This window comes from Alligator mississippiensis, chromosome 14, assembly GCF_030867095.1.
Source record: "Alligator mississippiensis isolate rAllMis1 chromosome 14, rAllMis1, whole genome shotgun sequence".
Classification (NCBI taxonomy): Eukaryota; Metazoa; Chordata; order Crocodylia; family Alligatoridae; genus Alligator; species Alligator mississippiensis.
In genome coordinates, this window is record NC_081837.1 from 35,974,006 (window position 1) to 36,044,329 (window position 70,324).

The 70,324-nt window shown below is 53.6% G+C and overlaps 1 protein-coding gene across 2 annotated transcripts; it reads left to right on the forward strand.

Annotated features, from left to right (window-relative positions):
* Positions 1-11,766: 11,766 nt before the first annotated feature.
* On the forward strand, positions 11,767-38,840 carry LOC102573023 (chemokine-like protein TAFA-5). Of its 2 annotated transcripts, none has more exons than XR_009456457.1 (4): positions 11,767-11,849; positions 29,974-30,126; positions 31,778-31,905; positions 36,514-38,840. XR_009456457.1 is itself a non-coding variant. In XM_006266215.4 (4 exons), the coding sequence occupies exons 1-4, from the start codon at positions 22,418-22,420 to the stop codon at positions 36,520-36,522; spliced, it is 387 nt and encodes a 128-aa protein (XP_006266277.1). In that variant the 5' UTR covers positions 22,329-22,417; the 3' UTR covers positions 36,523-38,840. The 2 variants fall into 2 exon arrangements, 1 of the variants encoding a protein (XP_006266277.1); XM_006266215.4 differs by lacking the exon at positions 11,767-11,849 and adding an exon at positions 22,329-22,514.
* The last annotated feature ends 31,484 nt before the right edge of the window (positions 38,841-70,324 follow it).

Sequence of the window (70,324 nt, forward strand, 5' to 3'; positions counted from 1 at the left end):
GTGTGGCTCTCCGTGGCCCTACCTCCCTGCCTGCTGGGAAGCCTTGAAATCCATGGCAGCGGAGGTGCAAAGTCTTGCCATAGCACAGCAACCCCGGCACGTGGCTCGCTGCAGGGTGCAGTTGCCGTGGGTGGGATTCCACGGGCTTGCACACGCACATGCACACGCACGCTTCCTCTTCCCTTCCCACCTCCCACTCTCCTTTGGTTGCAATTGTCTCCTGCACGGCTGTCATTTGAAGTGATCCCCAGGCCCGGCTGTCATGGTAACTGGCTTGTTTGTTGGGCTGCATGGCAAGGCTGCTCATAGCAAACCCTGGCCCTGCCAGAAAGAGGGCAGGGGGCTGGGAGGCCTGCAGAGGAGGGTGCTCCTGAGCTGGGTGGACCAGGGGATGCCAGGCCAGGGAAGACAGGGCTCCTTGGCTGTCACGGTGCAAGGGCAGCACAGAGAACTGCACTCACCCATGCTCAGGGTCAAGCCAGCCCCTCTGCAGCATCTCCCCCAGCCTGTGCCTGCCTCCTGGGCAAAGCCAGGGAGCAGAGAGAGGGCAGGGTCCTCTGCCTATCCAGGCAGGATGCTGAAAGGCTGCAGGGTCACCAAGAGGACCTCCCACCTCGGGGTGGCTCTGGGGCTCGCTAATGGCCATGTGGCATGCAGCTGTGTTCTCCCAGCACCGGGGCAGGGGAGGAAGGAGGTCTTCACTGCTGGGGAAACTGAGGCACAATGGGCTAAGTGACTTGCCTGAGGGCAATCGGTGGCTGAGCTGGGTGGGGGCATGGACACATTGCCAGGCTCGCTCATCTCTGCCCCATGTCACGGTGTCTCTTCCTTCCCCTTCCCAAGCAGCAGCAAGGGACCCTAGGGTGCCTGCATGGAGCCTCCCTTGTACAACTGATTCCTCCCCGGGGTGGCCAGGGTGGGGTGAGACGTGTCAACTGAGGCATCGCTCCCAACTGCGTGTCTGCAGGCCGGCTAGCAAAGGTCAGTCCCCTTCCAGCCCTCAGATCCCCAAGCCAGCACCTGGGAGAGTGCATGGGATGGAGGTGGGGGGATCTTCTTCAGTGCAGGAAAATGTCAGCGTGGAGAGACCTGGCAGAGACACAGGGAAGGCGAGCGAGACAGCTTGTGGGAGAGGCGGCAGCTGGTCGCCAGGCACTGCGGGGAGCCAGGGCAGCCATGGCATCAGATGGCGGCTTCACGCCCGAGCTACTCAGGGGTCCGGGTTTTCCTTTGCACAGCAGCCGTGCGGGAGCTGCCAATCACCTGGCCTCCCTCCCAGTACTTCACCAGCCTCACCCCCTTGTCGCCTCCTGCCCCCTTCGCTCCTGGGAGGATGAAGCCCCTTTGGTTACCGCAAAGCTGGGAACTATTCGGTCTTTGGTTAACCATGGGGCCCAGCCAGAAGGGAAGCTGTCCCAGAGGAATAGCCCCAGGAGCTGGCGCCACTAGGCAAGCAAGGCCAGGCTGCTGTGCGATTGCCAGCAGGGTCACCGGACATATGAAGCATTCATACCGCTGCAAGCAGCAGTGCGGTGGGGTAAGACAGGAGTGGACAGACCATGCAAACCCCTAATGTGGGGCAGCTTTTTCTCATCTGGTAGAAAATCACCCTGAAACTACATGGGTGTATGACACACTGCTGTCTCAGCTCACCCTAGGGCACCCCTGGCTAAGGGCAGTCAGGCTCCTACCTGCTCTGCTGTCTTCTAGGGGCAAGGTGCAGCAATGGACCCCCTAATTTGTACGCTATCCCGGGAGAGCAGCGAGTCTGTCCCTTCCAGAGTAAGTGATACACTTACCCTGGAACACAGAGACCACATATGCTGCCATACGGACTAGGTGCTTATCTGCCAGTGCGGTACATTAATGCAATCAGCATAAAGTCCACCCATCCTTGTCCCACATGGAGGCCTGCTCTGTGCACCACCACAGCACCAGCAGGATGCACCTTATTTCTGGTGACTCTGCACTCACCTGCCAAAATAACCCAGCCAATGCAGCAGCTGCTCAAGCCCTTCCCTGGGAGTGGGGGGGAGGGAGGGGATAGTGCTGTACTGCCATGGCAGAGGCTCCCAGCACTCAGCCATCCCAGCACAAACTGCCCTCCCACACCGTGCTTTGGCAGGGATCTGCCTACTAACAGCTTTCAATTCTGCTGCCCGACAGTCAGAGTCCCCCCGGCTTTGAAAAGGCTGGCACATGCACCGCTCCATCTGCAGTAGCACAAGAGGCTGACCACCCACCCACCCACCAGTCCCTGCCTGCTGAACTGGAGCTGTTCCCAAGGGCCACGGCAGCAAGCAGGCCAGATGCATCTACTGCTGACAACCCTGGTGCACAGCTCCATGGCAGGTGAGGGGTCTCCAAGCACTAATGCCCTCGCCACTGAGCCCAGCGCTCCTGGAAGAGAGCAGAAGTAAGTGTAATACCTACCTGGGGACACCAGAAAGCACGCAGGAGGAGAGAGAGAGGCTAGGGGCTGAGAGAGGAGCAGGTTTAAAAATGCAGCCACATGATAGAAAGGTAGGGAGATGGGAACAGAGCAGGGACAAACACCCAAGCCCCCTCCCCAGCAGATGCACAGACTCAGCAGAGCCCATGGTGAGCTCAGGAGGAGCGAGAGGGGACAGCAGGAGGCCAGGACGGTTCCAGCGGGCTGTGAGAGGAGTCAAGGTGCGCACAGTCTACCATGGGCCAGGCCAGCCCCACAACAGCCTGGCCCCTGGGCCATCCTTGGGCCTTATCAGACTGGTTGGCAGGAGAGACGGATCCAGACTGAGCCACCCCATGCAGTGTCAAGGCTTGTCCAACATCCGTGCTTAGGCCTGTCTTTTGCCAGAGGCCCCGGGCTGGAGTTGCACAGGCAGGCAGGGGCACAGCCACGCGTTCCTTCTTCATTGCCTGGCACTACTATCCCTGGTGCTCCCTCAGGCCATGAGCTGCCTCCCCTGCAAACATGGTTGCATTTGCAGGGTGTTTGGTTTTGCCAGCTTGTAAAAGGACTTTGGGATGAAGGATGCTCCTGAAAGGCATGGGCTTCTTAGTCCAGAGCTCATTTTCAGAGAGCTGAGGCCAGGACCATACCCAGGACCATCAGAGGCACTAGAAGAGCATGTTCCAAAACAGCTCTATGCACATGGTGGGGAGAACAGAGCAGGGAATAAAGCCAACCCCAGCCCCTTTGAACATCAGAGAGCAGGGAAAATGTGTCACCACTGAAAAGTAACAGCCTACTCCCGCTACCACCCAATGTGGCAACCCCTTTAGCACAGAAGGTCGAGGTCTGTGCCTATCACCCACCATTATGGGGGCCTTGCTGATCCCCTGGTTTCCAGTCCTGGTTTCCTTCCGGGACCCCAGGCTGATGTTGTCCAGCCAGGCATCCAAAAGCAGGGACTGAATCTCTCTCCCTTGCAAAAAACTTAAACGTTGGTGCTGGGCACTTGCATCTCCCAGGGAACCACAGTATGAGATGGGAGTGCTCAGTGCTAGTCAGGAACAAGCCTGAACTGGGGCAGAGGGGCTTGGACACAGATGCAGGGAGAGGGCTCAGGCCCAATCCTCACACCCCTGATTTTGATGCAGAAGGGGCAGAAGAGCCATACTCCCAGGTCCAGCCCAGCCCAGCCAGCCTGCTCCCAAACTGGATCAAAGCTGCAGGTTTCTGAAGGAGAACAAGGAGGTTGAAAGCTCCTGACATTTTTGCTCCTCCCAAAACTCATCTAGGTGCAGCCCTGAGCATCCCTTTATCACAACCCTCTCTCTGCTGTGTGCCCTCCTGGCCAAGAAAGGACCAGGCTTCATGGTATAATAGACAGAGCCATCTCCTCCAAACCAGGACTGCGAAACAGACCCTGCCAGGAGTGTCCACTTCCCAGGGTGGGACTTTGCTGGGGCAGGCCACAGGGGTGCAGCGCAGACAGAGCTGCTTGGACTTTTTTTTTTTATTTAAAATTTTCCATATTCCAAGCCAAATTAGCCAAAACAAATGAAAATCTGTGAGTCAGTCCAGGACCATAAGTGGCCCTACTACAGGCAAATGTCCTCCACCCCCATCTGGGGATTCAGATGTTTCCAAAACCTTTGGCAGACATCCTACTTGCAGGCCCAAGCCCAGAGGCTTGGAGTTCAGATGCCCTAGTTTCGCTTACCCTCGGCCATATGGCCGCAGGAGCAAGCTAAGTAACATCTCCCCTTTCCATAAAGTGGGCGTGAAGTCAAGAGAGAGAAGGAGCCACCAGGATGCTGCTGCCCTTCCCCAGTCACAGGGGGTTGCAGTCCACCTGTTTTACCTGTGGCAGGTTTGGGTGTGATGTCTTGTGCTGTGTCAGGGCTGACGGTAGTTGTACTGAGTGGATAAATGATGGATTTGTATAGCATGGTCTGGATGCGGCTGATCCTACCGCATGCAGGGGGTTGGACTGGATGTGACCCCTGGAAGGCCCTTCCAGCCCAACTTCTCCATGATTCCCCAGCAAGCAGCCTGCTCTCCCCTCAGGGAGATTGCCAGCTCCCCCTGAGCCGCTGATTGGCTCCCGCTTCCCTCGGGAGATGGCTCCTGCCATGGAAACGCTTGGAAATTGCCAGGAGAAATGAGGGCTATAAATCACCCTGGCGTTTGATAGCAAAAGGCACTCTTCTTTCACAAGCTGCTCGAAAAGAAAGCCGGGTGCTGGGAGCAGGGTTCGTTCCTTCCTGGGGGTGCAGCCTGGGACTTCCCATTTCACATGGGCCGAACCTTCTCCAAGCGCCGCCTGTCCAACTTTCCCAGGGCTTATTGGCGTGCTGCTGCTCAGCGACAGGTTACTCATCAATAGGCGGGTTAGGAGCAGCAGGGGAAAGAGGCAGCAACTGGGGCTGAAAGAAGACAGGTGAAGACTTTACCAGTGGGCATAGTTCTAGTATATGTGCAGGCAAAGCCTCCCCCTCCTGCTGCCTGCCCCGTCTGGGGCAGCATAAGGATGAGAGGATGTTTGGAGCATCAGACCCCATGAGCCTGGATATTCACATTGCAAAGCTCTTGGAAGGTGCAAATACTTTTCCGCAGCAAGTCACCTGCTGCCTCCTCTCCTTAGGGAAAGGCAGGTTGTGCAGATCAGCTCCATGAATATGCTGCATTTGCTGCTCCAGTCCCTGAGTGCACAGCCGGGTCTGTTATCTTCTTTCCTTCCTCTCCGGCTCCCTGAGCACAAAACTCAAACACTCCTTGCTCTCACAACAGGTTTTAGCTGCGATCGGAGCTGCCCAAGGCTGGAGAGGCAGCCTCTGCCTCAAAGACCCTGCAAATGAGTAGGACAAATGGGGAGGAGGAGGGGAAAGTTCATGCAGGCATAGGACCACGGCACAGGGAAGCCTGGCCCGCTTTGGGCATGTTACACCCTGGAATGGGGGCAGTGCCGCTACCTCTGAGCACTGCTGGGTCCAGACCGGGACAGAGTGTAAGAGTGCATGCCTGGCAGTCACCTATCCTCTACCGAGGCTGGATCGCATCCACGCTTCCCCAAGGCATTCCCACGCTGCACACATGGTCCAGGGGCCTGGTACCTGCACCACCCTGGGGACCTGCATTACCTTCAATCTGGCCTGGGCTGGAGCTTTCCACCGCAGACATTAACCCAGGAGCCAAAAGAGCCCTTCTGGGTCCAATTCCCAGCTGTAGCAAGCCCCCTCTGCCCTCCCTTTCCCCCCATCAGCGGAGACTCTGTGTCAGGCCCTGCATTTTCAGGCTGCCAGGTGATGATGCAAGACATCAAGGGGGCCACCCTGCTCCAGCCTTGCTGATCCCCTGCCAGTTCCTGCCCTCTGAAGGGGAGCACTCCTGGGGCGCTGGAGAGCAGACCCAGGGGTGACTGCACTGGTCCTGCACCTTCTCAGCAGAGCGCCTCCCCGCCACCACTGCCCTTGCTAGCCTTCTCCCATGATGGTGGGCAGAGCGGTGCCCCCCAGCTCCCCACAGCTTTCAGCTCGAGAAATCCAGCCGCTCCCAGCCAGGAGGTGACAAAGGGCCTGATCTTGCAGGTTGCTGATCTTCTCCAGGCATTTGTCTGCGTTGAAGCCACTAGGCTGGCACAGACATGCCCAAGCCCCCGATGCCCATGAACCACCTGCTCCAGAGGCAGGCAGGCGGCTTCAAAACACTTCCCGCGGCACTGTGAGTTATGGCAGCTGGGGCGTCCCACTGTCACACGGCGCGGCGTGGCCGGGCTAACAGGGATCAATGTAATCCTTCCCCGCAGTGCGTGCCTGTAATTGTCGATCTATTAGAACGGTAATTGTGTTGGGACCGCGCCAGACTTGAGAAAGCAATTAGTGCATGAGCCAGGGTGGGGGAAAGAGAAAGCAAGTGTCTGTGGGGCTTCCCCCCCTTCCCCCTTATCACTGCCCCTGCCCACACAGCCAGGGCAAGGGGGCAGAGGGACATTGCAGGCTCCTAGAGGGGAAGGAAGGGATTCTGGTCTCCAGTGGCTCATCACATGGGGATGTCTGGGCTGTTTCAGTTTGCTGCGTGGTGAAACCAGCCGAGCGCAAAAGCAGGCAGATACAAACGCCTGCCTCCAGCGCAGCCCGGCCAGCAGCCTCCTAGCGCCTCCACACAGTGCAACACCTCATTGTTTTTAACCAAGAAGGGAGCTAGACAATGCACCGCTGACAGCCACGCAATACTGAGGCGGGGGCTGCTGTCAGACGTGCCCCTCCTGCAGGCCTGTTGAGACCCAGTTGTGCACAGAGACCCCGGACAAGGGCTACGTAGCTCCATGGGATTCACAATGGTCTCCAGAGCTGCGCTGAGGGTTCAGTCATTTGCACAACTCAGCAGTTTCTGGGGAGATTTCAGAGGGCTCAAAGCAGAGGGAGAGAAGTGACCGTGCCATCTGTGAGTGATGGTGCCCAGGAGCATTAGCTGCCCCTGGGTGCGACCATCCAAGGCTCTACACCAAGCCCTGCAGTAGGACTGTCAGCCTAAAGCACAGGCCCAGGGAATCACTGCTACTTCTTGACACTACAGGACCTATGCCACACAGCTGAGTATGGCTCACTCCATCCCCAGAAAGCAGGGCTGTGGCTGCATGGCGGGACAGTGTCACGTCCCGTGTTACAGATCATGGGCTGTTCCTGGAACCTGGTCCTGTAACAATGGCCATGCTCCATCCATAGCAAACCCCCTGCTTTCCTAGTGTGCCTGTCCAGGCTGCATCTGGGTGCCATGCACAGATGAAGGCAATAGTACTTCTGCCTGAGCAGACCAGATGGTCCCTGCTCAGTCCCAGCTGCAGAGGCCCAGGGTCACACGGGCAGATGTAGCAAGTGTCAGGGAGCTGGGAAGGACAGGGGAGGGGATGTGCTCCTGCAGGATTCTCTGGTCAGGTGTCTCCCCAGGATGGAAATGCCTGTCTCTCCCTCCTGTGTGCTGAGCACCTCCTCACGCAGGAGCCTGAAAGAGAAGCAATCTCCACATGGCTGCCATAGACCTGCACGGCCTCCCCCCGTCTTTTTTTTTTAAAGACATATTTTGTGTCTCAAGCCAAATCAGCCAAATCAAATCCAAATCCATGAGTCAGTCCAGAACCATAAGTGGCCCTACAACTGGCAAACATCCTCCACCCCCGCCAGGGCCTTCATATATTTCCAATGTCTTTGCCCAGGGGTTTGGATGCCCCCAAGTTTCTCCTGCCCTCAGCCATATGGCTGCAGTAACAAGCTAGGAAGGAGCCTCCCATTTCCATAAAGTGGGCTTAAAGCCCCAACACCTTGGCAGGTATTAAACCACGCCAGAAGAGCAGTTATCCCCCGGGCGCTTAAGGAAAACTGCCTTCACGGACCCAGGTACAGGGTGTTTCCCCACTGCTGCGGGGCATAGCAGAGATCCACTCCAGGGAGCAAGGAGCTGGCTAGCCTGGGCAGCAGGGTTTCTCTGCAGTGCTGGGCACTGGTGACCAGCTGGAGTCCATTCTCCCTCGATATCACATATTGGCACTTCCAGAGATTTCTACTCACTTTGAGCCTCAGCTGGGGTTCAACCATCCTCATCCTGTCCTGTTCCTCCCCCCTGGGGCCTTGTTCTCATCTGCGGCATTGTTGGCATGTCTCAGTGCCTTGCACAAGCTACACATTCACCCTGCACGCGGCTCTGCACATCTGCAGCTTTCACTGCCAAGCTGCAGGTTCCTTGGTTAGGGGTTGAAGGGCAGAACGAGTAAAAGCACCTACAAATTGGATAATGCAATGCCCATCTCGGTGCCCTCAAAGCAGTATCCCCATCTCTTGTCACTGCTCCTCTCTGTGCCCATGATTCCCACTGTGTTGTCTACATAGACTGCAAGCTCTTTGGGGCAGAGACGACCATACAACACAACCCAATGGGGTCCTGATCCCAGGTTGGGCCTCAAGGCATTTCTTCAATGTTCATAAACATACTGATGATGTTTCAATTTCCGCTTCTCTCTGGCTTTCTCTTTTCTTTAAGAAATACTTGTCGAGACTCCCCATGAGACAGAGGAACTAGAGCGGGAATCTCAGTGTTTGTCCTTGATCCTGAATGAAGCAGCTACGGAATTACCCTGGGAAACTGCAATACTCCTCCTTCGTACCACATTAATTATAATAAACAGCTCCCTAAATGCAACCATATTTGCAACCCTCTTCTGCGGATAAGATCAGGACTTTATTAAAGCATTAAGCCTGAAGAGCTGTAATAATGGAGACCTAAATGATTCTTGCCGCTAAAAGAAAATGGGCTGAGATAAATCTTTAGGGGGAAAGAAAAAAAGAGGAGGGGGAGAAAAAAGAAGCTGTTGAAGTGGAACCGAAGTAGGCTTCTGCTTTAGATTATAAACCACCTTATTGGCACAATAGACACAGGCGGGGGAATAGTACTGCACCAAATAGGCATCTCTCACAGTTGACACAGACAGTGTGAATGTGCCGCTAAGTGAATGGGAACCTGGGGCATTTAAACAAGAAAAGGAGGTGACAATGAAGGCAGCAGTCAGTAGTAGTACTATGGCAGGCTCAGCTGAGGTCCTTATCCTGTGCGCCAGGTGCTGTACAAACACAGAGCAAAAAACAGTCCCTCTCCTGAAGAGTTTAAATCGAAGGAGGTAAAACTAACTTGAGTGGGGAGGGAAGCAGAGGCAGGAAGAGGGGAAGGGACTTGCCGAGAAAATCAGCGGCACAGATCCTGGATCCTGGCTCCCAGCCCAGTGCCATGTCTGCTGGAAAATGCTTTCTCCCCAGAGTGAGACTGAAGGGCAACCCACACCACGGGGTGCTGGCCACCCCCAGCAGGCTGCCCCCAGCCATCTGAGTCTGGGGAGCATTATGCTTGTGTGGCATTAGCCGGCTAGGCTCTGATCCGGAAATGCCCTGCAAGAGGACAGCCCCTCAAGGACCTATTAAGGCCGGCGGCTGATGCAGAAACAATTTGGGGGCTCTAGTGAGGAGATTCCACAAAATGTCATCTACTTGGCATAGCCCCGCTGGGATCTCCCTGGGCACCGCCAGCCAATCAGGAGGGGCTGGTAACAACCCGGACAATCTTTTCCAATGAAAACTTTTCAGCAGGAGCGAAAAATGTCTATTTCTTTTGAAGCTTTTCAGTTCAAAGCCATTTCTTTGTATTCACCACTGCCAGGATTGTAATGGTGGTTTAGGGCAGGGAGGTTTAACTTCCATTTTCTGCCTTTTTTCTCTCCCGCTCCATTTCTCCACCAGAAGAGGAGGAAAAAAGGGAGGAAGGAGGGCAACAAACTCAAAATCAGTTCCACTTGAATGGCAAATGTTTCATCTCAAATCATGTGGCCAGAAAAAACCTGGCATGTCTCAAATATGAACATGTACAAAAAATGTTCTGTCTTGTCAAAAAACAATTTGTCCACAGCAGCCGGTATGCAGCACATTTGTGAAGGATCGGCATGGCACTCAGGCCCCTGTGATGAATCCATCCTGCATGGGTCCTCCAGCTGCCTGGCAGAGCCGTCTTTCCAGGGGCTACTGGGAAACGGGCCCCATATATACCATCTTTCCACCCTAATAATCAGTCTTCCAGCTCTGACGTCTGAGGATCATTTGAACGAGAACACTTCACCCCATACAGGGTGCCCTTTCCGAGAAGGTTAGAAGCCACTAAATTAAAATACCCAGTAGTTTGAAACGTTAACATCAAATCATATTCGGATCGACTCGGGCACTTCACGTAATTTATCTCTTCTCGGCCTTCTGTTCTTCTCCACCAGAAAAACACAGTTAATCACCGTGATAATGGAGGAAAGGCTCTGGTCGAGAGGGAGCGAGGAATGGAGAACTCTGATTAAAGGTCACCAACTCACTCCCGAGGTGGCTGTCGAGGTAACGAAGGCTAAAAAAATGCATCAAAGCAATGTCCAAGGCCTGACAACATCCCAGCTGCAGCTCTGATGGTGCCAAGGGGCTGAGCCTCATTTCCCAGCTTGAGCTTTCCTCTGGTCTCCAGGATGAACCTCTGTAGTGTAATCTCACCCTTTGGCAGAAAAGGCTTTGGCAGGTTTGTCTTTACCTAGGGTGCCACCTTCCAAGGGGGCCCAACCCACTGACTGGTTGCGGGCAATGGGAGCCTTGGCACAGACTTCGGTGGGCTTTTGCATGGCAGGTTCATAGCATGCGCTTGACTATGAGCAGGGGACTTGTCCCTCTGGTCCTGATGATGATTGTGGTCAAAGATCCTGCACTGTTTTGTGAACATGGGAGCCTGGGAAGTGATGTGGGCCGGGCTGCTGCAGAGCCCAGTTGCTCCTGATTCCCCCAAAGGTCCCCTGGCAGGCTGCAGAGCATCACGGGGCCCAGATGGGCATCCTTTGTGCTTCAGAATATATGACCTTCCAGCCAGCAGTTGGCAAAGCTCAGGTTCAAAGAATGAGGGCTTCTTCAAATATCAGACCCCCCCACTTCCAGCATCACTCCTGGCTGGATAGCTGGAAAATGTAAGTGCCTGCCCTGAGCAGCCCAAAGAGGCAGCGATCTTCCTCTCACCGGCACCAAGCATGTATGCTCAAGTGTCAACCCAGCCTCACTAAATCACTGCCCTGCAGCTCCTGGCCCTCCCCTTGGCCCGTGTGTGATTGCAGCAGATGCAGCACCATGGAGAAGCTGGCTGGCATGTGGCTCTTGCCTTTGCCCTGTGTTGTGAGCTGCACCACACCTGTTACCATGCAGTCTGTCTGGGCACCTCCCTCTGCCTTTCTAACTGGGCAGGCATCTGTCCTTGTGTAGCTCGCTGGCACACTCATGGAGCAACTGCGGCATCACATGCCCGCCTGGCTGTGAGCCTCTTCAGCTCAAGATCCCTGCAGTGAAGTCTTTAGTCCTCTTCAACCCCCGGCACAGACCCCTTCAAGAAGCATCCGCTCATTCAAAGCCCTCCTATAGTTATGTAGCTGTGATGGTGGCATGTTGCTGCATTGCACTGCCTTTTCCTGCCTTTCCCCACAGGAAGGGATGGCAGTTTAGTAGCTGGGAACGATTAAAAGCAGACTGAGCGAGGACCTGCCATCTGTACAGGACAGTGCACTCCCAGACTGGGTACTGTTGCAGGGCAATAAGGTGTGCCTGCTCCTTAAGGGCAGAAACTGCCTAGAGAGAGGGCCCTAGGAGCCAGGTAGAAACCCCACAGGTGCAGGTTGCTGTGGGAGAAGGCTAAGGAAGGAATTAGCTGGCACCTGCACCCAATCAGCTGACCGGAAGGAGCCAGGGCCCTGGGCACATATAAGCCCCAGGGCTGAGCTTGGAGGGGGTCAGTTCTCTGGCAGCAGCTAAGGGGGAAGGCGTGCTCCTAGAAGAAGCTACTTGGTGATGCTTGACTGCTCCTTCTGCTGCTGGTAGGATTAAGGGGCTGTAGGAGCTCATAAGTGCTGGTGGGGAGGAGGCCCATTCAACTGAGAGTGTAACTTGCCTTCTTAAAAGGGATAGAGTGTGAACCCAATGTTATTGTTGTGTTGTAGCCCGGGGGCTTGTGGTGTTACTTTAACTAGTGGACTGGGCTGAGGCTATTGGGAAGGAAGAGGCCTCATTGGGGCACACTACAGTGTGGACAGCCCAGCACCAGAGAGTGCTCGGAGATGGGAGGCCAAGCTAGATGGAGGCCTCAAAAAGGGACAATGTTTAATTGCTACCTGCAAGGCATAGGCCTTGGTAAAGGGGAGGCCTTCATAGGTTTTTAGGGTCAGGAGGGACCTATTGGATCATTGAGTCTGACCCCCTGTCCTGGGCAGGAAAGAGCACTAGGGTCAGATGACCCCAACCAGGTGTTTTGGAGCCATGTGTCTGGCCCATAAGGCTTGGGGCAGGTATCGTAGGGCACCTCCTGAGTGTGGGACCCAGTCCAACAATCCACACGGTTTATAGGAGTCTGTCAGGCCAGTGACCGAAGAGCAACCCAAGGGCAGCCTCCTGATTCATTTTTTTTAAACCAGCAAGATTAGTACCAGGTGACTAGTAGGTGGCCATAGGGCAGAGTTGGTGTGGTCACAGGCCCTAGGGACATCATGGCCATCCCTAGGGAAGATGTATCATGACTGGTACCAGCGCAGAAGTGGCACCAAGAAGGAATTTTCAACCAAGTCCCTCTTCCATGCAGGATGCCAAGACCCTTCCACCCTCCCATTTAGCACAATGGGAAGAGCAAGCTGGTCATTGCACTCAGATCCAAACTTCTGGGCATAGACCGTTGTGCTAGGTGCTGTACAAACACTGTACCAACCATGGCCCCTACCCAAAGAGCTTACCAGTTCAGTAAAGACTCGGCTGCCCCAGGGTCACAGTGTGGATCCCTCTTTCAGTTCCCACTGTGCTGTGGAAATGCCTCTTGTGCTCACAGCTGTGAGCTAGAAATGGTATTTCTTCACTCGGGCCACTAAACCTTGTGTTACTGTTTGGGGCAGGAAAGGAGTCCTGGCTTTCCTTGCCCTACGACGTATGTTCCTACAGCCACTGTGGTTCACAGACGGGTCTAAGGTTCTGGATTACACACCCACACACACTGCTGGCATAACATGCCATAGTATCTTTTCCCCTCAGACCCAGCAAAAAAGCAAGTAGTTATGAATGTACAGACACTGACCTGCGGTTCATGGAGGAGGGACCAGCCAGCACAGGGAATTTTCAGCAGTTTCACCTGCTTTGAGGAGTATTTTTGTTGCCTGTGCTTGCTCAGAAAAATCTTATTTTGTGAAAAAATCACAATAGATTCGCTTTGTCTTGCAAGGTGGACATGTTTTCCCTCTCCTCTTTCCCCCCCCCCCCCCCCCCCCCCAAACTGGTCTCTCCTGCCCAGATCCATTAATGGGCTAATGACTTACTTAAAATTCTTTGAGCAGCTGAATATCACTTATCCACAGTGATGCATCCTGATGCACACCACTGTCACTGAGCCCTGATGGCTTCCCTTACCAACACAGCCCTTCAGTGAGCTCCTGTAATTGCCCTTGTATCTGGCTGTTCAAAACCAGCTGTCTTTCCTTGTCTCCCCTGCCAGGAACACTTTCCCCCTATGTTTCACAAATATTTTGTACTAAGCTCCTGGCAATGACAACAGGAAGGTCTAGCTCCCTGAAGTCCAGCCTGGGTATGAGGCCCCTCCAGCATCCTTTTGAGCTACTCCACGCACATTCAACCATCATCTCAGACGGTGGTTAAATCTGCCCGTGCAGCTGTCCAGCATATAGAACAATGATCCAGGGAAGAATTGCAGTCAGCATCACAATGCCACCGGTGCGATTAACCCAGTCCAGGAAACGTGCCCCTGTATACAGCTTCTCCAACAAAGCGGTGAGCATCACATCACAATCAACATTGCTTTGGTTTGGCAACCATCATCCTTCCAGATCATGGTGTGTGTGAGAGGTCACCCAGACCTTCAATGCATATGCCTAGGCAGGAGTTTGGAGAAATGGAGGCTGCCCAGACCTTCCATCTCCCTTTTAAGCCATGGAGACCGAATCCAAAAGCCAGACTGAGTCCAGGTGTTTGGTGCCTCCATAGCTGTAGTTGTATAAGCATCCTGGAATTGAATCCAGGTCTCCTGTGTGACAGACAAGGACCCTATACCACTGAACCACAGGGGACTTCACAATCAATATTAATGTCAGTGAAATGGCCCCAAGGATCTGCTAACCATGGCAAAGGTCCCCCCTTCTCTCCGTGCATTCAGGAGTACTGTGGGGGGAAGGGGAATCAGGATGTGAGCCCCAGGCATTGCCCCATGATACTCTGAGGATCCACTGCACTAGATCGATCTATAACTCCCTGCAGACAGCTCGGCATCAGTCTTGTACAGCAGGACACAGCGGTGTAGAAATGCAGGGCTGAAGGGGACCTTAAGAGGTCGCATCTAGTCCAAGCCTCCCTGCACAAGGCAGGATCGTGCCTGACAAATAACATCCTATTCAAGAATGAGTCTAACCTGCTCTTAAAAATTCACCCAACCTTCTCTCGCAACTACCAGGCACTGTACCTGAAATATCCAAAACACCTGTGCTTAAGGGTGCTGCAGGCCTGTCATAGAAGCATAGAGACATGGAGCTGGAAGGGCCCTCCAGAGGTCACCTAGTCCAATCCACTGCCTGAGGCAGGATCACCCCTATCCAAACCATCTTCATTGAATCCAGTGTGTAACCTCTTAGCAAAACTACCCAGTCGACCCTGACACAGCACGAGGTGCCACACGTAAAGCAGGGGAAGGTAAAAACCCCTGCAGCTCATCCAAAGCCGAGCATGAGGTTAAGTTCCTTCCTGACCCTAACTGCAGCAATTGGTCTGACCTTGAGCAGAGGGGCAAGCCCCTCCAGCAAGGAAACTCCAGGTTTAAGTCCCAGCAGGAGCACTGGCACACCCCAGTCAAAATCCCCAGCCTGGGTGGCAGCCAACACCCAATGGCTCTGAGGAACCTGAAAAAAACCCAACCCGGATGCATGTAGTAGCAGGGAAATGACCATCCTCAGTGAGGAATTTCTAACCCCAAATTGATGATCACCCACCATCTAAAGCCATCCAAGGTGGCCCCTTTGTGCAGCGGGATCACTACCCATTCTGGAGCACGTGGCGCACAGCTCCAGACACACGTGGCTTTCCACCCCTGAACCTTGGGCAACAATTACTGATTGTCCCAGTGTGAACTGATCCTTTTTCCTGGGCACAGAAGCACGGCTCCGCATCGTGCAACTGGCCAGCCCGCGTCTGCTACATCCAGCAATTACCTTGCAGTGTCTGGCTCACATTGCTTCTCCTCGACGTTTTCATTTTCGCTGCTGCAGGACCAGCCGCTGCGGTAATTCCTGAGGTTCCTCAGGTACAGAAGAGTCAAGTGTCCTTCCTTCAGAAGCCCTGCTGACCTGTTGGATGTCCATACTTCTGCCAGCAAAACAGCGGAGAGATTAAAACCTGGCCCTCAAATGATCAGGTTACGGGCTGCGACGGAGGAACCGTGGGAGTTTTAAAAAGGGATTATGGGCTGGAACGAGGGAACCCCAAACTCCCACAAGGAAAGTGCAGTGCACTGCAAAAGTAGCCCATAAGTTGGGATGCTAGGTGGTGATGTGGGGAATTTGGGGGTATCCCCCCACAGTGCAGCACAGGCTTTCCAGGTACAATCTATGACGGTGAGGACAGCACGCTGGCCATGTGTCCAAGGGGACAGCACTCTAAGGCAACTGCAGCTGCCTGCCAGCCACCAGGAAAACCTTTTCATGCAGACAGGGGCTGAGCCTTACCCTTACGCAGCTATGCCTACATGGCTGAGTAGTGTAGACTTCCCTGAGCTGGCACTGAGTCAGCTAGCTTGGGTTACCAGCAACCCTGCCCCTGTGGCAGCAGGGAGCTCAGCATGAGCTAACTCCCTGAGTGTTTTCCCAAGCTAGACTGCTAGCTTTGAGCTGGCTCAGGGAGTCTTCGCTCCCCTGAAGTCACATCGGCGACTGCAGTGCAGACACACCCCAGGAGACCAGTGTTGTCTCTGTTGCTGGCTATGGCGCTGTGAAGCTCGTTAGTACAGTACTACAGAAGCGGCTGCATAAACCAAATGACTGTCACGTGAGAGAGAATCAGATCATACACCAAGCGCGCCCACCGCGCTGTCTCCGTGCAAGCAATCGGCTCCCATTCTGCAAGCGCGCGGTTGAATTAAACATATAATTACATAGCGTTCGAAAGGCAAAGGCTATTTATTAGCAGGCACAAATGGCCCCATCTGATTCCCACTTAGCTCAGTGGAAACCTTTCCGCTCACTTGAATGGGCACTGGCCAAGGCCCAAAATTATCCAGCATCACATAGAAAAAAACAAACAGGCTGCTAGAGGAAGGGCGGCCCAATGGTTAGAGCAACAGCCTGTGACTCACAAAAACCCGGTTTAATTTCCTGCTTTGCCATCAGCCCCCCCGGTGTCCCTTCCCTCCCCCCCCAGCAAGACCCCCCCCCACGTTTCTATGCCCCAGTTCCCCATCCCCGGAGTGAAGCAGATAGCACTGTCCTATCTCCCGGGAGTGTTGTGAGAGCAGGTCCATTAAAGGTAACGAGGAACTCAGGTACTGTGATAACAGAAGCCATAAGTACAGTGATAAAGAGAGGTGGCATCCAGCCTCCTACCTCTGAGATAACACAGCTCTGTTAACCACTGTGTGGCGTGCCCTCAATATCCAAGCTCAGGCGCTAGTCTACATGAGCTGCTGGCCTCTTCCAAGGTGGCATTTCCTTTCACAGTTGTGTGGCTTTAAACTAAAATAAATGAAGGCGCCTGATGGCTGGAGGGCTTTTGGGTCCTGAAAGCTCGGGAGTGTCTCAGAATCATTTAAAATTAAATTAAAAGAGCTGCTCCTTCTTGGTGCCCTTTCTGCGGGTCAGATCTCACCCGCAGGAGGCTAATTTGGTTAACGAGTTTCCCCAATGAACTGTTGTAGATTATACTCCAGCATCAGAAGACTTGCCAGACTAGCAGGTCACGCTCTTTTGTTTTCTCTGCCCAATTTATATAACACAAACTAATGTGCAATACATTTGCAGGTGGTTTCTCAGACTCCTTTCTCTTCGGGAGATGGCACGGTTCCTTTTCAAGAGGCACCCAGTGTCGGTCTCGGGGGTCTTGGATGTTTCTCTAGATTGACTATTAGGCAGTTTCACAAAAACGCTCTCCAAGAGACAGGGCCCCAGCTGCACAATTGGGATCCAGGTTACAACAACCGCAAGCTGGGAAAGCTCAGGGAAAGCTGAGCTACCTTGTTGCTTCAGCTCATAAGAAAAGCAGGTGCCACCTGCAAAAATTTGCATTTAGATTCCAATCCCACGACAGCCTGAGAGTGATCCGAGCCGGGGCTTTGCGGAAGGAAGTTTCCCAAGGCACTGTGAAACCAATCCAGCAAAGCACTTCAACACCTGCTTAACATCAAGCACGAGGCGAGTCCTACTGAAATCAAGAGGATGACGCACAAGCTTAAAAATAAGAGAGCGCTTAAGTCTTTCCTGGACAAGGGCCCAGATCAATGGCAGAGCCAAGCCCCAAGGGGAGGAGAAGGGTCTTGTCCTTAAAGCACTGGATGGGGTTTGAGGTTCAAATGCTGGCTCTTCCACAGACTGTCCCTCTTACCTTGGGCATCTCTCTCCACCTTAGCGCCCCATGTTGCTTTTTTCCCTCATCCACTTAGATCAAAGTGTTTTCAAGCGGATCCTATGGGAAACCATCTCCCACTCGACGTATGTCCAGAATATGCACCAGAACCTGAAGATCGGCAGGAACTACCAAAATATGGTAATAAATCAGTACGACACAGCTATCCCCATCTCCCAGTGCCTTTGGCACATGTCTGGTGCAGGTGATGTTTCAAAAGCACATCAGCGGATGAGACACAGTCCCGGTCAAGGAGGGAAAGGTTAGGTGAGCGTGTCTCCAGGAGGGGACTGCAGCTGAGGCCTGGCTTTTACAGCCCTCATTTCACATGTCACTGCCTAGTTGTTGCTTCCTTCACGGTAGGAATATTTTACAGGGCTCTGGGTCACAGGACTCTCCTGGAATGCTAAAGCGCTGTCATCAGAAACCCAAATGACTCCTCAAAGAGAGTCATCCATTCCCTGCGCCTCCCGCCTGCTGCCCCTCTGTGCCTGGGAGACAAGAACAACAGCCATAAATAACCGCTGTCAGGTGGTGGCAGATTCAACCTGCACTTAGCCAGAGACAACAAATGGGGAAATAATGTCTAGACCCAGATTTAACCCCTGATGTTCATCCCTCTGGCAGGGAAACAGCACAAGGCCTAGGAACACAGGGACGGCCAGGCTGAATGTGCCCTCCTGGCTCTGTTTTTAAGTGTAGAGATGACTCAAGAAGTGTCTTTTCAGTAACTTGGTGGCACTGCAGTTCCAGCAATGTTTCAGATTGGACATGCAATTTGGGAAACCTTGCCTAGAGTAGATGTGACTCCCCATCAATGCCCCACCTGTCTTTCCCCTGGTAGGATCAAAGGCTCCCGAAAGGAGACGAAGGGAACGACTGAGAGCAGCTCGCTTGTTGAGTTTGCATTGGAGTTTGCTGCCCTGATTTCTCCCCCCATGGCTCCCCTAAAAGAGCCACTCCCGTTCCACGCACTTTGGGCATCCGACCTGCGTCTGTGCAGCTGGCAGCGGCAGGCAGCATCTGTCATGATGGGGCTGGGAGGGGTCTTCAAAGGGAAAAAGATTTGGGAGCTCCTCTTTGCTGTGGCTGTGCAAAAGCTCACTGCAGCGCCCTGGCCTTAGTTCACTGATGGCCACTGAGCTTCCGGAAGCCGGCACAGGTTCTGCCTGAATGAGGAGCACAGGGCTGGGCTAAGTGAGCCATTCCTAGTGCAGGCACCAACCGGCACAGGTCCTGCCCGCATCTGTCAGCTCATGTCCTCCCAGGACTCATTTATCCTAGAGGCTGGTGGCAAACACTTGACACTGCTCTTTGGATCGTCACGTCAAGAGCCAAGCTGCATTTCTTCTGCAAACAGAGGAGCAGGGAACCTGGTCCGGGCAGGCAGCAAACCCCTCTCTGAGTGGGGCAGAGGTGGAGCGAGTCAATTCAGGCCTCCTGGTGGCCTTTCATTACCCGCCGGGCTAATCAGACTTTGAACCTGCTTCGGCAATGAGTTAAAGGTTATTTGGAGACGAAGGAGGGAGGCAGATAATGATGGGCAGAGAGGTAGGCAGAGCCTCCTGGTGCGGGAAGGCCACAGGCTGCCCCACTCCTTACAGGGCATGTCTAATGTTTGGAGAAGGGAAGTGAGAGCCAGGATGCTGGAGTTAGATCCCCTCTTGGACTGTAACTGAGTGGCTAAAACAGTTGTTCTCAGCCTTTACCCACTTGGGGCCACCCTCAGAAATGCCAGCTCTTTGTTTTCACTCATTTTTTTTACTACAAAAAAAACACTAGAGCATGTCTTCTGTTGCAAGGAACTCAGAAAGAGCATAGTAGGGCAGAGAGGTTTTAGCCCCATTAATTTCTATTTGAAACCTCTGGGTTTATCTTGCGGATCGTGTCTGCACACCTAACAGTGCTAACATTGTGAGGCACCCTCAGAAGGGTGTCCAGGCACCCCAGGGTGCTGCAACACCTCAGGGGTCTTTAAGAGAAGGCTGGATAGGCATCTGGCTGGGGTCATCTCACCCCAGCACTCTTCCCTGCCCAGGCAGGAGGTTGGACTTAATGATCTGTTGAGGTCCCTTCCGGCCCTAACTATGAATCTATGAACACCCTGCTTGAGAATCACTGGGCGCACCTACATGTGCATTTACGGCACAGTAAGCGGTTTTTAGGCTGGCATCTACATGTGCAGGTGTTACAGTGCAGTAACGTGTGTGGACTGACCTGGGACTAAAGTTATTCCCAAGTCAGTCCATACACACAGTGTTACAGCGCAGTAAGGCATCTACACGTGCATTACTGCGCAGTAATTAATCGAGCACAAATTTGCTATCTGCATCATGGAGGTAGCAAATTTATGTCCAAGTTGACATAAGTTGCCATAGTTACTGCGCAATACAGACATGCACGTTTAGATACGTGCCCATACCGTGCAGTAATTGTCGGTTACTGCACAATAACCTAAATTACTGAGCAGTAAATGTGCACTTGTAAATGCGCCCACTGAGTTGCAACAAGACTGCTGGGGTCGATTGCTGCTCCCAGCTCTGGGCAGATCACTGGGACCAGAAGCAGAGCTCTTGCTGGCAAGGAGCACAGCCTGAGACACCTCCCGGGGCACATCCCCCCCGCAAGTTCAGGGGGCGTGCGGGGGAGCTGCAGGTTCTTACCTCCTGGAAAGACCAGGCCTGTAATTGCTCTGTCTCTTTCTCCACTGGGGAAAAGAGGGCAGTCGTCCTGACTGATTTCAGAGGGAAGGAACAAGACAGCCACAACAGCACAGGATACAGAGTGCAAACGTCTCTGGGAATGCAGCAGGTCCTGGCCAGGCCTTGCAGGCCCTTGGAAAGCATCTCTCTGCTGACAGCACTAACGACTGCTCTTTAAGCAGAACTAATAAGGCTGCGTCGCGCCCCGGCTCCTTTTCAACTCCGATACGGCTCCCTTCCCTATTAATATTATCAGGTGCTTTATGAAGATAGAGTCTCCTTGCTTTGTGGCTCTAATAACAGTGCTGGCTATACTGGACAAGAGTCAATAATGGTAAGCTGGAGAGCTTATCTGAGGCTTGCTCCCCTGCATACAAATCTAATTTAAAGAACGCCTGGTGTCAGTAAACAGTTTTATTACTGACTATTTATATTGGTTTCCCTTTATCCTCGCAGATCTGATGGTAAATTACCTGCCTGAGTGCTGTTCATTCAGGGGTCCTCATAGTTAACAAACCAGTCACAGGTCCAGCCCTGGTGGAACACATGTATCGATTTCCCCCAAATCAGAGGAGAGGGCTGGGAGGGGATGTGGTGGGTGGTTTTTAAACCAGAGCTGCCAGGGGTAATGAAGTGACTCTCATCTCTGTGTCTGAATGGGGAACGTGGGGTCTGTTGTGCTGGAGCCTCCAGGGGCTGGAAGTGGGAGTGTTTGCAAGGTGCCAGGTGAAGGGCGGATACCCCAGCACCTTCCCCCTTCTCTGCCCTCTTCTTTCCTGGCACGGGGAGACACTGCCCTGCCTTACAAACAGACCCAAAGTCCTGAGCCGGGTGGCAGATATGCCGGTGCCCCCGCCTGCAGCACTGGCTCTGCCCACGACAGGGAGAAGCCCCAGGGGCTGGGGCTGCGTTCCCTTCCCTCTGCCCCCTGCCCTGTGGTGCCCACAGGCCCCTCAAGGCCAAAACCAGGCCTATCGGATGTGCCATTGGCAGCGCCCACCAAATCAGTGGGAGAGGAACCAGGGGGAAAACCCCTAGCCAGGTCCAGGTCATGCCCCCTTTCAGCACAGGAGGCATCTGCCCCCTTGCTCTGAGGGCCACTGACTGGGGGTAGTAAGAGGAAACCAGGGCAGGAGGGAAGCCCGGGGGCCGATAGGGAAGCTTAAAGGTTGAGAGGAAAGCTCGGGGGTTGATCAGGAAGTTTAGGGGTTGATAAAAAAGCTCAGGGGTTGATAGGGAAGCCCGGGGGTCCATAAGGAAGCTTTGGGGTTGATAAGAAAGCATGGGGGTCCATAGGGAAGCCTGGGTTGATAGGAAGGCTTTGGGGTCCATAGGGAAGCTGGGGTCAATAGGGAAGTTTGGGGGTCCATAGGGAAGCTTTGGGGTTGATAAGAAAGCATGGGGGTCCATAGGGAAGCCTGGGTTGATAGGAAAGCTTTGGGGTCCATAGGGAAGCCTGGGTTGATAGGAAAGCTTTGGGGTCCATAGGGAAGCTGGGGTCAATAGGGAAGTTTAGGGGTCCATAGAGAAGCTTCGGGGTTGATAAGAAAGCTCAGGGGTCCATAGAGAAGATTGGGGGGGGGCATAGGGAAGTTTGGGGGTCGATAGGGAAGTTTAGGGGGGTCATAGGGAAGTTTGGGGGGTCGATAGGGAAGCCCGGGGGCGGATAACGGGGGCCCCCAGGAGCGAAGCCGGCCCCCACAGGCCCTGCCGGAGCCGGCGCAGCCCCGGGGCAGCAGCAGCAGGAGGGGCAGGGTCCGGGCTGGCGGCAGGGGCGGGGGGAGCTGCCCCCCCCCCCGGTCCCCGCGCCGCTCCGGCCCCGCCAGGGGGCGGCCTCCCCCGGTCGGGGCGGGTTCGAGTCCCGCCCGGTGCCGCGCGGCAGCGCCGACAGGTAGCGGCGCGGGAGGGGCCGGGGCTCATGCCCGCCCGGGGCGGCGGCGGCGGCGGGGGCGGCGGCGGGGCTGGGCCGGGCCCCCCCCGGAGGAGGCGGCGGCGGCGGCGGCGGCGGCGCGGACATGCCCGGCGCGGGGCGGTAGAGGCGGGCGGTGCGCGGCGCGGCCCCGGCCCCTGCCCCCGCCGCAGCGCGCAGGATGCCGGCCGGCTGGAGGGAGCTGTCGGCCGGCGGCGGGGCCACGCTGTGCTGCCTGCTCTGCTTCTGGCTCCTCTACTCGCAGCCGCCCAAGGAAGGTAGGTGCCCGGCGGCGGCGGCGGCTGGCGCGAGCGCGGCCCGGGGGCGCCCCCCCCCTCCCCGTGCCTCAGTTTCCCTCCGTCTCGCGGGGACGCTGGCTCCGCGCCCCTCCGTCTCGCGGGGAAACTAAGGCACGGGGGCTGTTGTAGCGGGCCAAGCGCGGGTGCCATCCTGGCGAGGGGTTGGAGGAGCGGGTGGTCCCCGGTGGGAAGGGGAAGGGGAAGGGGGGGCAGGACCACTAAAAATGCCCGGGACAAGCCCCCCGCTCCTGCCAGGGGCCGGGGGTTCGTGGGCGCCGCGGCGTGTCCCAGGGGCTGGCCGCAGGAGGCGTGGGAAGGGGCTGCGGGAGCTGGAGCCGTGCTCTCCCGTCTCCTTGGCGCCCGACCCTGCCTCATGCAGCCCTGCTCCTTCTTTATCCCCGAAATGAAATTCCCTCCCAGCGCCGCCGATCACACTTGTGCGTGTGTCCTGCCACGGCTGAGATTGGGGAGGTCGCACGTGACCCAAGGACGGACGGCAGGACCTGCCGGCGGGTGCCCGGGCCCCTTGCGGAGGGTGCCCCGAGGTGCTGCGGCCAGGGCCCGGCCCTGCGAGGTGGGGTCGGTCTCTTGGCACCTTGGCGCAGGGGGCCGAGCGGTCCAGCCCGCCGCATCATTTGATTTCCCCCCTCCACTTCCTTGCTTCTCATCTGCCAGATGATTAACGGGGCTGCAGGACCCTGCAGAATCGTCCCTTCCCCCGCGCGCACCCCCCGAAATCTGCAGTCTTGCCCGTGGCGACGCTGCGTTGGGACGGTGGGAGCCCAGGCTGGTTCTCCCTCCCACCCAAAGGCTGCGTTCGCAAAGGAGGCCGGGAGAGGAGCCCTGCAGCTCCGTGTGGATCCATAAATAATGCCACAATTACCAACTGTAACTAAACATTTATGCAATCATTCAAATGATGCAGCATTACTCAGCCACGCGGGAGACACAAGTTCAAGCCTGGCCTCCGGCACAGGAGAGACTAGGCCTGGCAGAGGTCTCCGCTGGCAGAGCCCTGGGGTGCAAGAGTCCTTGCTGTGCAGCACCCCCTGCTGGGCAAACTGGTCAAGCAGCCGGGAGCCCCTTGCCAGCCATGGGTGCTAGAGGAAAGGTGCAACTCCATGATGGGGACACCCCAGCTGACTGCCTGGAGCTGACTCCAGTCCAGCTAGTGCACGGAGGGGAGCCCAGTCTGAGGCAGCATGAGCTTATGAATCAAGCCAGCAAGCCCTAAACACTCATCTCTGCCCCAAACCTGATGTATCCCCAGGCCAAAATCCTGTTTTCGCTTCTTCTGGTGAGAATCGGGAGTCAGCAGAGTCGCTCTGGATTTGTGCCGGCGCTACTCGGGCCCTCTGTGAATGTGAACCCCAGACCGTGCGAGAGTAAGAGCAGGGAGGATTCAACGGTCACACCGTTGTGTGCAACAAATGCTAAGGATTGTGATGTGGCTGGGTAGAGACGGGGTTTGTGTGCGCGGGTATGTAAGAGGGTGAGTGTGTGTGTGCGTGCATGTGTCTTAGTGACGGGAGGAGGAGGGGGAGTGGGAACATAAATACTTGGATGGACTCCAAGATTTTGATTTCAAAACACAAATGATTTGGGCAGCATTGTGCCCTTTTCCCCTGGCAGAACGTCCCAAGGATTTCATGGGGGGGCTCTGATTTTTAAATCGGTGGCCTACTCTTGCCCTTTATCTCTCTGGCTAACTTGATGGCAGTGATGAAAACCCTAATGTTTCCAGCGCGGCCCCTCTGCCGTGCTGGAGATCCTGCAGTGGCTCTGAGCAGCATGGGATAAAACACTCGGGACAGTTCTCTAGCACTGCTTGTTAGGTGCAGAGGTTTTTAAAAGGGTTTTTGTCTGTAGCCAAAGTAGGGGCTTTCTGAGCTGTATGGTGTCCAAGGACTTTGCAATAGGTGGCATTTAAAAATCTTACGTGGATGTTACTGGCGCTGTGTACGTGAGCTGGGGGAGTGGGGGACGGATGCTTTGAGCGGATCCCTGAGACTCACAGAGACTCAGTGACTTCCAGGCTGCCTTACAAACTAAGCTGTGATCCCAGCTAAGTCGATGGCAAGACTCCCACTGGCTTTCTCACAGCCAGGACCACTGAGGGCCAAGCTGTTCCAGTACCTTTGGGCAAGGACTCTGGCTGTAGCCAGCAAACAGCAGTACTTCCAAAGCTACCCACCAACAGGAAAACTATCTGTTCCTGGTATGAAACTCATGCAACCTCCCAGTCATTTGGCCAGCTCCCCTGAGATAGAAGGAAGGACCTTCAGAATTAGTGAATTCACAGAAAAATGAAAGTTTTAGGAGGGGACAAAAATTGTTCCTGGTTGTTGGTAAGAGTCAGTGAAGTCTTGACTGAAGAGAAGAGGGGGCATCCTGCCTCAGGTAGGGGGTTGAATTAAATGACCTCTAGAGGTCCCTACCTCTCTTTGATTTGATCATTTTTAAAGGTTGAAACCATTCATTGCAACATTTCCTAAACCAGGGGTAGCCAACCTGCAGCATGTGTGCAACAAGTGGCATGGGCAGCATCTGTGCGTGGCACGCAGCTGTCTGGGGAGGGGACTGGCAGATCTGGGAGGGAGCAGAAAGCAGAGCAGCGGATCAGGCAGAGGAAGGGGATTAGAGTGGCATTTGGGGAGGGTACGGGGGCTAATTTTTGGCATGACTGAAAATCCCAAAGGTTCCTGGCTGGAGGGTTTTGCCCCTCTGCTCAGGGTCAGACTAACTGGACGTTTGGGACCAAGAAGACTTTTCTCCCATGGTCAGATCGACCTGGCCTGTGTGTGTGCTTGGGGGCAGGGGGGTTGCCTTCCTTGGTAGTGGGGGCATGGTCCAAAAGTTCCTTGTATCTCTTGAGCATCTTTTAACGAACTGCTTCCTGCCCTTGCAGTGGCTGGGTATTGACTGTGCCGTTGTCCCCCTGCTTTAGCTGTGGCAGGTTTGGGTGTTCTTGGTGTTTTGGGGCATTGTGTCTGGTGGAGGCAGAGGGTTGTTTGTGCAGTTTTAAGAATTGGTGAGCCAAACACTTGTCTGAGATGGCTTAGATAGCGACAATCCTGCCTTGAGCAGCGGGTTGGACTGGATGACCTCCTGAGGTCCCTTCCAGCCCTAATTTTTATGATTCTATGAATGTTTTATAAGTTTGCCAGCAATGAGAGAGTAAGGGAGCACTGATGATGAGTCCTATGGGTCCCGGGGCTGTCACTTTGGAACACCCTGGGGACACCTTCTTGGTGTAAATCAGTACATTGCATTTTCCTGTCTCCCCCCCCCATCTCTCCCCACCCCCACGTGGCACTTTTCCCTGTCTAACAAAGCCTGATCTAAAAAATTTCTCACTCATGTCAACCGAGGATAGAGGAGGAGGAGAAAGCTCCCGCCTCTTCCATGTTACTCACTGCGGATTGCAATGGGCTGATTGAGAAGGGAGATAGAAACACGGGCCAACAGAGCGAGGGATGTGCAAGCAATGTGTGTTTTAAACCTAGGAACACATGGAGTGTCAAACACCTAATTAATGACAGGGTAATGTGAGTGATTACAGCATGTTCAGATATTGGCGGTAGGGGCAGGGGTTTGATGGCACCTACATACAGGCAGGAGGCATTTGGGGAGCATTAACAAGGCTGTCTTTGACATGCAGCCAGAGCCCTGCACTGCCCTGCACCTTGCCTTCCCCTTGGAGGAGCAGAGACTTTTCCTCCTTCAGTGGCCGGGGTGGATGTCTGAGCCCACTGGACTCCCTTCCAGTTTGCCCTAGGCTCTGACGGGGCCAAGACTCCTTCCCAGGCCTTTCCCAGCTCTGGTTGCTGCTCACACACGGCTCCCAGGCCTTGACAGAAGGCTGGGGCTCCATCCAGCCCACAGCAGCAGCAGTGACCTCAGTCACGTGTGGAACGGGAGGCGGCCGTGGCATGGGTTGCAAGCTGGAGCCAACTTGGCTTCCTCTGTGCTTGAGAAACGGGCGGTGGAGGGGACAAAACTAGAGAAACTGGGAGTAAACAGGGCTTGAACAGGGCCCCAGGTAACTCAGTTCTAGGCTAGTTTTGCTGATGAGAGCGGCTGGAGTCGGACCGTGTTTGCAAAGCACTTTCTGTCTGGTTACCCAGACATGACACTGGCTCCCCAGTGTTTCCTACCTGAGATCCCTGTGCTGGTCAGCCATAAGGGCAGGGCAGGTTGTTCCTACTAATGCCTGTACAGCTGGTTTCAACCCCCTCCTGATGAGACCCTCTGACTAAGTGCTGCTAGATTTGCAAGGCCTTTTGGATAGGGGCTGCCTCTTCCAGGAAGGGCCTGAGCGCAGCTTGAGGAGATCAGTAAAGCCTCCCTCTCTTACCCCAGTACCTCCTCACTATCCCCAGTGGCCTCACACCTGCTTCATGCCCCTCTGAGCACATCTGCATACACAGCTGGTGCAGAATGGAGGCACTCTATGTAGCTGTCAAGGAACCAGCTCAGGTAGGTGCAGGACACAGGCCAGCAGAGCCTATTTTCTCTGCTGAGACACCAAGACAAACTAGGGGGAGCCCACACTGCTGTGGCAAGGCTGCTTCTGGTGCCCAGCTGACTGGGTCCGTGCCTGCTCAGGCATCCTGACAGTGCCCTGTATTGCATGGTACAGACAATGAGCAAGACCAGGCCCAGGCAGGTTTCAGGACTGCAGGGACACCAGACCAACAAAGCACCCCAGCCCCCAATTCCTGGTTCCCCCACGAGGCTGCGTGTCAGAGCTGTGGCTGAAGAGGCGGTGGTTATGGTCCCAGATCAATACCAAAAAATACTGAGGATAAATACCTGTAAAGACTTGATGCAGCGGCAATGCAGGACCAAATAAGTATGAAAGATTTAAGGATCAGAAAAGTTCTGAAAGCTCAGAAGTGCTTTGTCTTCCCTGTCCTGCAAGTCAAGAGCCCCATCCTTTAACGGGCTGAGCACCTGACTCCTGCTCACTTCAGCAGGGGTGGGAGATGCTCAGGGCTTGGCTGGGTCAGGCCCAGATAGCTCAGGTTTATTACCGGAAAGTTAAACCTACTTAGAGCAAAGTGTTTTCTTTGTTCTTTATTTAATGGCTTCCCACTGAGTCTGAGCTACCAAGTCTGGCTTTGAGGGGTCTGGAGTTCAGCCCCAGCTGCTTGATGTCTTATGCTTTGCTGGCATTGGCTGGATTGGCCCAGGTCGAAAGCCCATAATCACCACCTTAGGATTCAAGCTTAGCTCCTGCTTTTTACACACACCCCAACAGCACTCAGAGAACACAGGCTTCCAATTTAAGCCCATTTCCAGCTCTCAGGTACTTATGTGTCTCACGTCCCCAGGATGGCAGAGCACTTCACAACCTAGTGTCATACAGAGCCTTCAAACACTGTGGCTATTATTCCCATTTCACAGATGTGCAGAGAAACTTTCTGACTTTCCCAAGGAGCCTTTGTAGGAATAGGGAATCGAAATGTAGCTGCTTGAGTCCTGGCCAGAGCCCTAACCACTGCGCCGGCCTTCCTCTTCCCACTCAGTGTTCCAGGGTTGAAACCGTCAACCACAAAACCCAACAATCTCCAGGCTTGGGCAGTAATTAATCACCACCCAAGCCAAATGGTATAAAGCAGCACGTTCTCAGGCAAGCCAGAGCTAGCCAAAACCACTCAAATAGGCTCATGTCTCCTTACTCCGATAACAAACAGCTTACTCTAGGAGACGGAGCCATAGATTGAATTTGTGTTACTTCCCCATAAATAGGGAGAGACTGCCAAAGGCTCCCGTACGAGTCCCAACGATCTTGTGTTTTCATCGTATTTGCAGTGTTTATTGATAAATAAGAGAGGAAGGAGCCGCTAGCAGGGGGAATGAGCAGATGGCTGACGTTCGAGCTGGCTTGAAGACGCAGATTTCCGAACGATAGAGGGGCAACGATTGCAGACCATGTTTGCAAGGGGCTGTTGGTTATTGGAGGAATCCCCCGTCTTGTTTAAAAACTCCTGCCACATTCCCGTGTTCATAACCTGCCTGTGGTTTTAAAGGGAACAGGCTTCCTACCCCTGTTTCAGTAACAACACCTTAGCTTGTGAAAGCTGAATGAACCACGTGAACTCTACTGGATACAAGAGGCCGCTGTGTGCATCTCTCAAAGCATCTCTCTCTGACCCCCTCCTCTCATAAGTGTGGTAATTCCACTGCCATCTGCAGAGCTCCGTCAGCATAAATGAGAACGGGGAAGAAGCAAGCCCGATCTATGTACACTAGATATGTGGGCTCTGAGAGCGTTGCTTGGTGGGTTTTTGGATCAAGCCCTCTATGGGATGAGAATCTGGCCCCAGGTTTGTGGTTTCTAGGGACCTGCTTCTCTTCTGTCTTGCACCTGTTCAGACGAGGAAGACTCGGTTGAAGGGCTAGGGCTACACCAAGTCAAAGCAGAGGGGAGAGGGGAAACAAAGCCCTGGGGAGAGGAAATGTTAGTGTCTCCTATTCTTCCCAGCCCCCAGAACAGGCCACAAGAGCCTAGAGCATGGCTGTAAGGGGCCGGGTAAGAGCCGAGGGGTTCAGCTGAGGCAGCCTAATGCAGTTTTCCACTGGCTTCCCAAGCACCATGTGCTTGCGCTGTATTGCCTTGACCTGGCTCAATCTGAGTCTTTAAAAGCACGGTCCTGCGTGGGTGACGAGGAGAAGCCAGCTCCAGGCTCTCTGAACGCAACCAGGAAGCCTGTGTCTCTTCTCCAACACCCCTCTTGGGTGGGGGCTTTGCTCCTGCCTGCTTTACAGATGGCAGCACGGAGCTAAGGCTGGCTCTGGCTACAGCAGCCTCCTCAGAGCAGACAGGCCGGCCTTGCCCTGCTCGACTCTGCATTGCTTGTCTTCTACCCGTTAGCTGCAGCAGCTTAGGATATGGGATTAGCACATGTTGGGATGTGCTGGCTTGGCCGTCCCATGTTCTCGGGCTGCCCCTGGGCAGTTGCACAAATGGACCACAGGAGAGCTGTTGAGCAGGACCTGCATGGTACAGAAGTCATGCTACGGTGTCAGCCACTCCAAGACACAAGAGGGGACTGAAGTGAAGCATTTGGCACAGAGAGGACCGGGGAATTAGTCGGTGGGGGACTAAGCAGGAGCAGTGCCTGAATATGGACTGCAGGTCTGGACCTAGGAGGAGTTTAGATTTCTTTTAATGAGCTGCAGCCAGTGGGGGATGCAGGGTGTGAGACCTACGGGACATCAGGCTCTAGAGGTCTCTGGCTGAGACAAGAAACTGAAGCACCCAAGCAAGTGGCGTCTTTATCGTAGGCAAGTTACCCAGGGACTTACAGCCACGTCAGTAGTAGAGCTGGCCAGAGAACCCAGGAATCCTGATTTCCAGCATCCTGGTCTCAGTACCCATCTGCACCAGAATACACTGATCTGTCTGCCAATGGCCTGTGTCTCTCTGCAGGGAAGGAGCTGGAGGTGGGCATGTGTGAGATCACAGCGCTGGACAGGGACCTCAGCCACCCCAGGAGGATGATTGCCAGGCAGACAGCGCGGTGCGCGTGCAGGAGGGGCCAAGTGGCTGGCACGACCAGGGCAAAACCAGCCTGTGTGGATGGTAAGAGAGCACCAGGCCTTCCCAGACTCCCTGCACTGACTGCTCCAGAAAGCTGGGAGCCAGGGTCACCTGATAGCAGCAAAACCCCAAGACCAAGGGTGACCTTCATTCACCGTAGTCAATGAGAGCTTTGCCACCATTGGCTTGAAAGGCTCCCAGCAGATATACGCTAACACATAGGCAGGGCCAGCTGGGGCTTCTGGGTTCTCACTGACAGCCAGGGTTGTCACAGATGTCGTGGCAGAGCTACTTTACAGATGAAGCCGCCACAGAGCTCAGATGCTTCAAGATTACAGGCCTCTCCCATGAGGGTGAAAGGAGAATCCCAAGAGCTGCTAGCAGTACAGGGCTCATGACACACAGGCAAGTAGTTCTACTTCTGTCCAGCAGAGGGTAGCAGTGACCCATCCAACCTGGCTGGCTCATCGTTACCCTGTTAAAAGACACTTGGTCAGGCAAAGCCCAGCATTCGGGGCTATTGGCAGAGCAGTGTGGGGCATGGGCACAAGGAGAGTATTGCTGCCTCTCCCCAACCTGTCTCCAGGTCCACTGAGGGAGGAGGAATGAGGTGTAGGAGCAAGACATGCTCCAGGTTCATCCCCTCCCCCCCAAGCCCTCAAAAACCCTCTTCTCCTGGGGAGAAGCCACACTGTGGCTGGATGAGGTGTGTGGCCCTGAAGCAGTGTGGCTGCCTCGTGGCGACTTGACTATTACAGGCCACGTTCTGCTCCTAAGTATGCAGCTGTAACCTGCCTGTCGCCACAGGGATTATAGTGCACTAGGTCCTCCAAGGCCAGACTCTCCAGGCGTCTGCGTGGGGCACCGAGTTGTTCGGCAAACCCATCCAGAGTGAGGACCTGGGTGCTGCTGGGCACCACAAAAACTCAGGGTCTCACCGGGACCAGAATTCATGAAGCTGCCCCTGATGGCAGGTGTTGGAAGAGCTGCCACAAGCTCCTGGTGCAGCCTGACTCTACAAGGGGGCTCCCCTCCTGTCCAAGACAGCTGGGCGGCAGGGAGGGAGGAGGCCAGCTCTTCTCTGAAAGCAAACCAGGAGCCCCCCGAGCACCTGGTGCTTGTGGGAAGCCATGCAGAGCCCCTGCTGTGTGGGCATGTGTTATACCATGTTGCTACGTGCTGTGACTTGCAGAAGCAACGTGCAGCCCCTGGCGTGGGCGGGACATGTTGTCTCGTGATGCTGCGTGTGGCAAACATGTCCCTCACCAGTGGGCACGTGTTGGTGTGTGTGGAGAGGGTGGGAGGGGGGTGAGAGCCCCTGGCCTTCAGGCAGCCGCTAGCTCATGTTAGTAGGTGTTAAAATGGTAGCGACTGCGCAAAACTCTCCCTAATGGTCTCGATTGTGTCTCCTGTTCTCGTGCTCCATCCCCTTCCTGCTTTTCATTTGGCACTTGTTTTCTCTTTTGTTCTCCTCCTTTGTGTATCTCTCCCCTTCTCGCATGCTGTCTTTGGCTTGGCGTTTCTTAATCGTTCCTGCTGTGTTATCTTGGGCTTTTTTTTGCTTCCATCTCTTCCTCCCCACATCCTTCCTTCCATCCCCGCATACACCTATCGCCCTTCCATCCATCTTTCCCTATCCTACCATCTCTCTCGCTCCCTCCTGCTCTGCTCCCTCCCCTGCCCTGCCTGGCAGCTCAGCTCATTGCCAGTAAACAGTGGTGCGGGATGGAGCCCTGCGACGAAGGAGAGCAGTGCACTTTGTTAATCAATCACTCAGGATGGAGCTGCACAAGACGACTGGGCCGAATAAAGACCGTCACCGTGAGTACCTCTCCTCTGGCTGGGCAGGGACAGAAGGGGCAGCCAGCAGTTGCTGTCTCTCAGGAGGTGTCCAGGATGGTTGGACAGGGGGAAGGAAGCAAGCGTGATGGGCAGTGTCTTCCTAGGGTGAGCTGCCACCCTCACCAGGTATTTTGCACCTCCCCGCACCCCCCTTCACTTGGTTACAGGCCATTTTGAGGATTCCCAGTATCACCTCCCCCAACTGTTTGCGGTCAGGCCCCCAAACTTTATCATCTTAAAAAGCATGAGGTACTTTGAAGCAATCACTGTAGTATCAGGGCTCCTGAGAAACACAGAGGAGCCTGCATGGGAGTGAGGCAGATCAGCACCATTATTATCACCCCCTTGGATAAGAGGGGAAACTGAGGCACACGGCTGGGGGTGTGAATTGTTGCATGTCACAGATGTCGTGGCAGAGCCAGGAGCTCCCACCTCTCCTGGCTGCCAGCCCTCATATGTGCCCCTCTCCTGGCATAGAGGTGGGGAGGCTGTGATGCGTGTAGACCTGGCAGGAGCAAGAGTATTTGGGTAGGGTGGTAAGAGGTCTGCAAGAAACAAGGCATTATCAGGACTGCAAGGGACTCAGATTGCTCCATGATCTACAGATTGTGATGAGAGAAATGTCAGGGAGAGAAGCAGACCTGTGGCTAAAGTGAGCATGGAGAGCAGCCGTCACAAAGACCCAGAACGAGGTTCTTCCTTCCCACTTCCCCTGAGAGCACCGGGAGGCAGCTCTGGGCCCTGCCGTCAACAGGAATCAACCTCACTAATAGGATATGCCCGGGGCACCGAGGTACTGCTCGCTTGCAGGACCCCGTCTGCTGGAGCCAAGGGGACTGGGCTCTCCGGAGGCTTTGCAACGCACCTGCTGTGATTCCCTGTAGAGATGGGTTTGAAACAAAGCCTGGGACAGAGTAGCTGAGCCTAAAGGAAGTGCCTGCGGGGCCTGCACCCAGACGCAGCTCTGTCCCATGAGGAGATGTTCACCTCAGGCTGGCTCGGTGCCATGGGATGGTGAGGACTGGGGGGTCTCCCTTTGGAAGGGAGGGTCATGGCATGGCCCTCGACCAGCTCCACTTCACCTCCACCTTCCTGGAAACAGAAAGGCATCACTTCCCTCCCAGGGGTGGTGTAAAAGCTGGGTACCTGCAGCACAGAGAGGAAGGGCAACAGGGGAAATAGGGCACCTGCCCCTGCCCTCTCCTGCCTGTTCAGGGAATCCTTCCTCTTCAGACAGGTCTCAGCCCTTAGCCAGCAGGAGCCTGCAGCCTTGTTAAGCCTATGAAACCAGCATGTGCTATTTCACGGCTGGTGCAATGCAGCCCCTTCCAGCAGGGGTGGTGTAGGGAAGAGGGCACATCAGGCTGTGGGGGAGCTTGTAGGCACTTTGGTTTCTCCCTCCCTCCAAAGGGCACAACCTCACCCCCTTTCAGCATGCAAGGCTTGGAGACGTTCTGCCAATTTGGCCCATTGCAGAAATCGGGGCCACCTGTGCAGCTCTGGGCTGGATCCCTGGATGCTTCCCCCAAAATGGGGGCACCAGGATCAGGCATTGAAGCAGGGACTCGTCTCTCCTCCTTGGCTGGCAGCGCAGAGCGGTTGGAGCCCGGGGGCTGTGACATGGGGAGGGGGAGGAGGAGCCGGCATCCATTCATCTTGTATTCCAAGGCTGCTGAGGTGGAACGGCTCCTGCAGCAGCATTGCCCAAATGAGCCTTCCCATCCAGAAGCAGCTGCCTGGCTTCCCTCTGTGCGCGGCCTGGTAGTCTGTGCTGCAGTCAGCTCAGCAAGTGCATAACAATGAACGGGGAGCTGGATGCTGCTGGCAGGAGCCTCGGAAGTGCATCGGGATATTTTATTAATGTCAGAGACATTAAGACTTGGAAGAGAGTGAATTACGCTCCCCGCAGCACAGGGGAGACAGGCACTGTCAGGCCAGAGCTATTTGTCTCTCAGGAAGGCGGCAACGTGAGTGCTGCTGTCCTGGCCGCTAGCCATGTCAGCATCGTGGAGTTTGTCTCTTGAGGCCCTGGGGGACCCGTGCCCTGCTGCATGGGGAGCAATTATAACTGGAGGAAGCCCGTGCAGAAACATGCGTCTCCAGCTGCTTCAGAGCAAAGTACACGCATGGCGCAGGCTACCGGAGGTGGGGGCATGGGGAAGTACCTCGCCAGTGGAGCTCCCAGAAGTGATCAGTGCAGGAGACCAGCCATCCAGAGTCCTGTCTCCAACAGGGGTTGACACCAGCTATAGCAGAGGAAGGAGTCAGACCCCCAGCACTAGGCAGGTGTGGGATAATCTGTCTCCACTGCACCCTCTTCTTGATCCCTAACAGAGCTGTGATACCCCTGAAGCATGAGGCTCCACAGCCCTTTCGAATGACTCTGGATAACCACTCCATCCATCTCTGTCGTTCTCCTGGCCTCGGCAATGTCCTGTGGCAGGGAGTTCCACGTCTAGGGATGCAGGAAGGTACTATTTTAGTGGCAGTATCAAGGCTGCACCCAGTGGAGCTCTCTGGAGTGGTCAGGATAGAGATGACCTTCTATCTGCAATGCCAGGCTCTGTCCACAGGACTAGGGCCCAGGGCTCTAAGAGACAAGAGCTCTAGCAACCTGTATTCCCAGCTTCCCAGCGCTCCGGCTCCTGGTCTGATCCCACCTCTGTACATGTCTTGTCTGAAAACCTGGTGCACAGCATAAGCAAATGCTGCCCTTGCTGTGGGGAAGGCGCTCCCCACTGCTGCTGAGCACTGCAGCCGAGAGCAAGCCACTTCCAGGCTGTTAGGGAAGATGAATACGCCCCGGGCTGCAGGGAGCAAGGACCAGGGGAGAGGAGAGGTGCATTTGTATTTATCAAACACCCGCTCCGATTTGCCGAATCCTGCCCGATCTGCACGGCCCTGCTTTGCATTAAGTATTCATGTCGCCGGGTCGCCAATGTAGAATACGCACATTCCTGCCGCTGAATCATTTATGTACAATCAGGGGCGACGCAGAATCCTACTCGTGCTTCATCAGGGAGGGACCTCCCCACTGTTTACTCTGATCCATTTGGCTACACAAAGACGTGCCAGCTCGCTCCTGGAGTCTTAAAGGAGCAGCACAGCCTGCTTCTCCATTGCTCTCCTCCCAGCGGTGTGTGGGGGGCGTCTTCTTTGCTGGGATCTGTGAGCCCCTGAATCTTTCAGCAAGCCTGACTGGGTCCCCAGGAACAGAGACTGGGGAAGAAGGTGCCAGGAGGAAAGCAGGCACGCTGGAATCGCACAGCTTCAGGAAGGGGTGCTCAGCCTATCCAGCATGATGAAAAGTCAAGGGATTCCCAAGTGTCTGCCAAGCTTGCCCAAACTGGCACCCATCAGAGCTAGCCTGAAGGAAGTCCTAGATGGGTCCCAGTACAGAGAAAGGTTTCCTAGCATGGAGAGCTTGAAATCCACTGGCTTCATGGTTTGTTTCTTGCTCAGGCATGGGAAGTGTGTGGTGCATTGGCTGGCCCAGTTCATCAAGGACCGATGTCTTATTGGCAAGCAAGCTTCTGCCCCAGCCTGGCCCCAGGTACCCAGAGGTACAACTGCCTCATCGTTCTCAAGTGAAATGGGTTCATTGCTCTCAGTCCAAGGAGGCCGGGCACTAGAACAGCAGCTCAGACTTGAGCGGTCCTGGCAGGGCTGTCTAGGGCCTACACAGAGGGGCCAGGAGTGTCTGGCCTTCTCCTGGAAAGGTTAATGAGGATGAACCCAGTGGGGTTGTTTGGAAATGAAGCAGGGCTCTGTAGGAATTGCACTAAGGCCCCTTCAAATGAACAGAGAATGGGGGATTTTCTGTGGCTCTTGGAAGCATCCCACCAAAGGGTCCGAATTATGTCAGCATCTAGAGGAGGGCCCCAGAGAGCTGGTAGAAAGGTGATTGTTTCCTATGGGGCCTTTCTGTGGGTCCCCCCCACAAACAGCATCTCTGCTGGGGCATGGGGTCCCGGGAGAGAGCTCACAGCCTGTGTGATCCCCTTCCCCGGCCTAGAGGGGAGCTTTGCTCAGAGAGGAGAAGCCGGAACAAATGGGCTTAGGGTGATAGAAGACGCTGTCTGCCAGCATGCTGCATGTAGAAGGAGCTTAACAGGATAACTCCAAGCTGATTAGACACAGAGTCAGTGTATGTGTGTGGGCACCTCTCCCTCCACCCGCTGTCTTCCTTGACATGCCCTAAAGGCTGAGGCCAGCCTCATTTCTGAGCCACGTCTACCCCCAGCATCTACCAATGCTTGCCATCGCCTTGCATGGCAGGGGAGAGTCCCTGCTGCACCTCTACTCTGCAGGCAGCCAGGCTCCCAGTGGGCAGTGCCTGAGTTTGCCCCCTGTGGTCTCCTTCTCACCCCTCTTTCTCAGTTCTTATTTTTTTCACCCCTTAATCACATACATTGTGGGTTTTGGTCCCTGCCCTCATACAGGCAGGTGGGACCTGCGCCATGGCACTGGGCTGCATTCAGCCTCACCAGTAAGAAAGCCCCTGCTGGGGTAGAGGGGCTGGGCTGGGAAGCCAGGAGGCAGCTGACTGGCCTGGGATTTATAGGTTTCTGTGCTTTGTTCCCCCAGGTCTCCTGACAGCAGCAAGTCACCAGATGCAAGAGCTGTGCCTCCACTCTTGGCTGCCGAGGCAGTCCCCATGCCACCTTCCTGGGGCCAGGGGAGCCCTGACTGTCTGGTATTCACATGGGTCGATCTCCTCGCAGTGGGGCTTTGTCTTGGCTCTGTGGACTGCACCCTGGACCTGGAGCCACCTGGGCAGGGGCCTCACTTCATTGCTGCCAGGACCGTGCAAACAGCTCAAACAAATGGGCCGGATTTGGTTTTATTCCAGGCGCTCCGGAGGGTTTTTAACTGAAATGCAACTTTCTGCAGATCTTTTTTTGTGAATGGAGGGAGCAACCTCTTGGTATCCCCAGGGTCAGAGGTCTGGTGGATATCTTTGCAGTGGCTGGGAATTGCCTGGCTCCCCAAGACATGGAGGAAACCAGCTTGGACAGATGTTTAATCACAGCGGGGGCTGAGAGTCGGAGAGATGCACCTTGAAGAAAACCGTCTCGTTTCCCCCAGTCTCTGGAGTGCAGAGCGTGAGCCATCTCAGAGGGAGTTCCTCTTAAGAGCCGCTGAGGTCCCCTCATCCATGGCTTCCCAGCCTATTCACAGCAGTTTGTACAGAGCAAGAGTCCTGTGGAGTGGGGCAAACCGACTGCCCTCCACTTCTCAGCACGGCATCCCCGGGGGCCGCTGCGCTGAGCGGAGAGAGTGATGATATACGGAAGATGAGCCGATCTGTTTCCATTTGCAGTTTGTCCATCGGCGGCTCCCCGTTTCCCCAGGTGTATTCCACGGCCCCGAACAAGCGCCTGAGTCGTCACTAGAAATAAATCCTCGGCCTGCCATCCATTCCCAGGCAGTCTATCAGTGGGCAGGCAGCGGAAGCTGGAAGCCGAGCCACGTTAATTTGTTTTGACCTGTCATGCTGCCTTGTGTTTGTGCCTGCAGCTGTGGGAGTTGAAGGGGGTCTGTGTCAAGAGTTTGCTGCCCTTGGTGGCTTCCACCAATGTCCCTGCAAAAAAACATGTTCACTAGGAAAGAGTGAGAGTAGAAGGGAGGAAGTATGGTGGAAGCAGGCGGGCTTCCCTGTGTGGAGGACACATGGGTGAGGTGTTCGGCTGGAGGTGGAGGTACCATGGGGACACAGTGTCTGACAGTAGAGTGGGATGCGAGCTGGTGGCTGGGTTCGGAAGGGCTTGTTTGACTCCCAACATGGATGGGACCTCAGCGTTAGAGGAAGGTTTGGGCAACCAGGTGGGGCTCTGCAGAAACACGTTAGGCCTGACTTTGGGGGCTTTGTCTAGAGCAAGCTTTGGAAGGCATTGGCCAGCATGTTAGCCTAGCATAGATAATGCAGTGTGCTTTTAATGCAGGTAACACCAGAAATGTTCAATCCCCAGCACAGAAACACCCTATCTTATATGAAAGGCATGCTGTTTTATCTATGCTGGGCTGTAACCTGTTAGCAAACACCTTCCAAACCCCAGGTTCCTCTAGGCAGGAGGTGCTGAATGTCCACAACCCACCCTGAAGCTAGCAGGCATCGAAGCTGCATAGGACCCCTCAGGATCAAGCCCTTTCTCACTGTCCATCCTGACTTCTCTATACAGCCCTACAGGTAACATCGTGCTTGATGCTGGAGAAGTGAAGGCCCTTGCCCCACAGAGCTCAGAGGCAGGGCTGAGCCAAATCCCTGGTGAGAACCTCACCGAGCTGTGGGAAACTTGTACCATGGGGCATGTGTGTCCTCAGGGTCACTGCCGCATGGAGATCTGTGGTTTGCATCTGGATGCCCATGCCACCAGGCCTTGAAGAAGAGGTGGGAAAAGGGAAGCATTAGCATACGTCACTGGCAGACCAAGGGGACAGCTGGACAGAGAGCAGAGGCAGGCGGAGGGACAAGAAGAGGCTTATGTGGAATCAGGGGTCCCCATGACTCTGTGATGCTGAAGAAGAGTCCCACTGATAAGATCCAGCCTGATCCCTGAGCCACAGCACCCTGTTTCCAAAGCAGTGTGCTTGTCTCTGTGCCCCATTCCCAGAGCAGACAGGCAGCTGCGTGGGGATTTCCCTATAGGGTGCCAGGCTCTGGCTTTGGCGGCAGTGCACAGGGTGACCCAGCAAGACACCGTGCACACCCCATAGAGCCAGCTGCTGCTGAGGGGACCAGCCCCTCCATCACCTTGTAAATATTACCAGGGCTCCCTCTCGCCTCCCGCCCCCTCCCATCTCATCGTGAGTCGGACTCCTGGGTCCAAGGGCCTTTTCCACTGTAAGAAATTTCCAAAAACTTGTAATGTCGACATCGTCAGGAAATAAAATTCTAACTTTATTAATCAAAAGAGGCCCCTCTGGGCAGGTGCTTGTCTCTTTAGTGATTCCCCCAACCCCCATCCCTGCCCTCGGGGCTGCTGGTGTGGGGCAGGGGAGGGTAACTTCCCGGGAGTTCATGTTAACGGTTCAGGAAGCAGCTACAGAACAGACCTGTCTGCAGGAGAGGTTGGAGCAAGGAGCTGCCTGGCCCTGGCCCTGCAAAATCTCTGCTAATGGGGCTTCTGTCCCTCCTCCAACACACCGCAGCTCTGCACTCGCATTTTCCAGGCTTGTGGTCCAGCTGAATGCAAGGCACTGGCTGGAGCAGTCCTGAAGCTGGTTGATACACCATGCTTAGCTTAGCTTAGCTTATTAGGCTCATTAGGATAAGGCTTGTCGCTTAATGCGGATCAAGCTGCTCTGAAAAGTTCAGGTTCAAAAGCCACTAACGTCTTCTCTGCTGTGGTTTCGCTGGAGAGAGACTGCTGGGTTTGCAGGAGTCCAGAGGAGTTTGATAGTGATACCACTGCAGTATCCGAGCAGTGCCCATGCTTTAATTCTCCTCCCTGTGTCCTTAGTGGTGGGGTGAGGTCACCATCTCCATTCAGAAAGGTTTTTCTGTGCCTCAGTTTCCCTCTAAGCTGGGCGAGGAGCTCAGTTGAAGATCTGGCCAGAAGCCCCACAATGGGTGCTGAGGCCCCAATTCCCACTGCAATCAGCATTCAAGGTCTGGTACCATCGGATGCTCCCATGAGCAACAACACTGGGGCAGCGTCACTTCACTCTCCTTGCCCACCTGCAGCCACAACAGCATGGGATTGGCAGCAAGTCGCCCAGGAGGCTGGGCTGAGGGCCGCTGCCCAAACTAAATGCAAGGCTGCTGTTCTCCCTCTCCACTAAGCTGCTCCCCATCTGTCTCCGTGTGAACACGTGCCACGGTAGCTGGATAGCAGCAAGCACCGATGTTCAAAAAGCCCTGTGGAGAGAGCAGGCCTGAGGCAGGGTTCAGGGAAGCTGCCTCCTTGCCTTTGCAGTGCCTCTCAGGTGCATGTCGCACTTCTCTTCCATCTGGGCAAGCTGCCAAAAGGAGCCGGGTAACGCAACTAGCCAGCAGCCTTTAAATACCTGTCCCTTCCTGCTGGGCTCCGGCGTCCTCCCCGGCTGCAATCAGAGTTCAGAGAATTGGTCTCCGAGGCACTAATTCATGTCTTGGCCTAATTACCATTGATTGGATTTCCACATACAACTGTCTCTGTCATTATCACAGCACTGCTCGGAGATGTTCTGTGCGAGGGGCTGTTAGAAAATCCATTTAAAAGCAAGAGTGGCACAGAGCAGCCCAGCCCAAGGGCCTTTCACCATAGAGCCTCCTATGGTAGGGGCAGAGTATCGCTCATCTAGAAAGAGACTGTCCAGCGGGCTCCGTGCTCATCCAGAGCCTGACCCAAAGTCCAGCAGAATCAGCAAGACCCCCCCCTGCGATCTCTGGATCGGACCCTCCACCCTTGGCCTCCTGCCCAGATGGCCGCCTAAGGCAGGGCTCTCATTACCACCGTATCTCAAGGACAGCATCCTTATGGAGACTACCGCTATGGTCTGGCACCAGCGCTGGGTTTTGTAGCATAAATATCTGCTTGCTAGAGGCTGGACCAGCACAGCTCATTTCACCAAAACACAACCATTCTCGATGGCCGGTTCCCCAAGCCACTGCCAGGCCCGCCAGCGGGGCTGTACTCGTGGTTCAGGGATGTGTTTGATTTAATAATGCCTTTCGTGTGGAAGGACCCTCATGCAATAAAGGGAGGGATGCACTGGAACCATCCACTATTGAAATGCAGCCACTGGTGTGTGCAGCGGTTTCGTGATTTGCTCAGCACTATAACATAGGGCAGGAAGTGAAGAAGAAAAGCCTACCCAACTATAAATTGAAGGAGGCAGCAGTTTTAGGCAGATTAGAATCATCTGCCTTGAAGTCAGGTCAGGACTCCCCCAGTTTCTAGAATGATTAATATTTGCAAGTGATCCTATAGTCAAAAACTCATTTGAAAGAAAGTAACTCTATCAGGACTATGCCATTTTACTCCACACAAAGAGGCATTGATTCAACCCTGAGTCAGAAGCCACCTGACATCACTTTCTCCTTCTAAAGCACCAGCCGTCTTCCTGCAACAGCTGGGAATCATAAAGAAAGTCAAGATCCCACATTTTAATGCCTCCACAATTATGTTTTTCTCTGAACCAGTAATTCTTATGGACCATAAAAACCACCTCATTATATATGCCATTAGCACTCCAAATTAAAATGTGGAGACTTGAAATATTTACTGCAGGTCCTTCTTCCTTTTCTAAAAAAAAAAATCCCCACTGATAAATCACAACGTTAATTGACTACAAAACCTGCAGTTACCTGTTTGGCCAGTATCCAGGCTGGTAGTGATTGACAGCAGTTACACTATAAAAACTGTGAAGTGAGCTGAAGGCATCTCAGTGCTGTCCTTCTCAGCAGGCATTCACACTTGCAGTGGTCTAGAGGTCCAAACATCCTGGTCAACAAGAGAGACAAAAGAGCACAAGCTGAGTAGAGCCTGTTGGTATCTATAGTTTGCAGCTAATTTCTTTAACAACTGTCTCCTGTTTAAGGTGGAGTGTGATTTCATATAGGATGTATGGGGCCTAGGCAGTAAAGCCTGATTCTTTGAGTTGATCCCTCTAAACCAGAGATGGGGATTGTATGGTAGAAATGTCCTTTGTTACTGCCTCTGCTATAGCTGAGCTCTTCATAAAAGGAGGTGGCCCAAATTAAGTGCTGCCTTTGCCTTGCTCACTCATTCCCACCCCATATGCTAAGCCCTGCCCTTGATTCAGAAAAAGCAAGGCCAAATTCAGCACTCCTTGGGGCAGAACATGCAATGTGACACGAAACCTATTTTGCTTTGACTCACTAAGGTGTTAAAATTGCAGTGTAGCAAGATTGATGGGGACTTTGGAAGACACTTTCTGTGTAATTAAAAACAATGTCTGTGCATTGGACAGAAAAATGCTGTCTCCCAGCTATGCCAGCTTGCCTGTCTTGGCATCACCAGCTATACTGCTTTGGTATCTCCTCCCTCTGGCTTTGGCACTGCAAAGAGCCTTGGCATGGTGGTGCTGCTGTTGGCTCTCTCCCCACTCTCCTTCTGGCCGTGGGCTGGCTCCTCTCCAGAGCTGCCAAGCTCTCAGCCAGAAGCTGATGGGGAATGAGAAGCCCTGTTAAAATGTTGCTGCCAGCTGTTCATTGGCAATTTGCTTAATATCCCTTCCCCCCCACCAATGTCAGCGGACCACATCATACAGTCAATGGCTTCCTGATGGGGTTGGCAGCAGTTGAGGTGAATGCCATGCAACAGAAAGCAAAGAAGCCATGAAGGCAAGACATTGTAAGGAAGGGCACAGCTTTGTAGCTCAAGTGGAGGCCTTTGGGTTCAGCAGGGAACAGACACAGCTGGTGAATCGTGCTCGCTGCAGCTGGAGAGCTGCACTGTTGTGGAGAGCAAATTCCACAGCACTCCCATACACAGAACAAGTTACTTACTACATGTCCAAGGTTTATATGCGCACAGATACATCAGGCAGAGCAGGTGTTGACTGCATTCAGACTAAAGTCTGCATTCCCACCAGGAGGCTGTGGGGGGATAGGTTTAATCTGCTGTGATAGTGAGAATAAGGATGAACAGATCATAACACTTGCAATTGTGATGAGCCTGAAATAAACCCCAAATGCAATGGAGGGTTTTTAAGCTCTGAGCACAAATCAGTAGTAGTAGTAGTATTCCTTTTTGGAGTAATGCCTAGAGGCCTTAGTCAAGGAACGTAATTCTACGGTGCTAGATGCACCTACAAACCCAAGACAGCCCCTGCCTCAAAGATTGTGCAGAGATCTCCAATTATTTGCAGGCATATCTTGCAAATCAGCCCTGAACTGGTTTAGATCTAAATTTAAATTCTGTAGCTGGATGAGAAGTCACTTCTCATGCTTCAAGACCTAAACTGGTGGTCTTCAACAGTCAGGAAGAAAGTTTCCCTGCACATAACACTGCCCATCTGGACAAGAGTGATACGAGTTATTTTATCTATGTATAAAGCAGCTTCTGTTGTTTCCAGTGCCAAAGCATAACATTAGCCTCATGACACAGATGGACCTAACTATCTCATTCAAACCCTTATTAGCATTTCATCTAAATTGCATTTACTCACAGATTCAGGAAAGGGTTTTTCCTTTGAATCATCTGATTCTCCCTCCCCGCCCCCCTTCTGCAAAGTGTAAATATCCTTTTCTAGCACAAATCATCCCACAAACCACCTCCACTCAATTCAGAGCTCACCTCACTTCCACAGCATAGCCTTACTGCAATCAACTCTCCTAGCACTAAGACAACCATCAGCGTCCAAAGCCCAGATAGCTTTTGTAGCATAGTGTGTTCCCATTCACAGCAGACTTATCTCAGCCCCATCAAACGCAACCAAAAGTACGTGAGGAGGGACGCAGGGTCAGACACTGAATTTTAAGTTAAATCTTTTTTTTGAAGGCAGGAGAAATCATTTTGCGTCGCACAAACCAAGAACGAGAAATGAAAGTTCACGCTTCGCCGCGTGCATCTGCCTGTGAAAATTTATATTATTTAGCAATTCTAATGGACCAATTAAAATATATTAGCATGACAATTTCATTTCTTTTCTGATCGGCTGCAAAGTAAACAGGCAGCGTTAAATATACAAGCTGTGAAGCAAACTCACCAACACCCCACAAAGGAGCTTTCCACATCCACGCGGCTTATCTGCCACTCTTGGATTTTCCTGTCACCTGGTAAATTCCTGTCGCTCTCTTCCTGCTCTGGAAACAATCCAGCGGCAGCATCAGTGACTGTAACCAAATTGTTATAGGAATCAGTTGGAGCTGGGATTTTCAAGCCAGCCTAAAAGAGTCCATCTACCTATCTTAGGGTCCCATCCTACAATTCATCGGCGTGTTATCTGGGCACCCCTTCCATACAAAGGCGATAGCAACGGTGACGTTCTTGGCAGGCATCTTGGGATCTCCGGTTCTTTTGTCTTTTGGGGGTTGCTGAAAATGCCAGTTGGGTTAGGATGATTTGGCTGGTTGTGCCTGAAAGAGGGTAGATGTTTCTTAATTTTCCTTGCTTTTTGGCTGGTCAGTCTGGTAGGGATGCTTGAGTAGAAGCAGATGTCAGTGTTATTAGGACCGCCTTTTCCAAAGAGAAAGGCTTTGTGGCATTTCTGAAGGGGCGTCAGACTCCAGTTTCCTGTGGTCTCCTCTGGTGCTAGGAGGAAGAATTTTCAGACGTGCCCAAGTGATTTAGGAGTGCAAGCTCCTATGGAGAGAAGTATGCCCCCAAGCTACTTAAGCACTTTGGGAAATCCTCTGCTTTTAGTACCTATTGGGTGCATCTACAAAAGACGCTTGCTCCGCATTAGCCTAATCACACTGCGCAGTAGCGTGTCACAGCAAAAACCGTGCTAATAGCCTACTGTGCAGCGTGATTAGGCTAATGCTCAGTAAGCATCACTAAATAACCGTGCACCAGCGCTACCGTGCAGTAACTCTAGGTACTATGTGTTTAGTTAGTACTTTATTAAGCAAGTACTAAACTAAATGTGCAGTATCTAAGGTGCATTAATGAATGTGTAGACGTGCCCGTTGGTTCTGAATAGAGCTAGGCACCTAACTCAGTAAGAACCCCTTGAACACGGCAGCTGCTATTTATTCATTTGTGCTGCCATGTCATGGTCTTATTTTTCTGGGAACTGCACGTACATGTGGGCAAGAACAGGCCCTGCCCTGAGGAGACAATAGTCTGTCCTGTGGACAGATCTAGACAGCCAGCTCAATGACAATGTACCATTTTTGCCATACTTGAAGGACTTAGGTGGTACTTATTGGCCTTCTGCACAGGGTACATTGCACACAGCATATGCATCAGCCCTGATTCTCACCTTGCTCCTACTCAAAACATCTGTCAGCAGATGCTTGACTCCGAGGACCGGCTTGAGGGCTTTGCTGAATGGGAATGGACTCAAGGAATTATTACTGTGCTTTGTCTGGCTGGGGCCCCATTCTTCTCCCCTGGGTACCAGGTTGGGTGGGAGCCGGGGCAGGGATAAATGAGGCAGCACATTTTTTGCCTTAAATAAATTCAGGTTGACACATCTGCCTTCATGTCTTGTCCTTAGACTGCTCCGTTCTTGCTCCCTCTTAAAAGCACCTCTAATGACCCTCCTTCCAGAACTGGACACCTCTGTACAGTGCACCCCAGAGAATATCACTGAAGGACCTTCCTTCTGGCAAAACAGATCCTGATCAATCCCTGGCCAATGCTGATGGATGAGCTGAGGGCTTTGACTCACAGAGTGGAAGGAATGATGTGGGAGGAAGGGCTTGCAGTATACCAGACGCTTTGGATGTATTAAGAGGTAACACCGGTGGAGTAGAGCCATGTCTCAGGATAATGGCCCCTTGCTACTACATAAATTCCCAGGCAAAGCCGAGGCATTTATTTTCAGTTTTATTGATCCAGTGACAATGTTCTATTATGATCCCTTTATTTCTTTTACTCCAAATGATAGATAAGTATTTTGCCTGATGAATGTCGGTATGGGAGAATGACAGCTGCTGGCTGCACTGTTATTAAAGAGCTGCTTTCTGATTGTCTTATAGACAAGCCTTATTGTTTGCTTCAGCCAGGCAGGGACCTGATTATCCAAAAAATTAGGCCTTTTCTTACAAAAAAATGACATGCTTTTGAAAGCAAGCTGGTTTCTTGGGAGAGGAAACTCTTTTAAGAAAATGCCTCTGGGGGGAAAAGGGACTGGGTGAGAGAGACTGTACTTGGAGGGAAGTGAGTAATCCACACAGAAAATGCAGTTCCCCTCTTCTTTGCATGGGATCCAGCTCTTGATAATATGTGAGCACCTTACAACACTCCATAGATCCTGACGTGGGAGATACCAGACCCGCTGTCTTCCTGTGGCTGGGTCAGTACTTTGGCAGGAGACCTTATGAGAAGCATGGTCCCCAGGTGGTAGCAAGGACTGAGGCAATGGTGCTATCTCTGAGTCAGCACTGCGATATGAAGGAGGATGCGGCCATTAGAAACACAAGCACGCTGTAAGAGGCGCAATTCTTGGCTCGCTACCAGCTCAGGCAGATGCTGCATATCTTGCCTGGGTCATGCAGCAATAGCAGAGCAAAAGCAAAACCCAGAAGTCCAGGTCCTGCGGCTCCTAACCAGCTTCCTTGCTTCCCATCAGTACCTTGCCCAATAGCCACCTTCCTCTTTTTGCCGGTCCCGTCATGGTCATCCCCTTGCTCCCTGCTTGTTATCAGGCTGGAGGAGCCCTGGGGTTGGCCCAGGTGCATTACAAGGAGAGTCAGTGCTGAGCCAGGAGAGGGGTTTCCAGCTCCTTTGCTCACTGGAACAAGGATTTGGAGCTGGTGGTGATAAAAGCTGTTACATCTGCCTCAGGCTGCGACCGGGGCATTGCTGTCTTCTCCTATTCAAAGGGAAGGGCGTACTCCTGGATGCGAGAGGGAGGCTTAATGTCCCCATGTGCACGAACATGCACATGCTTCCCCTTGCTGCCTCTCTCCCCACAGCCTGGAGATTCTCCAACTACTGGTGACGTGAGCACATCTCCCCTTGCTGCACTGATCACCTGGTCACCCACTCCCTGCTTTCAGAGTGAATAGCCCCCAAGACGCTTGCTCTCACTTGCTGGCAGGCTGGACAGCAGCCAGACCAGAGAACAGCTCCTAACTTGCAAATGGCCCAGCAAGTCGCCAGCTTGGGGGACCCAGGTCCCACACATCCACCTGAAGAAACAACTCAGCCCTCATGGAAGTCAGCATGGGCTATGGAGCTGGAAATCCAGCCCCAAAGGAAGCAAAGTACGTACATGGAGAGCAGGGAGGAGCAGGTCTGACTGCAGGGAGAAGAGGAAGAGCTTCCAAAGTAGGAGGCTGCAGCTGCAATGGGGTACCTCATCCCCCTGTGCAGGCAGGTCACCCGGGCACCAGCAGCAGTCTCCGATGCAGAAGACCTGTAGGGCTGGACTCTTGCTTTGGGGTGTGCCAGCACCATTCACGTGACCGCTCTCTCTCTTCCCTCTGCTGGAAATATGAAGTGTCCAGAGGAGAGCCACGTGCATGATCAAAGGGCAGGAAGGAGAACAGGCCTTATGAAGAGAGGCTGAGAGCCATGGGACCCTTCAGCCTGGAAAAGCACAGGCTTAGGGGGGACCTGGTGGCAGCCTATAAGTACATCAGGGGTGTGCACCAGGATCTGGGGGAACAACTGTTCACCAGAGCGCCCCGAGGGATGACAAGGTCCAATGGTCACAAACTCCTCCAAGACCACTTTAGGCTGGACATAAGGAAGCACTTCTTTACTGTCCGAGCCCCCAAGGGCTGGAATAGACTTGCTCCAGAGGTGGTGCAGGCACCTACTCTGGACTCCTTTAAGCAGCGTTTGGATGCTTATCTTGCTGGGATCCTTTGACCCCAGCTGACTTCCTGCCCTGGGGCAGGGGGCTGGACTCGATCTTGCAAGGTCCCTCCCAGCCCAAATGTCTATGAAATCTATGAAGAGTGTTTCCTCCTCCTTTCTGTACTAGATCCCCTTCTTCTGCCACAGCCCAGGTCCCTTTGCCTTCAATTGGGACTACTGTCCTCCAGTGGTTTTCAGCCCTTTCCTCTCTCATGGGCTCATAGCCTCTCACCCTCTTTGCTCTCCCTGCCTCTCCGCTCCCGTGCTCCCTGCCTTTGCCTTCCTCTGCCTCTGCCTCCAGCCAACAGCCCTCGCAAAGGTGTCCACCCCGCTTAGAGAGGAGAGACTCTTTGGACCTTCAAGGTCACCCTAATTGTTCCCCTGTGCCTCCGCGGGCCTCTGTTTCAACCTATTTTTGCAAGAATGATAGAATTTCTCAGTTCAGTGGTTCAGATAATCCCACTGCTCTCAGAAACAAACAGCAGTAATAAAGGACTGTAATGCCCTGGAAACTTATTTCAGATTTCTCAAACTTTCAGCAGGTTTCTCATTTCAGGGAACAGAATTGAGAAACAAACTAACCTTGAAGGGCATTCTGCATAATCCACTCTGTCTGCCACTGGCAGGGAGAAGGCAGAGGCAGCACCGGCTGCCTGCCAGCCCCGCCAGAGGGCAAAAAGGGGACCTGTGTGCATTCAAGAGCCAAGAGAAACTACTTGTTTGCATCTTAGCACACATCCCAGCTGTGGGACTAAGTGGAGAGTCTGCCCCTCAAGGGAGGAAGGGGGTCCCATGGAGGTTGCTCATACTGGGTCTAACCTTATGACTCATGTCCAGCTCAGACTTGAAGGGCAAGAGGCTCTGCTGCTAGGAATGGGCTGACTCGGATGGAGCTATGCTGGTTTTCACCATCGAGGCTCGGGTGACACTAAGAATTGCAGGACAGGACCTGCTAGGGTAGTTTTCCCAGAGGCCAGGGTCAGCATTTCAAGGGCTCAGCCCCCGCCCCACAGAGTCTTTTTGCAAATCTGACCGCTGGCAATGGGGCTTCAGTCCTTCTCGAAACATCTGCGCCCAGTTATTGCCAGAGACGTGGGGAGGGGAGGAAGGGGAAAAAAGAACAGAGATGAAGTGGAGGTGTTGGTGAGAGGAAGGCAAAGAGAGCAGGAGGAACCAAGAGTTGTGGGGTAGAAGGAAAAAGGGAAGAAGAAAGAGAAATAAATGGAAAAGTAAAGTAAAGTAAAAGAGGGAAAATGAGGAGAGAAGGGGGCAGCTAAGAGAGGGGTTCAGGAGAAAGGAGAGACATGGAGAAAGCAAAAGCTGGGCTGTCTGGCTTTGGAGTGAGTCCGCCCCCTCCCCAGCATTGCAGGACGGTTCGCTCTTCCCAGCACTCTTGCCAGTAGCTGTGGCTCCCCCAGCCAGGAGCAGCGATTGGGCTCTCTGCTCCAGGCTGCCTGCACACACACAGCAGCCCTCTGCCCCGTGCAAAGGGCACACGCTAAAAGGCTGCGGGCACTTTGTCCTCATGTTTCCCCCAAGGAAGCTGCAGGCCCCGGGGGCAGCAAGCTGGGCTCACACGCTCCCTGCTCAAGGCACAGGGGCCCACGCCTCGCACAAGCAAGTGTCCTCAGAGAGGCTGCCAAGAAGATTAATGACTCTCCAGAATAAGAACAGTCCTTCTCCTGCCGCGGATGACACCTGTGTGACACCCCAGCTGCTGCTGCCGCTGACAGGCGCAGGCGGCAGGCGCAGCAAAGCTGAGCGCCTGGTCCTCCATGCCGCCGTCCACATGTCCGCAGAGAGACAGCACACGTGCGCGCGTGTGAAATGCATGTAGGTAAGCATGGGCTGGGCATGAGAGGAAGAGAACATGCGAGCACAGGAAATCTGAGTTTGGGCATCAGTGCTGCTGGCCGTGGGCGTGCGCATACGTGTGCATGCACACCGTGGGAGTGGGGAGTTTGTGTGCAATATGCTTGGGTGTGCGAGGCCACTGCAACACACGTAGGCAGAGAGGGTATACGCATGAGCAGGAGTGGCCTGAAAGAACAGGAGCGTGTGTGCATGTGTGTGCCCCTCAGAGACGCAAGGCTGGCGTCAAAGTGATATACCGAGACGGGACCAGAGATGCACAGGGTGGGCATGAAGGGGAGGGAGAGGGGAAGATTTGCCCTTTCACTCTCACAGCTTGCTGCTACCTCTTCCCTCCTCTTCCTCCCTCTTCCCTTTCCATCTCCCTGCTATTGCTTCTCCACCCTCCCCATGCCCTAGCCACTCACCCCCTCCTCTCTTTCCCCTCTGTACAGAGTCCCTTTCCCTCTAGCTCCTGTGCGGTGCTTCCCCCACCATCTCTGCAAGAAATCATGTAAAGCAGCAGGTGCAAGCCTCCTGCCAGTCAGACAGCAAAACCTGCCAGAAAAACCTTTGAAACAGCAGCCACAAATAAATCTCCAGGCCCGAGCACCCTGCAGCCACCCAGAGAGCAGCACCAGGGACGCCATCCATAATCCTGAGTGGGAATCGGTGTGGGGAGCACAGTAGACACGGCCTAATAGGGCCAGTCTTTTATAATATGCACGTGTCTCCTGCAATATCCCCATTCATCTGTCAGGCCCTTTTGGCCATAGCTTTTCAGGGAGACCACAAAGGAAGCCAGTCCCCTCTTCTCAGCCCTCAGGAGCATAGGAGAGTTACACAAGCTGCCCCTTAGAGGCCAACACAGCTCAAGCATACACATGCACATGTATCCGTGTCTTACACATTGGCGTCACATGAGCTGATGGGCACACTCAGAAACCCGACACACACCCAGGCACTCCTGCCACCACAAGCCTAGGTACACAGCCCTGTGCACACACACACACACATACACATACAAAATGCTCAAGGACATGCTTAATATACACAAGCCCATAAAAAGACACACATACCCTTATGCTCCAGCTTGCTTGTACGCATGCACGCACGCACTTACACACACACACGTTATTTTGTTCTTCCTTACGAGCCCTTGCTGTTTGCATCTCGACATCACTCTACAATATCCAGTGAGACATTCTCCCCAGTGAAAAGCACAGGGCATTATGTGCGGTTCCTAAACCTGCTGGTCCTGAGATCAAAACACCATGACAGTCCGGCCCTGCACAGTATATGGAAGTACCAGGTAAAACAGATTTATGCCTATAGAAGGACTCTGTCCCCAGCAGGGCCTGTAGGAGGTAGGGAATCTATTCTATGAATACTGGGCAGCCTGGACCTGGGGTGGGATTCAGAGAACTAAGTTTAACTCCAGGCTCTGCCGCTAACCTGAGGTGTGACCTTGGGCAAGACACTAATCTCCTCTGCCTGTTTCCCTTCCTACCATTGTCTGTCTTGTCTACCTAGGTACTAAACTCAACGAGGGCAGGGACTGTCTCTTTACAGGCATGTACAGCACAGCGCACAGTAAGACACTGAATACATTTGGGACCTCAGTACACTTGGTTTCTATTTCCAGCTCTGGCACCGGCCTGCGGGATGACCTTGAGAACTCACTTCACCACTCCGCACCTCATTCCCCACCCAGAGATAATGGCATGGCCGATGGCCCCTCCTTTTAGAAAGGGCCTTGAGATGTAGGCATGAAAAAAGTGCTAAATACCAGCATGGTTCTGATTACCAAGCAGACTCTTCCAGGATCAAAAACCCACAGATTTGCTTTAAGGAAAACCCCCTCTGATGGCTGAAAGAAAGTTTAAAACCCCAGCCGACTTCACCTGATCTCATCCACTTGCTTGCTTTGCATTTCACTTATCTGGGATAGTGAAACAAGAGCCAGGAGCTCAGCTCCATGCTTGCAGGCCACTTGTGTGTGTTGTTCCCAATTTGCAAATGCTGCAAAATACTCCCCCCCACCCAAAAAAAAAAAGTCTTTATAGCTATTTCCAGTTAAAATGCAAAAAAAAAAAAAAGTTTCCATTCACATTCAGGTTTTAAAACGCTTTTTCTTTTCTAAATAAAGCTGCGGTAAGTGCTAAGCCCTAATTACTTGACAGTGTCAGTTTAACATTAGCATTAAATCAATGCACCCTTCAATCAGGGACTGCAGGCCAGAGGGCACTAAAACTGCGCTTGGAATAAGCACTCAAGGGCAAGCAGCTATAAGGTGCTGCATTAAAGAGCCTGCTTTTTGCTGGCTGGGTCTTTCTCTTAGAGGAATGAACAGTGCTATTGCTACAGTTCAGCTTCCACCACTAGAGACCAGGTTTTCTAGGACAGGTCCATCAGCTGTCCCTGTCACTGGGCCAAAATACAGGGAGAAGCTACCAAGTAACTTTCTAAAGCCGGGTGAGAAGCACTGGGGCTCCATAAAGCTGGAGGCAGACCAAAGGATTCAAGTGCTCCTGGCTAGAGCCAGTTCTTGAATATCGATTGCTTAAAAGGGTTTGTGGAAACGTCCTGGTTTTGATAAACTCCCAATAAAGGTGAGCAGGGGTTCACCTGCCACCTGCCCGATTTCCCCAGTGTGCTGCCAGGAGCCCGGGCACACGAGCTCCGAGGGTCCCACCTCACCCCTCAACCTCAGGGCTTCTCAGCTGCAGTGGACTCATAAACCAGAAACCCAGGGGCCAGAGGGGAAGCCACAAACCTGCTGAGACCAGGAGTGGGGGCTGCCGGGCTCAGCATCGCTTCAAAGGCAGCATTTCATTGCTAATTTGTTCAAGTCTGGCTTCAGCTGGAAGTTTCCGATTTCTCCTTTTCCTTTCTAACCAGAAGGGCTTTTCCCCTTTGGAATGGAAACTCCGGCATTACTGACCGGAGGGGCTGGAGCTGTGTTCACTCCTCCGCTCTCCCTGCCCCCGGTGATGACAGAGGACACCCCCACTTTCCTGCCGGTTTGCTATCACCAGCTGGCACTTGGCAGTTGCCTGCAGGAGACCTTGGGTGGCCTTGCCTGGCCTAGGGACAGGCCGGTGTGATGGCTCTAGGACATTTCTTCCTTAATCCCCGCCACGGCACAGAAACAGTTGCCCCCCAACTGGTTCTGCAGACATGCTCTGTGCTGCAAGCAAAGAGAAGAGGCAAATCCAGCTATAGCTCATCGCTGCTGTAGCCTCACTCTACAAGCAGGCAGATGAAGCGGGCAGACATCCTTTCCTGGCAGGGTCCCTTACGCTGTATTACACAGAGCCCACATTCTCTCCCTGGCACTGCTACTGGCTCCCTGCGTGACCTTGGGCAAGTCTTCCCTTCCCTGGGCTTTCTCTTAGGAGAATGATCATGTTTATTAGGTGCCTTTGCAAGCCCAAGGATGTGGTAGCATTGTTAGCCTGCATTCACAGCCTCTGAAAGTGAGGATGACTAAAAGCCAGATGTTTTAATCAGATCCTTGTGTTGTGTGCATATGAGGTGCTGAATACTCGTGCAAACCCAGACCTTACTTGGGTATTTTGAGGGGAGTGGCGGGGGGGTGAGTCCTATTGAAACCCTGACCCAAATTCCATACAGTGCATTTGCCACGTGGCTTGCACCACTGTATTGTCTGTACATGTGCGCACCTATTTTGGCACTCAACCTGAGGACTGTGCAGCTCCTGAGGATTGCTTTCATGTTATATGCCTGATTATTGCTTGTCTACAGCTGTGGGGTTGTGTGCTACATGTTCCTAAGCATGTTCAAGTGCAGTTGTGAGTCTGTGCTGCATCTCAGTGGCTGCGCATGTATATCGCCAGGTCTGCATGCACTTTATCCTCCATCACACATACAAAGTGGTGGATCTGCATGTGTGCTCGCATGCATACAACCGTGAGTCTGCATGTGCTGTGTGAAAGTGCAGCATGTGTGTTCACATGCTTGTGGGCCTATATGTCAGCAAGGCGTATGCGCAGCAGCGGGTCAGTGCACGCGTGTGCAAGCAGCGGTTTGCCCACCAAGCAGCACACAGCTTCTCCCTCTGCTCCTCCTACCCCGTGTGCCCGGAGCAGAGCAGACCAGGGATGAAGGGTTTCATTGAACTGGAGGCTCTGAATATTGATCAGTGCCTGATGAATCCCTGCTGTCCCGCTGAGTAATTACAGGACATTTTGCAGTGTAACATCATCTATCAAACGCTGAGCAACGCTAAAGAAAAACTAATCACACACTTGAGAAAGGGCTTGGGATCTACGCCCACCTATCTTGGCTATTTCTCCTTTCCTTCCTACCAGAAGCTTCACCCTGAGCCATGCTTTTGGCTTTGCCAAGGAAGAAGGAAAGGGTTGGAGTCCAGAAACTACCCTCGCCTGCCCACCCGCCTCAAAGCAGCATGAATTAGGTACTGGCCACATAACATGAACTCACAAAGGGACACAGGCAGCTCAAGCTCAGGGAATGAATTTGAGCTCTGGACAGGGCACCTTCGTGCCAGATAAGACCCTGACATCATAGCTCTGGACAGCAACGATGGGATGATTCTGTGACATTAAAGACTCAGCCCCTATACAACATATAAGGTGGTGACATCATAGCATCAAACAGCCTTGACTGGAAACTACTGTGTGATCTTCCTCGAGGAAACCAAATCAAGGGCAGTTCGTCCAGGAATGGCCCAACAAGCGGCACGTCCTGGACGTTTCAAGCGCTCGCACATAGAAGCATTACCTACGCAGATACCTCGACTCTATGCAGGAAGCCAGATGTTTGCAGAGGAGACAGGACCGGTTCTACGTCCAAGGTGCAAACAGCAGAGCTGCTTTGGCCCCAGTATGAACAGATTACCCCTCCTGGCCCACCTTCTCAGGGGCTCCCATGCATGTCACTATTACCCTATTCATGGAAGGGGAGAAGGAACATATCCAGTGTTGTCGGCAAGGAGTTGAATCCAGGGGTTGCCCTGTGGTGACAAACACGTTATGAGCATTAGAGGACCGTTAAGTTTCTTGAGTGTTTCTCACCCTCGGGGGTGGTGACTAGTGATTTCAGGCCAGGATCTCTACAACAAACGGAGCCTGCAGGTGACAGAAGGCAGGTCAGGGTCCTGAGTGGCTTTACAGCCCACCTGCGATGCCCATAGTATCTTCCACTTCAATGGCTGGCCAGACAGCGGGTAATAGCTAACCAATACTACCAGCTAGGAACTGCTGCTTTATTGCGAGCAACAGAGTTGTGTGCCATGCTGCTGATGGTCGGAGCAGACAGCCCATGGCAAAGCTCCATCCTGCTTCCCTAGGAGGTGGGGAGAGAAAGATTGCCATTGGTCTGCCAAACCTGCCCTGTGGGGAGCAGGGACTCCTGATGAAGGATGGTAGCCTGGGGAGTCACGAGAACTTGCCCGCAGCCCCTTCTCCCCATCACCGCCGCCGAGGACAAAGCTGATGAGCTGCAGCTCCTTTTTTTGTTTTTTTTTTATTGCTGGTGAAATGAAGCAGCGAGCAGTTTTTATTCCTCTCTCAGGGAAGACACAAGCTGCAGCAGATATGATGGCTGCACACATTGATTTTCCATTTAAACAATTAACCTCAGGCTCCAGGTAATTTGCTTGTGTCACAATATCAGGGCAGCCTCTGCTGAAGGATCCTTGCTGCCCCCCTCCTCCCAGCCCTTCCCCCTCTGTCTTTGCCCACCCCCCTACCCAGGGGCATCACTCAAAGGACACCCCCCCCTTGGCACTCGCCAGCTCCACCCCAGTGACCCCTCCAGGGCTCGTGGCTTCTTGCTGCTTTGATTGAGTCTTCAGTGGCAGCAGTGCTGTGAGGCCCTTTGTCTAGGCAGCAGAGAGCTGGCCCTAAGGGAGATGCAGGGTGGGAAGGAGGGGTAAGGGCAAAGCCGGGGCAATCAATCACTCCGGAGCATGCCCTGGAATCACTTATTTCCTGGGGAGGAAGGGGCTGGAGAAGCAGCAGCGAGCAGAGCACAATGCAGAGAACAGGGCTGCGACTGGAGCATATGGTACAAGGACGTGGTAACCTCGCAGGGGAGGCAGCGGCCAGCCCTCCGCAGCCCCTCGCGCCGCTCCAGCTGGGCTGGGCGTGTTTGTCAGGTGGAGCAAAGCAGAGTGGAAGCAGCGGCAGCATAAATTACTGGGGAGAGGAGAAGGGAGGGTTAGCGGCCAGCCCTCCATATGCACCCCGCACCTCGGGGTGATCTGCTTCAGCAGACTGCGAGACCCGCGAGAGCAGGCCGGGGGCTGTCCTCGCGGCTCTCGCAGCTCCAGCAGGTCTGATGGTCACAGCACTGGGCACTGGGAGCCATTTACACCTGGGCGCAGGGAACGGGACCTCAGCAGCAGTGTCTTAGGCCCCTTCCCTTTGGGTCCCGAGTGTCCCCAGCTGGAAGGCTGCCCTGCTCAGTCCAACACCCTGAGACGACCCTGGCCTTCAGGCTATACCCAGAGCCCCCCCAGAAGGAGGGGACAAATAAGGCAACTCTATTGGGGTAGGTGAGGGTGGGTGTGCAGGGGCACAGCGCAGTGGGTGAGTTTATTGTCATTTATTGTTTCGAAATGCAGTTTTCAGATGTGTGATGGAAAGTTTATGATAGAGGATGTATATATATATATATATATTTATATATAAAACTCTCTCTCTCTCTAGAAATATATTTTAATTAAAAAAAATTTTTAAAACCTCTAGTAATCAACCCCACAGTGGCATTAAGGGCTCAATCCTGCCCTGCTGAGGTCAGAGGCACTGCCCAGGCTCACCCATGCACAGGCACGGTCAGCAGGAGCATGCAGTACCCCTGAGGGGGCACACCCACATTGTGGGCACCCATAGAGGGGTCACTTGCTGCTCCCCTCCTGCACCTCTGCTCCCGTCTGTGCCAGTCTCAGGTGAGAGGCAGCAGACAGGTCCACGCAGGGGTGGGAGTAAATGATCCCTGAGACTCTCAGTCTCCCAGCTTAAAGCCACCCAGGCACTCGCCTGGCTGGCCTTAGAGCACCTGTGACCTTTCAGGCCCACATCCATCTTCTCCCTGTCAGCCCAGCTGCCTTCCAGTCAAATAACTATCTGGCCACTTCCCTGGCCCTCCTTTATTTGCAACCCCATGCATCTTCATTGGGCAGTGGCTAATTGCCTTGTTAATGGCTTCCTTGCCAGCTCTGAACAAGGTCTATAGAGCCCATGGCACGACACCCAAGGGATCCCAGCTTCTTGAGATGGGAAAGGCTGCTAGAGATGTCCGTCGGCAGCCAGGCCCTGCGGCAGGAACGCAGCAGCTGCGAATCTGATGTTGAGATTGAGATTAAGCTAGCCCATTGCCCGCCTGTGCCAGTCACGAGAGGAGAAATCTTCCCCCAGTGTCTCAGCACACCCTGCACCCAGCCAGTCCAAGGGTGTTTTCCCATGTTTGCTTGCACTGGGAGGCTGCGGGCTCGGGGGAGGCAGCTCGCTGGGGGAGCCCCTGGCCAGACTCAACAGAGTTCCTGTTATTTTCCGGTTGTGTTTTTCATCATCAGTCATCGCCATTGGAGAACAGGAAGGGAGAGAGGCCAGCGTGCAGGATGCTGTACCAACAATAACACTAGAAACCAGAGCGGTTTGCTTCCCCTCCGCACCCCACTGTGCTGGGAGCTGTGCTAGGAAGGCAGCCCCCGCCCCAGGATGCTCACAGCCCAGGGGTATAGCAGCAGGGCGCTGAGCCGCCTGGCAGGGAGCAAGGCTGAAGCCATGCTAAAGGAGCAAGTGTTGTGTTGGGTGGAGGGCACAGCTTGCTACCTGCCCTCTGTGCCAGCTGGCAGGGTGTGGGCATTCAGGGCTGCATTTCCTGTGCTTTGAGGGTAGGTGATGGGGGGTGGAGGTGGCAGCTTCCAGGTGAGGTCTGTCCGTCTCTCTGCCACCCCCTCCTTCCCCTGTGGGCAGGAGATGAGGGGTGTTCTGGTCACGTCGGGGTTTCCTTTCCACCTGTCTCCCAGGTTTGTTTCTTGTCGACTGACGCTCACCGACCCCACTTTCCCCCCTCAGTGTCAGGCCAGAAAATACAAGCTTAACCCAGGAATCCAGCCAGGGGAAGGGGCCAGGAGCCACAGCATCGCTGCCATCATGTGCCAGGCCAGCCCACAGCCCAGGCCCCGCTGGAAACCCCATAGGTGGGACATCAGCTGCCTTCAGCCTTCCCCTGGTCACAGTCCCCTGCCAGCCTCCCTCCCCATCTCCGCAGCACGCTCTGGGCACCGGACAACCCGCAATCATGCAAGACGGCTGCCCTGCCACCCCCTACATCTCCTCTTCAGTGGTTCCCTCACTGCCCACTCCCACTGCCTGCCCCTGCCTCTCCCTCCTCCTTGCCCACAGCCCTCGAAGCCCCTTGTCTCCCTGACACCCTTTCCCCCATCTCTCCCCACCTGCCCTCCTCTCCCTGTCTCGCTGCCGTACCCAAGTGCCGCCTGCCTCCCCTGGCTGCAGCAGAGCAGCCTGTGCTGGGAGCCAATGGGGCTGGGGCTGGAGTGAGCTGATCCCTCCCCTTGGCGGGAGGCCTGCAAATTAATTGTGCAGTCTTAATTAAAATTAAGTAATTTTTCATTTGCAGCCGAGCTGGTGCTTTCCTGATGATTTATTAAAGAGAGCGACGGGTAAATTAGTCACACGCTGACTGTCGTTGCTGGATGATGAATGGGCTGGAAAGCATCAAGCACAGCAAGAAGGGATGAAGAGCAGCTAGCGAAACCAGCAGCCCTTCCTATCCCGGGCACCATCCTTTCCCTGCCTCCCTGATTCCAGCGTGGCAAAGCTTCCCCCTGCCCTCTGCCGGCAGCCAGGCTCAGAGTCTGGCTAAGGAGATTGTGGTGAAACTTATGCCTCTGCTTTTTTCTCCCAGATCAGCACTCCCAAAGGGTGATGAGATCCCATCCGCTAGCACCTGGGATAGGTAGGTGGTAAGGCGATAACCCTCCAGTTCTTCGCAGAGGCCCTCCCAGCACTTCCCTCCCGGTCATGGGAGGGCAGCAGGGCTGGGCGGCCCAGAGAAAGTGGCTGAGAGTCCAGTCTGAGGGGTGAAGAAACCTGGGCAGGATGGATGCAATGTGTGAGGAGTTCACCCAGCCCAGGACATTGTCTCGCCTGCTTTCTGCTTCCCTTTCCTGCGCCCAGGAGAGATAGAGTTGGGACCAGAGATGGAGGGAGGAGGAAGGGAAAGGAAGAGAGAGGACAGAGACGGAGGGGAAGACAGATGGAGGGAGACAGATGGGGAGAGGGAGGGATGGCCACCCCTGCAAGGGGCAAGCAGGGCTCTGCATGTTCCTTGCCCAGCAGCTCCGCTCCCGCTCCAAGCTTGGAGGCAGCCTACCTGCAGCTGCTCGTGGGCCCTAATTAACTCAGCAGCCAAGCTCCTCCCTGATGACTGTCCTCCCCCCCCAGCCAGGGGGGTGCCAGCAGCAGTGACGGGGAGACAGAGGCTCCACTGGGGCCAGAAGACACCATGAGAGGGAGACTGATGCCCACGACCAGGCAGGCCCAAGCTGTGCTCTCCAGATGCAGAGCCCCCGTGCGTGTCAGACAGCCTCCATCTCGGCCAGACTGCCGGCGTGGGCTAAGCCCCAAGGTTCAAAGCACTGCGTGAACTGGGGATGTAATGCGCTCGCTGCCACGTTGTATTTGTGCCTGCTTGTCCTGTGGTCTGGCAGAGATGGATGCATCTTGCCCAGATCTGCTTCCCTGAACATCCCAGTCAAGACCCAGATGAGAAATGGGCTGATTTCCACCTTGGCTGAGCTGCCCCCTGCATGGCCTGGTTGGTCTCCAAAACAAGCAGGCCAGGGAAACCCTGCAGAGTTGTCACCCTTCAAGCACCAGCCTTGGCCAGCAGGCCCTGCTCAGCAGGGCCATACCAGCTGCCAGCACCCGCTGCCCATGGAACGGGGAAAAGCTGCGACATCTCAGCCACCAGCATGGTCCAGCCAAGCAAAGCAGGTCCTCGGTCCTCCCAGCACAGCCGTTTCTCGGCTGCAGGGCTCCACATGAAGCCTTCTCCATCAGCCCTGCCCTGCTCCGACACAGTGGGCACGGCCAGCTCAGCAAAACTTCCTGGCCCTGGCCTCTCTCCTAGCTAGACGTGGCTGTTCCAGGACTTGGTCACCATGTGCCATCCCCAAGGGCTGGTTCTGAGTCCAATGGCTATACCTGCATATCTAGCAGCCCCAGGCCTCTGGCAGTGTCCTGCCTGCATCGTGCAGCATTTATCTGGGAGCAGAGAGCAACATATAAAATGCAGAGCACTAACACAATTGGACCACGCACAGCTTGGCAAAGTGTGGGCATAGCTGCACAGACCTGGAGCCTTAGAGGGGTAAAACACCCACAAGGTGACACAAGGAGGGTCCCAAGTGGCCCAGGGAGTGGTGACGGAGTGAAACTGAGTTCAGGGGATGTGGGGACCTTCTTGGCAGTGGCACTGAGTGGGTAGGGGGGCCAGTTTTTCTCAGAGAGTAATGGTTGCCCCATTGCGTGGAACAGCTGAGTCCAATGCAGGTGAAGTGTTGTGCCCTAGGGAACAGTCCTTCCTCTTACGGGTGGGCTGGAGGGTCTGTTTCCAGTCCCAGCTGCATGGCACCAGGGTGCATTTGAGGAGGTTTGGGGATGAGTGTTTGCTGTACCACGTTCTTTCTTCGGTGAGAGGTTAACGGAGACACTCACACCCAATGACCTCTGACGGATGCCCCATAGGGCTCACTGCGGGGAGGCTCCCTCTGCTGCCCATCACTGCATGGCTCTATTCTCCGCAAAAGCCGCAAGGCCAGCTTTGTTATCATGCTGCTGTTGGTGGCAGGCAGGCGGGACACGGACCACACAGGGGAGTTAACGCTACTCTGGCTGCATGAATGAATCTCCCCTAAACAGCACGTGGGGGCTGTGGGAGTGCACTGTGCAGACCAGCTGCCCCCTGCCTTCATCCCTTAGGCTGCACAGAGCTGACCTGCCAGGTTTTCCTGCAGCAGCAGGACCCCGTCCTCCACACAGCCCCTCTGTGCAGCAGAGCAAGGCTTCTGCCACCGCCACCCATGATGCAGCTGAAGGGCAGGTAGGCATTCCCCTGCTGTCTGGCTCGTTCCAGAGGTGGCACCTTCCCACAACGTGGCCTGGGGTAGCAGATGCCGGTGAAGCCCCTCTGGAGAGTCCTGTCTCTGCTGTCACTCTGGTCACTCACCCACCCTGACCAGACTGTGGAAGCCTCTGACACCCCAGGAAGCCACCTGCCCTGGGGCTGGGTCTTGCTTTTTGTATCACTCAGCGGCAGGGGAGCACCGTCCTTAAGTCCAGGAGACCCAAAGAGGGATCTGTCACTGGTGACTGGATCCTGTTTGTCCAGGGGCTTTCATTCCCTCCTGACTGCTGTTGGGATATCAGCCTGGCCCAGACACTCCAGCCGGCTCCCCCGAGGCACGCTCCACTCATCCTTCACACCCCACTGTTGGCTCAGGAGTCCTCAGCATCCCACTTCCCTCTGGACCTGCTTTGATTGCAGCTCCACTCCTGTAACCAATGCCGATGAAAGCATAGGCCTGTCAGCCGAGACGCATGGCATTATCCAGCTTAATGGCGTAGAACTGTGGCACTGATATCCGCCTGAGCCCATTACCTCCCGGAGAGAAACAGAACATTATAAAATAACTATTTATCCTGCACCCACCAGCACCTTTGCAGAGGCACAGCTATGCGAGGGATGCCCCTTTCGGGGGCAGAGACAGAGAGGATGTGCGTGGGGTGGTCCTTTACAATAGGAATTTCACTGGGCTGCTGTGAAAAGGTGGAGGCTGGTCACACCAGCCATCCTTGAGTGTGATTTCCTTCCAGAGAGATTCAGATGAAGTCCAGGCTGTGCCCACAGGCCAGACGCAGGGAGTTCTAGCTGTCAGGCACCCTGGGGTCCAAGGGGCTGACTCTGGCCTGAGAGTTATGATGAGGTTTAGGTTTTATAGCCAGTTCTGCCACTGACCCAGTGGGTACGGCCTCACCCCCACTGTCCCTGTCACACCGGAGGCCTCTAGGCATGTTTATAACAGAAGACCCGGTTCTCCACTAAGCCTTGTGCCTTTACTGGCCACACAGTACTGAGAATATGAAGGATCCCACAGGGCCAGAGCTGGGCTCCAAAACACTCTGCTTACCAGCTGTACATGAATACACGAGGCCTGACTACATATACATGCAGCAGCTCTGTTAGGTCCTGGAGCGGGCACCTTGGGGTGCCTTGAGTTCCTTTCAAGGGTGACCTTGGTGCTATGCAATGAAACACCGTTAGGTGCACAGACATAATTCACAAGATAAAACCAGAGATCTCAAATAGGAATCCATAGGGTTAAAAACGTGCCAGCCTGTTGTAGCCTTTCTGAGTTCTTTGCAACAGAAAAAAAACCTGTTCTATCATTTTTTCATAGTCAAAAAACGAGTGAAAACTACCTGCTGGCATTTTCCGAGGGGCCCTGGAGTCTAATGAGGAGTGCCTCAAATCTGAAAAGGTTGAGCCCTGTTGTTCTGGAGGCCTCTGCAATGGGAGAGAAGGGGCTCACCTCTGGAGGGGTCACAAACTATTTAAAAGGAAACCACCCAGTTCCCGCTGCCCGTGGCTGCTGCTGCACCTTTCTACAACAGATGCCGCTCTTCCCAGAGGTGGCAAATGAAGGGAACAAGAAGTGACACGGACAAAAAAAAAAAAGGAAGGATGAGAGAGAGAGAGATCAAGGATGAAATATCAGATGCAAAAAGGAGAGAAAAGGTGCAATTCTGATCATTCCCTCCCCTATACGCTGCTGCCCCCGGGCATCTCTGGCCCAACCCTTGTCCCTGCTGCTAGAGAAATACCAGGAGTGGCTATAAAGCTCTTCTCAGGCTATTCTGCTTTCTTCTCCGGCTAAGCCCCAGGACCCCAGCATTCCCGAGCTGTCAGAGGCTTCAGTTTCCTGGCCTGGAAGTGGCTGGCAGTGGCAGACAGGTCATTTGGTGATGGAACAGCCAGAGGCAATATGTGATGCACACTTCTATAAACGGAGCTATTTCAGGAGCCTTGAGGAGCAGAGGATTAATCCTTAGCCCTGCAGCATCATTAAGTTTTGTCACCTGCTATCCATCTGCTTTTAAGGAGCTGGCTCCACACCTCTCCCACTCCTCCCTCTCTCCTTTTGTCATGCAAGCAAGCCCAAGCTCAATCCTCCCAGCGGACATGGACCATGGCTGGGGTGTTGCCTGCCGCTGCCCAGCTCAGATTGATGTGCAGCAAATGCCTCAGAGTAACTAAGCCTGATGGATTTCCTGTCCATTAAGCAAATGCAGCGCATCAAGGGCTCAGGCACTCACATGGCTCAGGCAGGCATCATAGAAATGCCTGTAGGTGTGTATCTACACATGCTTTAATGCGCCTTTTCTAATGCACATTAAATTTAGTACCCCCCAATGTGCGGTAGACTGCACTAATGCACAGTAGAGCATTTGCATGCTTTTAAAGTGATGCTTAATGCACAGTAGACTGTTTTACCATACATTTGTGTAATGTCATGGTTTTTTGCGTGATGCTTTAACGCACAGTAACATAACCTGCTGTGCATTCAAGCGCACATGGAGACACCCCCCCTTATTTGCAGATGTGGCAGTCACTAGAGCCTCAGAGTGAGTCTGGAGATCCCCCTCTTCTCAGATCACCTGTTTGGGTGTCTGTCACTTGAAGGGCTGGAGCAGGGAGCTGCCAGGTGGCTGATGAGAGCAGCCATTTTGGAGAGCTCTCCTATAAAAGCAGAGCCATTTGTGCTGTTCTGCCTGGGGAGTAACATTGTTTGGTGGAGTTGCTGCTCCAGGGATATCTTGGAGGGAAGAAGGAGGCTTCATTGGTCCTGGGCATGACCGAAAACTGCACCCTGCCGGGATAGGGAGGCCTGGTGGTTCTGCCTGTGGCAGGGCAGGACCACTTAAATACCAGGACCAAAGACCTCCCCGGTGTAAGGCGGGTCGGGGCGCCTAAACCCCTGCCTCCACCTTCGGGTGGGTTACAGAGGGAGTGGGGGGAAGATAAGTTTAGGAGAAGTGCCTGAGTCCCATGGGGTGTTGGACCCTGGAGGTGGGCCAGGAATGCTCAAAAAGGAGCACCTGAGCCCAAGGGGTTGCAAGACCCCAGGCCCTGAGAGTGGCCAGGTGGAGTTGTGGGGCCAGCTGAGCTCAGGGAGGAGCGGCTGAGTCTCAAGGGGGTAGAAGACCCCAGGCTCCAGTGTAAGGGGTGTGTTGTGGCCCAAGAGAGGGGCATAGTGATCCAGTGAGGGGCCAGGGGTGAAGTAAGCCCATAGCTGAGCAATCGCGCAGTCCTGTTTGGGTGAGGGTCGCGGGAGAAGCCCAAAAGACCATGCTAGGGCTGTCTGAGGGGTCGAGAATAAAGCCTCTGAGTAGAGTAGTGTGAATGTGGCCTGGATGGGCAGTATGCAGGAGACTGGGTGAGAGCTGGTGGAGTATATGAGAGCCTGGTGAGAGAGGGGTGGGGTGTGTGTGTGTGTGTGTGGCCTGAGAAGGCAGCATGGGAGAGACACAAGTAGGTGTCCAGTTGGACCCGACTTTGAACCAGAGATGGAACGTACCGAGACATCAGCAAGGCATAGGACACATGTAGGGACGGTAGGAGTGTGTACTTGTGTAGAAAATACTGGGTCAGATCCTGAGCTGGGGAAAGCAGTGTAGCCCCACTATCCTCACTGAAGTCAATTTGCAAGATATCAACACACACAGATATATACATGCATTTTATATCTCTATGCCTATATGTATAACACACACACACACACACACACACACACACACTACAAGCAATTAACATTTGGTACTGTAGCAGATCTGTCTTGTATACAGTGAAACATGCACAAACCCACATATGTATAATCAGCATTCTCCTCCCTAGGAAGGTTTGGCCTTATGTCTGTGTACATCTATGTATATATAAATAGCATTCACTTGATGCAATACACAGGACAAACTAGGATGTGTGTATGCATGCATACACATCTGTATAATTTTCACCACAAGGTAATTGAATTACATGAAGGGAGATGTGTGCACAAGTGTGTGTGTATGTGTGTTCTCTAAAGATTTGGTCCCATGCATCTATGTGTGCCTGCCCATAATTTGCATTCCCTGTAGGAAGATCTAGATGTATTTGTACAGCTATGTGTGGGGGCACATGTGTGATTATCATTCAATGTAGCAAACACTGGAGCTGAAGTTACCTGCTGGGTCCTGTTCTAATCCTGCAATTTTCATTCACTCCGTGCTTCTCCTCTGGGAGATTAGTCTAAGTCCATCTGTGAATCATTATTAATCATTATTATTAATCAGCCTCATTTAGGGAGGTTGGAGGGGACCCCCTCCAGCTGCTTCAGGTTGTCGGAAGAGGAGGAGGTGAGCACATGCTCTTCTGCAGCTTTATAACTGTGGCTTTTTGACTTCCATATACACACTTGGAGAAATGCAGCCAAGTGCTGCTGCCCCCTGCCATTGATGCACTCCAGGGCAAACCCTGCCTTGGGCTGAGAACCTGCTGAAAGGTGCTGATTTCTCCCAGCTCCCACCTGCCTTGATTCTCCTGTCCCATGCACGGTCCGTTGAGCAAGTGCAAAGGGCTGTAACTGCTCCTAGCTTGGGATAGTGGTGGTTTGCAGTCACTTTGCACAGACAGAACTGATAGAGCAAGGGAAAAACCAGCCTGGTGCCTGCAGTGTCCTACCTAGACTAGAGCACCTCCCATCAGGCTTACATGATAAGTCCCATACGGTGTCAGAGAAGAGCACCCTGCTTGTTGCATCAGTACAAGAGGCAGTGGGGTACGATGGATAGAGCACTGACCCGAGTTCTGTTACCAACCTGCTGGGGGAACTTGGCAACTTCCCACCCCTCTCTCTGCCTCAGTTTCCCCAGCTGTAAGATGGAGATGCAAATGCTGACCTGTGTGAAGCAGGTACAGCTCTCCCAATAAACAGGAGCATGGGCGAAACTGTTGACTGAGCCTGATCTGTGTTATGCAGCTGGCCAGCAGAGCTACGCTGGTTTGGCAAATGGAAAGAATTGCACCCCCTGGCACAAAAGCCTCATCTATACCACAGAGCTCTGCTCCCAGTATCCCACCAGGACCCTCTGCAGCGGCAGCAGCCTGCCTTCCCCACAGCCCCTCTGTGCAGCAGAGCAAGGCTTCTGCCAGCACCCATCTGGCAGCTGAAGGTGCAGATAGGCACTCCCCTGCCTTCAGAGGTGGCACCTTTCCACAGTGCACTTGTGCCCCCAGGGGCACCATTGCTGTCATGCAGCCGTGCAGACAAGAGTCTCCAGGAGCACGTCATGTCCATGTGCTCCGGGGCCTTGGGGGCTGCTGTCTACTATGGAGGCAGCTGAGTGTAGGCATGGCTACAGCTCTGCTGGAAAAGCCTCCTATGTGGATGGCAACAGGAGGGGGCTTTTGCCAGATTTGCTGACCTCATTCAGGGGCGAGATGAGGCTGAGCCAACAGAAACCCCCCACCCCACCACCATCACTATTGGCAAACACCTCATCTCCACCTGGTGTCTTTGCTGCCATAGCCAAGCCAGCACAGCTTTAGCAACGGAGGCTCTGTAGTGTTGACAAGCCCCTTACACTTCTCTGGAGGTCTCCCATTTGAGTACTAATCAACCCTGCCGCTGCTTAGCTAGTTAAAATCACAGGGCCCCTGTGTCAGGTGGCTGCAAATTAACAAGAAAAGAAAAGAATCCAGGAAATCAGGAGTCCTAGCAGAAATCCAATCCCTTCTTCATTAAAAACTGCCGGCACTTCAGCTTTTCCTCAACATTAATTAAAGAGCCACTTCCTTGGCCTGTCAATTTGCCACGCTGGGGTTTTTTGGGGTTTTTTTTTTTTTTAACTCTTGATCCGAAAAGAAGCCTGCAGAAAGCCGTGCAAAAAGCTTGGTGATTGTATCCGAGACACTTGACAACACAGAGCAAGATGGAACAAGTAATTAAAGGGAAATTAAACTTCTGCAGCAAGTTTTGCTTACAAGACTGCAAATTAATGGATGCTATCTGACCAGCTTGCCAGGTACGGCTGCGACTTCATGGGTGCTGTTTGTTAGCCTGGAGTCAGGAAAGCATCTGGGCACATGCTCATCTTCAGCGCACACCGGAGTGCTCTGGGTCAAGGCCCTGCCTCGCTCACACCTCTGCAGTAGCTGAGTACCTGTCAGCTAAAGAGAGGACTGATGGGAGTGTTCGACTCATTTTCCTTTATTCTTGCCTGTAGGAGAGAGAACTTGGCCAGGCCACAGGGTCTGTTGGTAGGAGACAAACTGATGGAGGGAAAGCTAAGTCACAGAGAAGAGCTTTACAGGGAGTCTTGTGTCCTCTTCTCACTTACTAAAGCAAATCCCACCCATAAGGTCCAACATGTGGACAGTTATGCCTCCTGCACATGAGCCTCATTGCTTTTGCAGAACAAAACACAGGCTGGGCAAATGCAGCAAGCTCCCAGTGTCTGGCAGTGCCATCCAGGCTGCCCCTGGAACCGCAAGCAGTGGGCCTGCCTCTTCAGACCACTTGGGGTGGGCTCATTAGCCCAGGGACCACCCCAGTTAGCCCCATGCTAACTAGTCTGCCTGCTGTGCCCTGCAGTCCCCACTACCCGGCTTCCAGTTTAGGAGGCAGGCTGCACAGAATGGTATGGTATGATTGAGGATGCCATTGCCATGATAAAATGACCACGTAGGCATGGCCAGAGTCCTGTCTAAGCAGGATTGAAGTCTTTGCACTGGCCCACTGCAAAGGGGTGAATTGCACTCTTACTGAATTAGGATTTAGTTGAACAAAGATGAGTGCAAAGTACTGCACCTAGGGAGAAAGAATCGCCAGCACACTTACAGACTGGGAGATGACTTCCTAAGCACCAGAAAGGGATCTCGGAGTCATGGTCGACTCCAAGATGAACATGAGTCGTCAATGTGACGAGATGATCAGTAAAGCTAGCCGTACTTTATCATGCGTTAGCAGGTGCATCATGAGCAGGTCTAGGGAGGTGATGCTCCCCCTCTATGCGGCATTGGTCAGGCCACAGCTGGCGTACTGCGTCCAGTTCTGCATTCACCTGACCCCAGCGCTCTTTCCTGCCCAGGGAAGGGGGTCAGACTCGATGATCTACTAAGGTCCCTTCTGACCCTAAACATCTATGAAATCTATCAAATCTGTGAATGAAACGTGGACGGGGACAGATTTTCAGACACCCATTCAGTGCAGCAGAATGTCAAAGAGGTCTTTGAAGCAGGCTTAGAAAGCAGCAAACCCCGGTTATCACGGTAGGGGAGGGTCAGTAGGTCCAGTTCTTTCGCTCGTGTTATGCAGGAGGAACAGACTAGATGATCCTGTGGTTGCTTCCCTTATGAATGAAGAATTTCGATTAAGGGGGCAAGAGAGGGTGTCTGTACTTGAAAAAGCTGTCGCATCTCATAGGCACCCAACAAGCCATCAGCTGAGGGAAAAGAGTTGGCTCTACCATGGCTAATAGTTGACAATTGGCATAAACAGGACGTAGGCCACTAAGAGACTCCAGACAGTTCTCTGCTTGGCTGTTTGCTCATCCAGATGTGCATGGGCAGCTCACAAAAGGCATTGTTTTTTTGGCCCAGGGAACTGGTGGGCAGGTGAGGAGGGACCGGTTCTTTCGGTCCCTGCAGTTACACTTCCATAGCATCAGCCGGTGGAAAATAACACCGCATTTTCCGAAGAGCAGGAAAGAGATAGTTTGCAAACACCCCCACAAGGGAGGGGCAGCCTTCCTGTTCAAGCTGTGCATCTGCTCACACAGGAAGGCTAGGCTGCCTTGTTCGGTCTCTTATGGCAAACCTCTAGTTGTTACTGCAGTATTAACAGAATATGATACACCATCCATGCTTTCCCTGCCTTTTGTTTTTAAATAAAACTGGAACTTGGGCTCTAGCTGTCCCTGGTATTCCCCTTCCGAGTGTAAAATGGGGCTCATTGCTCATGATTTATCACACTACACATTTCTCCAGGAAAGACGTAATTTCAGGCACCAATGAGGGGTGCTGCCAACGCATCCATTTTTGTCACGTTTTTTTTCACAGACTTCCCAATCCACAATTTAGAGGCAGCACAGATCATCCTTGCAAGATCTCACTGGAAATCTTCATGCCAAGGTCCAAGCCTGCCTCTCCCTGCTTTGTGCCAATGGGGGTGTATATAGGTATAGCAGGGTGACCATCTAGCCCCTAACAGCTACTCTCTCCTCCTCCATGAAGCCCAAACCTTCAAGCACAACATGGTCTCTCTACAGCCACCTCCCCCCGCCCCCCAAATAGAAGAAAGCCTTCATATGAGGCCCACCCCACCCTGACTGCCCCATCCCCACAGGACATTGGGCCTCCCACGCTCTCACAGCAGCCACCCAGTCTCCCATGATACAGGCAATCCCTGCAGCCCAAAATGCTCCCATCAGTGGGCTAGATGCCTCACCTGGGGAGCCTGCTGATCACACAGTATCATTTCCCTGGGTCCTCCTGCCAGAGGTTCTCATCAAGCCAAGAGCTGGAGGAAATGAGTCTCCAACCCATGGAGGCTTTAGCTGCTGTCCAGCCTCTAGGTCCAACTTTGCCCCCATGGTCAGAAGCAGAAACTTCCCGGAGGAATCCTCTTTTTCCTGAGCCTCTCCAGGGGCACCAGCCTCACTCACTGGAGCAGACAGGCCTGCGAGCATCTAACAAAGGCAAAAAACAAGCAGAGATGCAGGGAGAGGTGGCCATGTGTCCAAATCCTCACCCCACGGGTCTGCTGGTGACACCCTATCCCATCCAGGAGCCAGCAGCCACTCAAAGAAAATGCAAGCTATTAGACTGATGTGCTTCCTCCCACTGTTACTGTGATGGTCAAGCAGCTCTGAGCCAGGTTGTGCTCGGAGAGAGGTCCGGGAGCTGGAACAGACAGTCCGGCCTCAGCATTAAGCATCCTAGGCACAGTTACTGCCAGCAACATGGCATCACTTTCCTCCCATGCGGGAAGTGAAAGGAAGGAGCACAAGGTCCCAATGGTTTTTCTTCCACACGGAGTTTGCACAAATGAAAGCAGAATTGATCCATCCAGCATGGAGCCCTCCCTCTCCCCCTCCCACTGACAGTATGGCCTTCACATCAAAGGCAGCAATATTCAAAAGGACAAATCTATTTGGGGGGGAATTTAATTCCTGGATATTTGAGACCAGGGGCCGGGAACATGATAGTGGAGAGGCTGCCAGGGAAGGGAGCCTCCGCTCCTCCAAAAATTCCTGCCCATGCATATGCATTGAAGGTCTGGGTGGCCCTCATGCATACACCATGATCTAGGAGGATCGACAGTTGCCACCGCCAGGGAAGGGAGATTACCAGAAACCAGAGTTTTTCATGAATCAGGATGATAACCATCTGAACCCAAGAAAAAAAGCACATTTCAGGAAGGTGGGAAGCGGAGACCAATAAAGGTTCAAAGCAAGACATTGAGGGCAAATGCCAGGTACTGCCTCAGCACAAGCCAGGGAAGGAGAAGAGCCACAGGGCTGGGGTGAGGTTTTTTTGCCATGCATCTTTCTGCAAAGTTTATAATCTTCAGATCAGCTGGAGATGGAGCTATTTTAAGCACTTGAAGGCTGGATTCACAGTCAGGGAATAAGGGCCCAATTGCAAGCTCGCGGTGATCAGGCAGAAGATTCCCTTTGATTGGATGGCTTTATTGGATCACGGCCTGCTCAGAGCAAGCAGCACACATGGCCCTCTGCCCCCAGTGTGCAAGGGAGGTGGTCTCTGTGGGTGGAATTGGCTGGTTTGTACCATGCTATCTAGGAACTGGTCTGAGAGCAATAGCTCACATCGTGCAGGCCAACAAACAGCTGCCAGATAAGTAACGCTTGCTCATTACCCACCTAGAGGGTAAAACATTTGACCTCCCACCAGCCGTCTGATGGCCTTGGAGTCAGCACACTGACCGCGTCACCACTCTCCTTCCCTCCCCATGTGCTGCAGGGCCACAAGGTACCATTGACACACAT

Coding starts and splice junctions, on each gene's coding strand:
- LOC102573023 (XM_006266215.4), top strand. CDS start 22,418: ATGCCGGCCGGCTGGAGGGAGCTGTCGGCCGGCGGCGGGGCCACGCTG. Junction 22,515..29,973: donor CTCGCAGCCGCCCAAGGAAG/GTAGGTGCCCGG, acceptor GTCTCTCTGCAG/GGAAGGAGCTGGAGGTGGGC. Junction 30,127..31,777: donor AAAACCAGCCTGTGTGGATG/GTAAGAGAGCAC, acceptor CCTGCCTGGCAG/CTCAGCTCATTGCCAGTAAA.